Below are 60165 nucleotides of genomic sequence, written 5' to 3'. Positions count from 1 at the left end.
CCCTACCCCCGGGGACCATGATTTGAACAAACTTGAATCAACACTTCCTGAGGATGCTTCCATTTTAATTTGAGCTTTTCTGGCCTAATAGTTTTTGAGAAGAAGATTTTTAAAGATTTTCTCTATATATTCCTATGTAAAACTTGATCCACCAATTGTGGCTCCACTCTACCCCCGGGGACCATGATTTGAACAAACATGAATCTACACTACCTGATGATGCTTCCATTTTAATTTGAGCTTTTCTGGCCAAACAGTTTTTGAGAAGAAGATTTTTAAAGATTTTCCCTATATATTCCTATGTAAAACTTGATCCCCCAATTGTGTGGCCCCACCCTACCCCCGGGGACCATGATTTGAACAAACTTGAATCTTCACTACCTAATGATGCCTCCATTTTAATTTGAGCTTTTCTGGCCAAATAGTTTTTGAGAAGAAGATTTTTAAAGATTTTCTCTATATATTATATTCCTATGTAAAACTTGATCCCCCAAGTGTGGCCCCACCCTACCCCCGGGGACCATGATTTGAACAAACTTGAATCTACACTTCCTGAGGATGCTTCCATTTTAATTTGAGCTTTTCTGGCCAAATAGTTTTTGAGAAGAAGATTTTTAAAGATTTTCTCTATATATTCCTATGTAAAACTTGATCCCCCAATTGTGTGGCCCCACCCTACCCCCGAGGACCATGATTTGAACAAACTTGAATCTACACTTCCTGAGGATGCTTCCATTTTAATTTGAGCTTTTCTTGCAAAATAGTTTTTGAGAAGAAGACTTTTAAAGATTTTCTCTATATATTCTTATGTAAAACTTGATCCCCCAATTGTGGCCCCACCCTACCCTCGGGGACCATGATTTGAACAAACTTGAATCTACACTACCTGATGGTTTCTCCACGCAAAGTTGAGCTTTCCTGGCCTAATAGTTTTTGAGAAGAAAATTTTTAAAGATTTTCTCTATATATTCCTATGTAAAACGTGATCCCCCAATTGTGGCCCCACCCTACCCCCGGGGACCATGATTTGAACAAACTTGAATTTACACTACCTGATGATGCCTCCATTTTAATTTGAGCTTTTCTGGCCTAATAGTTTTTGAGAAGAAGATTTTTAAAGATTTTCCCTATATATTCCTATGTAAAACTTGATCCCCCAATTGTGTGGCCCCACCCTACCCCCGGGGACCATGATTTGAACAAACTTGAATCTACACTACCTAATGATGCCTCCATTTTAATTTGAGCTTTTCTGGCCTAATAGTTTTTGAGAAGAAGATTTTTAAAGATTTTCTCTATATATTATATTCCTATGTAAAACTTGATCCCCCAAGTGTGGCCCCACCCTACCCCCGGGGACCATGATTTGAACAAACTTGAATCTACACTTCCTGAGGATGCTTCCATTTTAATTTGAGCTTTTCTGGCCAAATAGTTTTTGAGAAGAAGATTTTTAAAGATTTTCTCTATATATTCCTATGTAAAACTTGATCCCCCAATTGTGTGGCCCCACCCTACCCCCGAGGACCATGATTTGAACAAACTTGAATCTACACTTCCTGAGGATGCTTCCATTTTAATTTGAGCTTTTCTTGCCAAATAGTTTTTGAGAAGAAGACTTTTAAAGATTTTCTCTATATATTCTTATGTAAAACTTGATCCCCCAATTGTGGCCCCACCCTACCCTCGGGGACCATGATTTGAACAAACTTGAATCTACACTACCTGATGGTTTCTCCACGCAAAGTTGAGCTTTCCTGGCCTAATAGTTTTTGAGAAGAAAATTTTTAAAGATTTTCTCTATATATTCCTATGTAAAACGTGATCCCCCAATTGTGGCCCCACCCTACCCCCGGGGACCATGATTTGAACAAACTTGAATTTACACTACCTGATGATGCCTCCATTTTAATTTGAGCTTTTCTGGCCTAATAGTTTTTGAGGAGAAGATTTTTAAAGATTTTCTCTATATATTCCTATGTAAAACTTGATCCCCCAATTGTGGCCCCACCCTACCCCCGGGGACCATGATTCGAACAAACTTGAATCTACACTTCCTGAGGATGCTTTCATTTTAATTTGAGCTTTTCTGGCCAAATAGTTTTTGAGAAGAAGATTTTTAAAGATTTTCTCTATATATTCCTATGTAAAACTTGATCCCCCAATTGTGGCCCCACCCTACCCCCGGGGACCATGATTTGAACAAACTTGAATCTACACTACCTAATGATGCCTCCACACAGGTTTAAGCTTTACCGGCCTAATAGTTTTTGAGAAGAAGATTTTTGAAAAATACCAACAAAATTTCAATAATTCTCAATTATCTCCCCTTTAAAAAGGGCGTGGCCCTTCATTTGAACAAACTTGAATCCCCTCTACCTAGTGGTGCTTTGTGCCAAATTTGGTTGAAATCTGCCCAGTGGTTCTTGAGAAGAAGATGAAAATGTGAAAAGTTTACAACGACGACGACGACGACAACGCCAACGACGACAGACAACGGACAAATTGTGATCAGAAAAGCTCACTTGAGCCTTTGGCTCAGGTGAGCTAATTAAAAGAAGAAAGTATTCAATCAAAATAAAAAATAAAAATTGAAAATACAGACGGTTTTACGTTATAAATAATATGTGTATTCAATACAAATAAAAAAATAGTTGTTTGAAAAACTGATTTACCGATTATTCGGTGGGAACGATGCTAACCAACAGAAACTTAAACAGGTTATATTCGGACTAAAATATGTTGACTGTGCATATATTTTAAAGCAGTATGCGATGCCCATTTTCAAATCACTTTTTGTCTAACTTGAGATCGTGGTGGTGAGATGTTTCATATTGTTTTGCTAATTTATGGGGTGTCAATTTTATTCGTTTGGCTTAGTCGATTAATTGGAGCCTTTAGTCGAGCGATAGTCGAGTACTCGTTGATTTATTTGAAACTGTGAGTCCTTTTCAAATCAAATAATTCTATACTCGTCGTCTGTCACATACATCGTATATTATATCATAAACATGTAAACACTTGTGATGATACGCACCTAGTCTAGATGTATTTGATTTCAAATTGTCTTAGCTTTCCCCTTTTCTTGTGATGCTTATATACACAAAATTGAGCTGCATATCATCTTAGGCAAATCAAATGTCACCTGTTTCATGGTATGAAGTCATTGTCCCGTGCCCTGGCAAATCAACAATTAAAGTTAATGATTAAACAAACGCCATGAGATGAAATGATTAAATTTTTGATTAATACAAACATCTAATCCTGGACCAATAAATAACTGATTTAATGATCTACAAATTGATTTCTTCAAGTACATGTTTGCATAAGTACTTCTATTTTAAACAATAATTTGATTTACAAATTCAAAAGCGATCAATTTTTATCCGCTTAAAAATATACCGGGGACACCCGTTTAGTGGAACAAAGTGTAACATGATCTAAAATGCAGAGAAAAGAAAACTCTTATTTTCAATCGAAATCCAAAATTGCTGCGTTAAGAAAAAAATTGTTTTTGATTTATCTTCTTTATTTAATAACGATTAATCGACTAAGAATATTTTAGTCGATGATCGGCGTGACCGAGCGATAGTCGAGTACTCGAGTACTCGTTGACATCCCTACTAATTTACCGTGTGGCACTTCTCAAGCTGTCCAATGTTTCAGACGAAACAAAAAAAAAAAGAGTTAAGGAATTAGGCAATAGTACAGCATAGTCAATATGGCTTCACGTTTTTCTTTGATAAAAAAGCGTAGTTTTGAAGAAGAAAACTCGTTCATCATTTTTCACTTTAGACTGTATAGTTCATTAGATATTGTCTACAATGTAAATAACAAAGTAAAAAAGAAATGGATCCGAATAATATACAAACTATGTATGTTGAATTATAGGTTTATTCTATTGTATTAAACTTTCGAAGATTTATGATATCTTTAAACATTTTCTGAGCTTAAAATGTGCACGTTCAACTTGTCAAGTTTTAGCTCCAAAAAAGTTATATTTCAGCAAACAGTAAATAAATGAGCAAAGCTTACTTGATGGAATAACAGTTGGGCTGTAATTGATTGCCATCACAAAAATTGATTTTAAAAATGTGTACAATCGAAATTTAAATGAAAAAGAATTTAAGAATGAAACTAAAATTTTTATTACAAATAAAGGATTATTAAATAAATACAACAATTATAAATGATAAAATACTTAAAAGAAACAGAATTTACACAAAACAATGGTAAATTAAACATTAAATATTAAAAATTTTTAAATGCATAAAAAAATTTATACAATACAAATGAAATGAAATAATATTACAACGCCTAACATGTCAACACAAAATATAGCTCCTTATTCTACATTGTATTTGTTGAACTTTTTTTTAAAGAAAAGTTTTATCCTAATCGATCATTTGTTGTTTTGGTTTTTTTTTGGAGTTTTTAAAAATAATTATGGCCATTAACTTTTTCATTTTTTTTTTCGTTTAAGAAAGTTACAGATTTGATATAACAGCATAGTTTGAGACATATTTCAAACGTGACCATATGAACCCATTTAGATAAACATGTCCTAATTGTAGTATATAGCACTCGACAACCTTCATACTGATCAAGACATTGAACGGACAGAAAGTACAAGGACTCGCAATGAGAACAATCAAAAGACCAAATCAGAACAACCTCTATGGATAACTGACTACTGATATGATGATGCTCCGTTTGGCCCGCCACCTACATAAAACACTAACACAACAGATTTATAGGGAATTCGAATGGTCATTTCTTGAAGATAGGTGACAGAGATAAGTTTTTCATTTACATACACATATAAAAACAACAATAACATGGCCTTTAAATTGATGCAAAAGTTGAAAACAAAAAGTGTACAACATTATTACAAATTGGACAATTATAAGAAATTAAACCTGAGGTAAACCCGTGAAATCAGCGAAGTCTGTGCTTTAAATGTACATGTATATATATGTAACTTTAGTTTCAGGGGATCAAGAAATAATCCACGCAAAGTAAACACCAAAAGTGAAAAAGATATAAGTGAATGATGTTAAAATAATCTTTTATAGCTAATTAAATTAGAATTGATATTCAATTAAGTAAAGCCATGAATTGAAAAGGTTTAAAAAGTTTAAAAAGTTTTAAGAATCTTATTATTTTAACCAGTATACGAAGAAAAGTCAGTTCATTTCAGCCTGGTCGGATCAATTTTGGAATGGATTACAATCGCCTTTCTAGACAAAGACACGATTTGGGCTCAGTTTTAAAATTTTAGCTTCTCATTTTTAATGTTTAGAATGATTTATATAGATACCTATAATGTTTTACCATGATTTGAATGTTAAATATCGAGTTACACACGAGTTTAGAACTCTTTAAATTTGTATTGTTAACGTAATTCGATCGAGTCTTGTTATTGTTCACATGTGTTTGTATCGGTATTAGTTTCTGTAAAATCTTGCTTTCGTTTGTAGATAGTTATAAAATGGATATGATATTATAGTATAAATTGTTTGCAACAAGTCAGTTGCTAAAATATAATGGCAATTTCTTCACAGTACAATATTTATACCCAAAATAAAGACTCGGACTAAAAAGCAGTGAATTCGGACCTCTGTATTTCGCTTTTTACTTAACTTCTAACATTCTGACCAATCATGTAAATACCCCGTATGGGCATTAGTTGTTACTTAATTATTTAAGGTTTTTTATCTTAATTTTTTTTTATCCCCAAACTGCAAATTTTCCGCTTATTTGACATATGTTCAGTTTATTTATCATTATATCGGTAAAATAAAAATAATTTACTATTATTTTGAGTGACTTTTTTTCGTGTGTGTTATTCCACCTTAATCTGAAAGTTTAACAACTTAATGACTTATTTTACTTCACCCGTGTATAGAAATAGTATACTTAATAATACTTAATAGTGAATGCTTTTTCTCTCTCAAATACATCACATCCCATATTTATAGAAAGTACATTTTGTGTATAAAATCAACGTATATTTACGACGAAACGTGAAGCTAAAGGTAGACCTATTTACCTAGTTAAATAAGTTCACGTTTCGTAAATTTCAGATCATGTACTCACCATATTAACCAGCAGAAATAAATACGATATACTCTAAATACAGGTTCTTGGTAGAAGAGAGATAAGGCAGGATACTTACCTAAGCTATAAAAGCAGAGAGATGTTGCCAGAAGTACAGAACCTTCAATTCGACTTATCTATCGAAAAATGTTGTTCTCGGCTGTTTTCCTGATTAGCACGGTGTCTCTGGTAAGTGAAGATATTAATAAAATGTCCTCTATCTTTTTTGGTTCTTTATAAAATACAAAAACCGTAAAGGATTCACAATGTGTCTTATCGCTATCAATAAAATTTTCACCTCACATGGTTATGCATGTACTATACAATTTTGTTTTTGCTATAGGCAGTTGGTATGACCACAACTGCTCAACATGGTCACCACCATTCACATCACACGCACCTGCATGGACACCATACAAAACCTACCCATGAACCAAGCATCAATGAATATTTTGTGTTCCACTATGATGCCATGACGGTATTTATTAATAAGACTTAGTATATATCCATTGAATTTGAATTTAAAGATCTGGGGCTCGTAACATAAAGCATGCTAAGATTTTGACTTAAGTAGGCTCATAAGTAGGACTTAGGCGGAATCTTAGGACCTACATAAGTCCTACTTAAGTATGTCTTATTCCGTAACATAAAACAAACTTAGCAAAGTCTTAGCTAAGTCATGCTTATGCTAAAATTTAGGAATGAATTTTTCATATTATCTTTTGATGAATTTGAATGCATTGATAATAAAATCATTGTCTTAGATTAATATCTTGTTTATTCTTAATATCTTTGATATAAGATTGGGTAGATGTAAATATACAGAAACAAAATTCAAGGTTGCATGGTATGCATACATGTACATACGTACTTAAAATTTTTAAAAAGCTCAAAGCGATGGATCTTAGGCAATGTTTTTCAGTCTGTTGTTCTTACTTCTTTGTTTTGATAGAATAATTTAGTGGATTTATTTTTTTATCTTTTGTCTTACCCCACCAATAAGGCAATTCACATACTCTGAGTATGATTTTTCATTAAGTGGATAAACATTGTTACAGTAATGAAATGAGGCAATCGTCTTTATAATCACTGATGGTTTTTCTGTCTTCGAACGTCCTTTTTTCAATTTCGCAAGTTTTGCGAGTTTACATAATTATATTTCCTTCTTGTGAACTGACCATTACGTGTTTACAACCTATTCAGTAGCCCAGATACATATTATATGGAAATCAATACAGCTCCTTAGGACCACTGTTAAAATTTATATCAATTTAATCAAAACTTTTATATTGGTGAACATTTATATATTGGTTTTGTGTGAATATGTGATTAATAATCTGTTTTCAAAGGCTGAATTGAAATAATTAACAATGAAACTTCTAAATGTTTGAAAACAATACTTAAGCAATACTTAAGACATACTTAAGTCACCTCTACCGGCCGCCTAAGTTTTAGGTAAATTGTCCTAGCTAAGCACTCCTCTAGTTACGGACTTAAGTCTAAGAATGTACATAAGTCCTACTTAAGCACTGTCTTAGACTTAAGTACCCTTTATGTTTCTTAAGTGACTGAACCTTTCAGAAAATCGTAACTGTGTTGAAGATTTCCGTCAGTTCTATCTTCAAAATTTCTTTAAGTTTATGATGCGAATTAAGTTGAAATTAAAACTAAATGAGCACTCGGTTTATATGCACTTTATTAGATGATGCATTTCTTAAATTTTTTAGCACACATTGGCCGTGAGAAACAATCGTCATTGTTACCTATACATGCTCACAGCTGATCAACAAACAAGTGTACATACCTCAACAGGACTCCATGCCATCGAGGTATCATCTTAAATCAATTTCATCCATATGATATTGGTATTTCCGACACGCGTCATTCTTTTCATGGTTAAGATTTAAATCCTATGAATGCATTAAAAACATAAGCATTTCTGCAACGCTATATGCAAATCTTCACGACCGGTTACAAATGAATATTTAATGATTTTTATCATGCTAAGACAGCGTCCTCCCAAAAACAATTATTATTCATTTATTTGTTGATTGCTCTGTTCTTGTAGAAGTCTATCATTGATATGATCGACACTAACAGTCCTACAGTCGCTGTAACAGCTCAGGATCTCACCACCATGAGTGCAGGACTTTCACATTTCTGTAGACATCTCCCTGCTTTGAAATTGAATTAAAATTGTGTATATCAAATACCTTTGCTGATAAAATTCTGTATATCAAATACCTTAGCTGATTGTTGGTTTTGTTAAAGAGTGACCCTTCACCATATTTTCACAGTGGTAGTGGTATACCATTAGTAGATGACGCTGAAATTTTCAGGCCCAAAATTTGATAAATTAATTTTGAAATGCGAATTGTGTTATAGAATGCAGTTCACTTTTGAATTCTAAAAAGCAAATTGCAAACTGCGTTCCAAAAATTGATTGTCGGTCGGTTAGCGTGTTTGAAAGTCAGCGGCAAATTAAACATCAACATCAGTAGTATATATTGTTTGGTGAATTTTGAGGTGAAGAAATGTTCCTACAGATATAGTGAATTACGGAATAGTTCCAAAAATTGCCAAGCGTGCCATTGATCGATTGTAATTCAAAATAAAATAAAATTTCTGTACTATATACAGTTAGTATCAGTTGTTAATCTGTTGTGTATTCTTTAGAATAAACTGCAACAAAATAAGCATTGCCTCAAATAAAATTGATGCGTTACATGTATATCAATGAAGAACTTTGCTGAAAAATAAAATGAGGCACTTGGTATTTTTTCTTTACACTATTAAACAACTGATTATTGGTCAACCATTGCGGTGATTTAGTTTTTGAAGTCCTGATGCAGGGAACAGGTATTAAGCTTGCCACTTTCTGAAAAAATATATCAAAGAAATACTGCGTAAGAGTAGGCGGATACCAAATCAGCCAATTAGAACACTTCTTTTATAAACTGCATCCCCTGATTCAAGCTGTTAAACTGTTACATCAAATATAGTCGTCACTTAGTACATCGTCATATCGGCCTTATTGTATACTTTCAAGCAAAATTTTCGATAACATAAGTCATAATGAAACACAATGTCCACAGTTCCTTATAAGCTTCACCACAAATAATCTATGATGCATTAATTTTGAGTAACACACGTTTTAAGATATTATATTTACGTTCAGTGTATATTTCCCCTTATGTTTGCATTGGAAATTTTCTATGAATACACTTTGATGATTCATGCGCCATGTGCACAAATTAACGCCTTCTCGTGTTTTGACTATATTTATTTTTGTAAGATTAAATGAAACGTTCAGTCTAACATAACCAGTTTGATAGTACTTTTGAAAAATAATCATTAAATCATATCATTATATCTACTCCATAATAAAAAAGAATTTTCTCTACAAAGTTTCTGGCACTATATTTTTAGTCGCGGAAGCAAACTAAATAGCATGAAAGTATAGCTGTTTCATGTATCCGTTTCATATCCCAGACTGATAGCGTATATAATGGCTTTACAGTTACAATTCACATATATTTCATATAAATAGACATAAGTATGAATATAAATATAAGCACTGAATTCTTATTTTTGGATGTCGTCGGTCCTGTAACACCAAGCGGTGCAGAGGACTTGAATAACGCGCGTTAGCATTCAAAAATAAGCAATCAATGCTTAAATAAAAGACTTATTTTTATCTGTTATGACGATCCAAAGTTACAAAAAAGTTCCAAGTTAGGTTTTTTGTTGTTGATCAGAATCAAATATCATTAAAAAATAAGATATATACTATCATTGATGATATGAAAAGTGCTCAACTTTATAAGCAATCGTAATATTTTTGTCTGTAATTCTACCTTTTGCATTGTAACTTTGATCTTATTTATATACAGTACTATATATAACAAATAAAAAAAGAAATATTTGTGGTTTTTTTTTACTTTGTAATGCAGGCGTAATACTTGTTTTTGGATTCAAGAATTGAAATTGTTATTATCACTCAGTGATTGGACTTTCCTAAACATCTCCTAAACATCTCAAGATTCTACTAGTTTTTAATTTCTTATATTTACATTTGCAAATATGTTTCCTTAAATGAACCTATAGAATAGCGAAAACGTTCAATTTTGTATGAACTTTTTCATGACATCACAATGATCATAGCACGCGCTTATCGTTTTCGCTTAGATTATTGTAAATAAAAATTCTCGGTAATTTTAACAGTTCTAGGCAATTTGTCTTTTTCAAACGTAAATATAAGTAATAAACAGCAATGTTAAAAAGTTCACCGGGATATGAAGTTGGTTGGTACGTGATCAAATCTACCAAGAAGCCCTTCGGGTTTCACAGGATTTGATCACGTGACCAACCAACTTCATATCCCGGTGAACTTTTAAAATTGCTGTTTATTTCTTAATAAAGTGATAAGTATATCAGTACACGTTACGTGTACTCTAAAGCGTGAACGCACACTTTTAATGTAGCTACATGTAGTATAAGTATATAACTCATTATATACTTTTTTTTAAAGATGCTAAAATGTTTCAACTTGAAGTTAAAGCCATCGTTTATACAATGTAGTGACCAAAGCAAGATTAATTAATTTTTCCTTTCTTCTCAGCTTGATTTGATAAATTTCTTGCTGCATTAATATTTAAAAAAAACTGGTAAAAATTAGTAATAATTATCAGCACGTAAAAAATACCCGTTATACGGTAATTCCAAATTTTATTCTTTATACAAATATCACGTCTCCTATGTAATTTACCTGAGTGTTTATTTTGACGTTTGCTGTGGAAGCAATGGAAAATCAAAATACGTGCTAACAATATAAACTATCTGTATATGCCGACATATAGACATAGTCTAGACATAGACCATACCATCAGAGACATATGTGTTATTTATGTCTCTGATACCATAGAACATACAATTCATTTTTACATTGCGGTTTTTTTTTTTTTTTTTTGTGTTTTTTTGGTGAGTGAATATTTTATTGGCTCAATAATTATGGTACATATATTTTTAGAACATAATTCAAAACGTTTCACAATAGAATAAATGATAAATAGCATGGAAACAGATCAATATACTAGTACTTTGGACATGGAGCTAAAATATTAACATGGATCTAAAATATACATGCATCTTAGTTTTTAACATGGTAGAAAGCATTGATCATTGATCAGCAATCTTCAAACAATCAAGACAATCCATATAATACTGAAAGACTACAGTTTATAAGTTAACTAATATTGGCTGCCATAATTCGTAAAAAATGAGCATTTGATTCTTCGAACAAAGATAATTTTCTTTCGCATGAAGTTTGTTTCTTAGAAAATTTTTAAAAGCAATGAACTCAATTTGTTTGCCAGGAGATTTTGAATGAATTAGATGTATAAAGCATTTTCCAAGTAAAATACAATAATTTAGTGGAACATTTTTTACTTTGTAGATACCAAATATGACATCTTGCATTGTTAAGTGATTGACATTTTCTATATGTTGTTGCCACCAATATATTAGATCTTTCCAGAAAATTTGTATGCTTTTACATTGAAAATATCTATGATGTATAGTGTCAATTTCATTACAGTTGTCTGTGTTACAGTTCGGACTTGGAATCAATTTCATATTAAAAAGCGACTTGTTATGTACTATGATTCTGTGTAATATTTTGAGCTGAAGAGATTGTGCGTTAGTTTGTGTGCAACACTGAAAAGGTAAATTAAATATCTTTTTATAATCAGAGACTGGAATTTCTACTTCAAATATTTCTGACCATTTTTGGATACAGAGAGTAATTTCCTTACAACTGTTAATTAAAATCCAATATGCATCTTTACATTTTAATTCACTTAATGGTTTAAGTTTTCCTTGAACAGACAAGGAGTGAATTATATTCCCTTCGCTATGGGGAGGATGTGTTTTGTCTTTGACATGTTTTTTCCAGTTATTTGGGATAGAGGAAAGAAGACTGTTGTATTGAAGAAAAGAGGGTTTAAATTTAAATTTTTCGTAAAACTCATCTAAAGTTAAGAAAGAACCATCATTGTTAATAATATCTTTTAAAAACATTATACCAGTTTTATACCATTCAGAAAAAAAGATTGATTTATTGTCGATGCATATAAAATTGTTAAACCACAAGCATTACATTGCGTTTGCTAAAATGCATACATTATCAATATTGAGTGCAATTAAACTTTACTTGAAGATTCGAAACAAAAACTGTAATTAGTTAATTCTCTGGTACATGATTGATGATACAGAGTTGTATCAGTGAATGTTACATAATTTTCGAGGTGGCGAGCACCCTCCGTAATATTTATAAAGTTCATAATCATACAAATCGAACAATGTAAGTACAAATGTCGCAAAAAGTAAAAATTATGAAAGAATGATATACCAAATTCGATAGGTAAATCAAACAATGATATACAAATGATAAACAAATGAATTAATTTAATTCAGATTTTGAAGATTTTATTGCATGTTAACATTTATCTGATTTGCATTGAAGAATAGCGTATTTACATAAAGGTTACATAGATAATAGCAATAGAATATCGGTACTGAGCCTTTAAGCTTTCCATCTATCAGGGACACAGAAAAATTAAAATAATTACATTGATGGCTTTTTTTAAAACTGCAACCTCAAGAAATGCAAGTTACTACATATGTCATGGATTTCAGAATCAATCAAACAGCGTTCCAGTGTCACAATGATTCTGTCCTGAATAATCATTTACCATAAAACATCATCAAAGAGTAATATTAAAATTACTCTGAAATACATACGCACTAGTAAATCGAAAATAAACAAAACCTTGGAATATAAGACACCAGTACTATAATACACTGAAACGTGAATCTGATGTTAGAATATGTGAACCTTGACATTAGATCTAATAGTTCGTTCACGTTTCATGTGCTTCAGTACGCACTACATGGCCCAAAGAAATATATATGGTATACTTTAAATACAGTATCGTGCCAAAATCGAGATAAGAAAGAGTACGTTTCCGTATATAAGAAAAGGGTTGCTCTTATTTCAACAATCGCAATTTGAACCGACACTTCATAGAATAATGTTCTCCGCTGTTTTCTTGATTAGTACTGTGTCTGTGGTAAGAATTTTGTTATTCTCTCTCTCTCTCTCTCTCTCTCTCTCTCTCTCTCTCTCTCTCTCTCTCTCTCTCTCTCTTACCTTTTGACTTTGTGTTCCGTACATTTTGATACAATAAATACAAGTTGATGTGTGAAGAAAAATAATTGCATAAAAAGAAAAATACACCAGATAGATGCCAGTTACTTCAAATCATAATGATATTATAACTATGCCAATGATATCATGACAATATTATGTTGTTTCTGCAATAGGCTGTGGGTATGACCACAACTGCACATCATGGTCATCACCATTCACATAACACACATGTACATGGACATCATACTGGACCTACACATGAACCAAATGTGAACGAAAGTTTTCTGTTCCACTATGATGCTCATTCGGTAATTCTTGTGAAGTTTACTTATCTATTTGCTTTAATTTCTCTTTAAACTTTAAAATAATTATTTCTTTACGGTAAAAAAAGAAATATTTGTTTAATGTCCCTACAATTTTGTTACATTCCATTATAGCACACGTTGGTCGTTAAGACACAGCGTCATTGTTACCTATACTTGCTCACAGCTGATCAACAAACAAGTGTACATACCTCAACAGGACTCCATGCCATCGAGGTATCATCTTCTATCCCTTACAGTTCTTTAACCTCAAACAAATCCATAGAAATGTTGAAGATTTCTTCAATTTTAATCGTTTAATCATTATTTAATGTGAGATTTCTCTGTTCTTGTAGAAAACCATCATTGATTTGATCGACACTAACAGTCCTACAGTCGCTGTCACCGCTCAGGATCTCACCACTATGAGTGCAGGACTCTCACATTTCTGTAGAAAACTCCCTGCTTTGAAATTGAATTAAAATTGTGTATATCAAATATTTGCTGATTTAAAAAAAAAAAAAAATGTAGCCACTTCAATATATTTTTACAGTGGTAGTGGTATAACACTTGTATATGACGCTGAATATTTCAGACCCAAAATTTGAAAAATAAATTTTGAATTGCGAACTGTGTTGTGGAATGCAGTTCACTTTTGAATTGCAAATAGCGAATTGCAAACTGCCTTCCAAAATTGATTGCCGGTCGGTTAGCGTGTTTAAAAGTCAGCAGCAAGTTAAACATCGACATCAGTAGTATATATTGTTTGGTGAATATAGAGGCGAAAAAATTGTTCCTACAGACATAGTGCGTTACGAAACAGTCCCAAATATTGATTGCCAAGTGAGCCTGCCATTGATTAATTGAAGTTCAATAAAATAAAATTCCTGTACTTTTACAGTTAATATCTATTGTGAATCTATTGTGAATTCTTTAGAATAAACTGCAACAAAATAAATACTGCGTCAAATAAAATTGATGCATTTTATCAATGAAGAACTTTGTTGAAAAATGAAATGAGGCAGTTGGTATTTTTCTTTACAATTTTAAAGATCTGCTGTAGTCCTGATGCAGGGAACATGTATTTAGTTTGGCAGTTTCTGAATAAAAAATATCAATATCAAATGAATACAGAGTAAGAGTAGGTAGATACCAAATCAGCCAATTCAAACGCTTCTTTTTATAGACAGCATCCCCTGATTCAAGCTTTTAAACTGTTACATGTACATCAAATATAGTCGTCACTCAATGCATCGTCATATCGGCCTTAGTTTATATTTTCAAGCGAGATTTTCGATAACTTAAGACATTATGGAGCACTACGTCTACAGTATGTTGCACTAATATCTAGTAACGAACGTTTAAAAATCATTATAAAAGACTTATTTTTACCTGTTATGACGATCCAAAGTTATAAAAACAAAAAGCTGAATCTTGTTGTGAAAAAAGTTATTAATTTGGTCAGAATCAAATATCATAAAGGAACATGATATATACTATTTTCCTGATATGTAAAGTCCTCAATTTCAATATTTTCGCCTGTTATTCTACCTTTTGAAACCCAGTTTCATACATGTACAAAGAATTGATTTGTAAAGACCATTTTTTTCGTTCTTAATTGCAACTTTGCTCTTATTTATATGCAGTACTATATATAGCAACTACTTAGTACAAAAACAAAGATGTATTTTTTTTACTTTGTAGTGCAGGTCATAATGCCTATTTTTGGATTCGAGAACTGAAATTGTTAATATCAGTCAATGATTGGTCTTGGGAAAACATTTCCAGGACACCCCGAGATTTTATTAGTTTTTATTTTCTTTAAAATATTAAGTACATCAGTTCACATTACCTGTACTTTAAAGCGTGAACGCACACTTTTGATGTAGCTACATGTAGATTAAGTAACTCAAAGATTGTTTACTTTTGTAAAGGATGCTAAAATGTTTCAACTCGAAGTTAAAGCCATCGTTTATACAATATAGTGATCTAAGCATTATTAATAAAATTTTTATCCGCTTAAAAATATACCGGGGACACCCATTTGGTGGCACAAAGTGTAACATGATCTAAAATGCAGAGAAAAAAAACTCTTATTTTCCATCGAAATCCAAAATTGCTGCGTTAAGAAAAAAATTGTTTTTGATTTATCTTCTTCATTTAATAACGATTAATTGACTAAGAATATTTTAGTCGATGATCGGCGTGACCGAGCGATAGTCGAGTACTCGAGTACTCGTTGACTAATTTACCGTGTGTCACTGCTCAAGCTGTCCAATGTTTCAGATGAAACAAAAAAAAGTTAAGGAATTAGACAATAGTACAACATAGTCAAAATGGCATCACGTTTTTCTTTGATAAAAAAGCGTAGTTTTGAAGAAGAAAACTCGTTCATTATTTTTCACTTTAGACTGTATAGTTCATTAGATATTGTCTACAATGCAAATGACAAAGTAAACAAGCATTCTGAGAGTATTGCATAAGCAATACACGTCCCCTACCGGTTTGTGGAAATTGTGAAAGCAATGCACTGTTATGCAGAATATCGTGACCATATGAACCCATTTAGATAAACATGTCCTAATTGTAGTATAAAGCACTCGACAACCTTCATACTGATCTAGACATTGAACTGACAGAAAGTACAAGGACTCGCAATGACAACAATCAAAAGACCAAATCAGAACAACCTCTATGGATAACTGACTACTGATATGATGGTGCTCCGTTTGGCCCGCCACCTACATAACACACTAACACAACAGATTTGTAGGGAATTCGAATGGTCATTTATTGAAGATAGATGATAGAGATAAGTTTTTCATATACATACACATATAAAAACAACAATAACAAGGCCTATATAAATTGATTCAAATGTTGAAAACAAAAACTGTACAACATTAATGCAATTTTGGACAATTATAAGAAGTTAAAACCTGAGATAAGCCCGTAAAGTCAGAGAAGTCTGTGCTTTAATTCAATTTTGGAATGGATTACAATCGCCTTTCTGATTTGGACTCAGTTTTAAAATTTTAGTTTCTCATTTTTAATGTTTAGAATGATTCATATAGATGCCTATAATGCTTTACCATGATTTGAATGTCAAATATCGAGTTACACACGAGTTTAAACCTCTTTAAATTTGTATTGTTAACATAATTCGAGTCTTGTTATTGTTTACATGTGTTTGTTTTGGTATTAGTTTCAGTCAAATCGTGCCTTAGTTTGTTGATAATTATAATATAGATATGATATTATAGTTTAAATGTTTGCAACAAGTCAGTTTGCTAAAATATAATGACAATTTCTTCACAATACATTATTTATACCAAAAACAAATGCTCGGACTAAATAGCAGTGAATTCGGACCTCTGTATTTCGTTTTTTTACTTAACTTCTAACATTCTGACCAATCATTAAAATGCCCCGTATGGGCATTTGTTGTTACTTAATTATTGCAGTTTTTTTATCTTATTTTTTTTATCCCCAAACTGCAAATTTTTTCGCTTATTTGACATATGTTCAGTTTATTTATCATTATATCTGTAAAATAAAATAATTTACTATAACTTTGAGTGACTTTATTTCATGTGTGTTATTCCATCTTAATCTGAAAAACGTAATGACTTATTTTACTTTACCCGTGAAATAGAAATAGTAAACTAAATAATGTAAGTTTTTATTTTCTCTCAAATACATCACATTTGATATTTACAGAAAATTCATTTTGTGTATAAAAATCAACGTATACTTACGACAAAACGTGAAGCTAAAGGTTGACCCATTTACCTAGTTAAATAAGTTCATGTTTCGTAAATTTCAGATCATGTACTCACCATATTAACCAGCAGAAATAAATACGATATACTCTAAATACAGGTTCTTGGTAGAAGAGAGATAAGGCAGGATAACTTAGCTATAAAAGCAGAGAGATGTTGCCAGGAGTACAGAACCTTAAATTCGACTTATATATCGAAAAATGTTGTTCTCGGCTGTTTTCCTGATTAGCACTGTGTCTCTGGTAAGTGAAGATATTAATAAAATGTTCTCTCTCTTTTTCTGGCTCTTTATAAAATACAAATACCTTAAATCTTGTCTTATCGCTATCAATAAAATTTTCACCTCGCATGGTTTAATATACATGTACTATGCAATTTTGTTTTTGCTATAGGCAGTTGGTATGACCACAACTGCTCAACATGGTCACCACCATTCACATCACACGCACCTGCATGGACACCATTCAAAACCTACTCATGAACCAAGCATCGGTGAATCTTTTGTGTTCCACTATGATGCCATGACGGTATTTGATAATAATACTTACTATATATCCATTGAATTTGAATTTAAAGATCTGTTTCTTAAGAGATTCAACCTTTCAGAAAATCCAAACTGTGTTGAAGATTTCCGTCAGTTCTATTTTCAAAATTTCTTTAAGTTTATGATGCGAATTAAGTTGAAATTAAAACTAAATGAGCACTCGGTTTATATGCACTTTGTTAGATAATACATTTGTTAAATTTTTTAGCACACTTTGGCCGTGAGAACCAATCGCCATTGTTACCTATACATGCTCACAGCTGATCAACAAACAAGTGTACATACCTCAACAGGACTCCATGCCATCGAGGTATCATCTTAAATCAATTTCATCCATATGATATTGGTATTTCCGACACGCGTCATTCTTTTCATGGTTAAGATTTAAATCATATGAATGCATTAAAAACATGAACATTTCTGTAACGCTATATGCAAATCTTCACGACCGGTTACAAATGAATATTTAGTGATTTTCATCATGCTCAGACAGCGTGCTCCCAAAAACAATTATTATTCATTTATTTGTTGATTGCTCTGTTCTTGTAGAAGTCTATCATTGATATGATCGACACTAACAGTCCTACAGTCGCTGTAACAGCTCAGGATCTCACCACCATGAGTGCAAAACTTTCACATTTCTGTAGACAACTCCCTGCTTTGAAATTGAATTAAAATTGTGTATATCAAATACCTTTGCTGATAAAATTGTGTATATCAAATACCTTTGCTGATTTGTTGGTTTTGTTAAAGATGTGGCCACTTCACCATATTTTCACAGTGGTAGTGGTATACCATTAGTAGATGACGCTGAAAATTTCAGGCCCAAAATTTGATAAATTAATTTTGAATTGCGAATTGTGTTATAGAATGCAGTTCACTTTTGAATTCTAAAAAGCAAATTGCAAACTGCGTTCCAAAAATTGATTGTCGGTCGGTTAGCATGTTTGAAAGTCAGCGGCAAATTAAACATCAACATCAGTAGTATATATTGTTTGGTGAATTCAGAGCGAAAAAATGTTCCTACAGATATAGTGAATTACGGAATAGTTCCAAAAATTGCCAAGTGTGCCATTGATCGATTGTAGTTCAAAATAAAATAAAATGTCTGTACTATATACAGTAAGTATCAGTTATTAATCTGTTGTGTATTCTTTAGAATACACTGCAACAAAATAAGCACTGCCTCAAATAAAATTGATGCGTTACATGTATATCAATGAAGAACTTTGCTGAAAAATAAAATGAGGCACTTGGTATTTTTTCTTTACACTATTAAACAACTGATTGTTTATCAACCATTGCAGTCATTTAGTTTTTGAAGTCCTGATGCAGGGAACAGGTATTTAGCTTGCCACTTTCTGAAAAAATAATATATCATATAAATACCGCGTAAGAGTAGGCGGATACCAAATCAGCCAATTAAAACGCTTATTTTATAAACTGCATCCCCTGATTCAAGCTGTTTAACTGTTACATCAAATTAAATATAGTCGTCACTCAGTACATCGTCATATCGGCCTTATTGTATACTTTCAAGCGAAATTTTCGATAACATAAGTCATAATGAAACACAATGTCCACAGTTCCTTATAAGCTTCACCACATATTATCTATGATGCATTAATTTTGAGTAACACACGTTTTAAGATATTTATATTTACGTTCAGTGTATATTTCCCCTTATGTTTGCTTTGGAAATTTTCTATGAATACACTTTGATAATTCATGCGCCATGTGCACAAATTAACGCTTCTCGTGTTTTGACTAAATTTATTTTTGTAAGATTGAATGAAACGATCAATCTAACATAACCAGTTTGATAGTACTTTTGAAAAATAATCATTAAATTGTATCATTATATCTATTCCATAATAAAAAAGAATTTTCTTTACAAAGTTTCTGGCACTATATTTTTAGTCGCGGAAGCAAACTAAATAGCATGATAGTATAGCTGTTCCATGTATCTGTTTTATATCCCTGACTGATAGCGTATATGATGGCTTTACAGTTACAATACACATATATTTCATATAAATAGACATAAGTATGAATATAAATATAAGCACTGAATTCTTATTTTTTGATGTCGTCGGTCCTGTAACACCAAGCGGTGCAGAGGACTTGAATAACGCGCGTTATCATTCAAAAATAAGCATTCAATGCTTAAAAAAAAGACTCATTTTTATCTGTTATGACGATCCAAAGTTACAAAAAAGTTCCAAGTTACGTTTTTTTGTTGATCAGAATCAAATATCATTAAAAAATAAGATATATACTATTTTGATGATATGAAAAGTGCTCAATTTCATTAGCAAGCGTAATATTTTTGTCTGTAATTCTACCTTTTGCATTGTAACTTTGATCTCATTTATATACAGTACTATATATAACAAATAAAAAAAGAAATATTTGTGTTTTTTTTACTTTGTAATGCAGGCATAATACTTGTTTTTGGATTCGAGAATTGAAATTGTTATTATCACTCAGTGATTGGACTTTCCTAAACATCTCCTAAACATCTCAAGATTCTACTAGTTTTTATTTTCTTATATTTACATTTGCAAATGTGCTTCCTTACATGAACCTTTTCATGACGTCACAATGATCATAGCACGCGCTTACCGTTTTCGCTTAGATTATTGTAAACAAAAATTCTCGGTAATTTTGACAGTTCTGGGCGATTTGTCTTTTTCAAACGTAAATATAAGTAATAAACAGCAATGTTAAAAAGTTCACCGGGATATGAAGTTGGTTGGTACGTGATCAAATCTACCGAGAAGCCCTTCGCGCTTCACAGGATTTGATCACGTGACCAACCAACTTCATATCCCGATGAACTTTTTAAATTGCTGTTTATTTCTTAATAAAGTGATAAGTACATCAGTACACGTTATGTGTACTCCAAAGCTTGAACGCACACTTTTAATGTATCTATATGTAGTATAAGTATATAATTCATAGATTATTTACTTTTATTAAAAATGCTAAAATGTTTCAACTTGAAGTTAAAGCCATCATTTATACAATGTAGTGACCAAAGCACGATTAATGAATTTTTCTTTTCTTCTCAGCTTGATTTGATAAATTACTTGCTGCATTAATATTTACAAAAACTCGTAAAAATTAGCAGCACGTAAAAAAATACCCGTTATACGGTAATTCCAAATTTTATTTTTTATACAAATATTACGTCTCCTATGTAATTTACCTGAGTGTTTATTTTGACGTTTGCTGAAATAAAACAATGGAAAATCAAAATACGTGCTAACAATATAAACTATCTGTATATGCCGGCATATAGACATAGACCATACCATCAGAGACATATATGTTATTTATGTCTCTGAAACCATAGAACATACAATTCATTTTTACATTGCGTTTTCTAAAATGCATACATTATCAATATTGAGTGCAATTAAACTTTACTTGAAGATTCGAAACAAAAAGTGTAATAAGTTAATTCTCTGGTACATGATTGATGATACATAGAGAATAATACATACCCTTTTCCATATCACAGCTTGTATCAGCCCGAGACTCCAATATCAGCCCGAGGGCCGAAGGCCTGAGGGATGATATTGGTCGAGGGCTGATACAAGCTGTGATATGGAAAAGGGTATCTATTATTATATTTATTACATACTTAGTAATAAATTTAAAAAAACCCATCAACTTGAACAAATTGATTATTCGTATTATTTGAAAAAAGTCTGCACATGTACATGTACATGTATTTAATAAAAATATGAGTTCTTCTTGTTTTAACAAACATGAAGCTACAGAACGGAATTTCATCAGGTTTTAAAAGTTGACTGCTCTAAAACATTTGCTAGCATTTGAAGTTGAAACTGCACTAAAAAATGTCGACTGTGACTGAAAATAATTTAGTTTTCGTCTGTAAACATGCAAAAATGCCGAAGCGAAAAAAGGCAGAGGAGTTCCGAAAGGGGTGTGATACGGATCCGTATCAGCCCTGGAGGGCTGATAACCTGTATCAGCCCCGGAGGCCGATACTGATTTTGTGATGTCATCTGTATCACATATGCCAAAAACCTGTATTTATTACTAAGTATGTAATAAAGAGTTGTATCAGTGAATGTTGCAAAATGTTCGAGGTGGCGAGCACCCTCTGTAATATTTATAAAGTTCATAATCATACAAATCGAACAATGTAAGTACAAATGTCGCAAAAAGTAAAATTTATGAAAGAATAATATACCATATTCGATAGGTAAAACAAACGATGATATACAAATGATAAACAAATAAATTAATTTAATACAGATTCTGAAGAGTTTATTGCATGTTAACATTTATCTGATTTGCATTGAAGGATAGCGTATTTACATAAAGGTAACAAATAGATAATAGCAATAGAATATCAGTACTGAGCCTTTAAGCTTTCCATTTATCATTGTTTTACATTTTAAAACTGCAAGCTCAAGAAATGCAAGTTACTACATATGTCATGGATTTCAGAATCAAGCAAACAGCGTTCCTATGTCACAAGGATTATGTCCTGAATAATCATTTGCCATAAAACATCATTCAAAGAGTAATATTCAAATTATTCTGAAATACATACTCAGAAGTAATTCGAAAATATACAAAAACTTGGAATATAAGACACCAGTAATACATGTATAATACACTAAAACGTGAATCTGATGTTAGACTATGTGAACCTTGACATTAGATTTAATAGTTCGTTCACGTTTCATGTGCTTCAGTACGCACTACATGGCCCAAAGAAATATATATGGTATACTTTAAATACAGTACCGTGCCAAAATCGAGATAAGAGAGAGTACGTTTGCATATATAAGCAAAGGATTGCTCTTTTTTGAACAATCGCAATTTGAACCGACACTTCATAGAATAATGTTCTCCGCTGTTTTCTTGATTAGTACTGTGTCTGTGGTAAGAAATTTGTTATTCTCTCTCTCTCTCCCTCTCTCTCTCTCTCTTACCTTTTGACTTTGTGTTTCGTACATTTTGATACAATGAATGTAAGTTGATGTGTGAAGAACAATAACGGCATAAAAAGAAAAATACACCAGATAGATGCCAGACACTTCAAATCATAATGATATTATAACCATGCCAATGATATCATGAAAAAAATTATGTTGTTTTTGAAATAGGCTGTGGGTATGACCACAACTGCACATCATGGGCATCATCATCCACATAACACACATGTACATGGACATCATACTGGACCTACACATGAACCAAATGTGAACGAAAGTTTTCTGTTCCACTATGATGCTCATTCGGTAATTCTTGTGAAGTTTACTTATCTATTTGCTTTAATTCCTCTTTAAACTTTAAAATAATTATTTCTTTACAGTAAAAAAAAAAAGAAATATCATTTGTTTTAATGTCCCTACAATGTACGTAGTAATGAATTAATTTTGTCTTTGAATTCCAATAGTTAATGTACTTTTGTTACATTCCATTATAGCACACGTTGGTCGTTAAGACACAGCGTCATTGCTACCTATACATGCTCACAGCTGATCAACAAACAAGTGTACATACCACAACAGGACTCCATGCCATCGAGGTATGATCTTCAATCCTTTACAGTTGTATATCCTCAAACAAATCCATGGAACTGTTGAAGATTTCCTCAATTCTAATTATTTAATCATTATTTAATGTGATATTTCTCTGTTCTTGTAGAAGTCCATCATTGATTTGATCGACACTAACAGTCCTACAGTCGCTGTCACCGCTCAGGATCTCACCACCATCAGTGCAGGACTCTCACATTTCTGTAAAAATATCCCTGCTTTAAAATTGAATTAAAATTGTGTATATCAAATATATTTGCTGATTTGTTTTTTTTTTAAAAGATTTAGCCACTTCAATATATTTCTACAGTGGTAGTGGTATACCACTTGTATACGACGCTGAATATTTCAGACCCAAAATTTGAAAAATAAATTTTGAATTGCGAACTGCTTTGTGGAATGCAGTTCACTTTTAAATTGCAAATAGCGAATTGCGAACTGCCTTCCAAAAATTGATTGCCGGTCGGTTAGCGTGTTTAAAAGTCAGCAGCAAGTTAAACATTGACATCAGTGATATATATTGTTTGGTGAATATAGAGGCGAAAAAATTGTTCCTACAGACAAAGTGCGTTACGAAACAGTCCCAAATATTAATTGCCAAGTGAGCCTGCCATTGATTAATTGAAGTTCAATAAAATAAAGTTTCTGTACTTTTACAGTTAGTATCTGTTGTGAATCTATTGTGAATTCTTTAGAATAAACTGCAACAAAATAGATACTGCGTCAAAAGAAATTGATGCGTTTTATCGATGAAAAACTTTGCTGAAAAATGAAATGAGGCACTTGCTATTTTTCTTTACAATATTAAACAACTGCGGTGATTTAGTTTTTGAAGTCCTGATGCAGGGAACATGTATTTAGCTTGGCAGTTTCTGAATAAAAAATATTAATATCAAATGAATACAGAATAAGAGTAGGCAGATACCAAATCAGCCAATTCAAACGCTTCTTTTTATAGACAGCATCCCCTGATTCAAGTTTTTAAACTGTTACATGTACATCAAATATAGTCGTTATTCAATGCATCGTCATATCGGCCTTAGTTTACATTTTCAAGCGAGATTCTCGATAACTTAAGTCATTATGGAGCACTATGTCTACAGTTTCTTTATAAGCTACACCATAAATAATCTAATATGATGCATTAATATTTAGTAACGAACGTTTTAAAATCATTATTGAAGACGTATTTTTCTCTGTTTTGACGATCCAAAGTTATAAGAACAAAAAACTGAATCTTGTTGTGAAAAAAGTTTTTAATTTGGTCAGAATCAAATATCATAAAGGAATATGATATATACTATTTTCCTGATAAGTATAGTGCTCAATTTCATTAGCAAGCGTAATATGTTTGCTTGTAGTTCTACCTTTTGAAATCCAGTTTCATGCATGTATAAAGACTTGATTTGTAAGGACCATTTTGTTCGCTCAGAATTGCAACTTTGATCATATATATATACAGTACTGTATGAAGCAAAATACAAAAACGTATATGTATGTTTACTTTTTCTACTTTGTAATGTGGGTTATAATGCTTATTTTTGGATTCTAGAATTGAAATTGCTAATATCACCCACTGAGAAAACATTTCCTTAAAACCTCGAGATTTTACCATTTATTATTTTTCTTTAAAATAATTAGTATATCGGTACACGTTACCCGTCCTTCAAAGCGTGAACGCACACTTTGAATGAAGCTAGAATAGGTAACTCATAGACTATTTGTTAAAGATCCTAAAATGTTTCAACTCGAAGTTAAAGCTATCGTTTATACAAATAAGGTGACGAAAGCACGTAACTATCATGAATTTACCTTTCTTCTCAGCTTGATTAGATGAACTGCTATCTGACTGCATAAATATAATTCCAAATCTTATTTATTATCCAAAATATCATGTCCCCTATGTAATTTACCTAGGTGTTTATTCTGACGGTTGTTGATATAAAGTAATTGAGAATAAAAATACGTGCTAACAATAACGTTCTGTATATACCGGGATATAGACATAGACCATACCAAGAAACATATTTATTTTTACATTGCGTTTGCTAAAATGCATAATTTATCAATATTGAGTGCAATTAAACTGTTCTTGAAGGTTCAAAACAAAAACCATAATTAGTTATTTACATGTATCTGGTACATGATTGATGATACAGAGTTCTATGAGTGAATGTTACGAAATTTTCGAGGTGGCAAACGCCCTCTGTGATATTTATAAAGTTCACAATCATACAAAAATTTTAACTTTTTAGCTTTCCATCTACCAGGGGCACACAAAAATTAAAATAATTACATTCATGGATTTTTTTTTAAAACTGCAAGCTCAAGAAATGCAAGTAATTATGTATGTCATGGACTACAGAATCAAGCAAACAGCTTTCCTATGTCACAACGATTCTGTCCTGAATAATCATTTGCCATGAAACATTATTCAAAGAGTAATATTCAAATTATTCTGAAATACATACACAGAAGTTATTCGAAAATATACAAAAACTTGAAATATTAAACACCAGTACTTCATGTATAATACACTGAAACGTGAATCCAATGTTAGACTATGTGAACCTTTACATTGGATGTAATAGTTCGTTCACGTTTCATGTGCTTCAGTACGCACTACGTAGCCCAAAGAAATATATATATGGTATACTTTGAATGAAGCATCGTGCCAAAATTGAGATAAGAAAGAGTACGTTTCCTTATATAGGAAAAGGGTTGCTCTTATTTCAACAATCGCAATTTGAACCAATACTTTAGAGAATGATGTTCTCCGCTCTTTTCTTGATTAGTACTGTGTCTGTGGTAAGAAATTTGTCACACTCTCTCTCTCTCTCTCTCTCTCTCTCTCTCTCTCTCTCTCTCTCTCTGTCTTTTATCTTTTGGCTTTGTGTTTCTCTTTTACTCCGTACAGTTTGATACAATTAATGCACGTTGATGTGTGAAAGAAAATTACGGCATAAAAAGAAAAATACACGGGATAGATGCCAGTTACTTCAAATTATAACGATAATATAATTAGGCCAATGATATCATGAAAAGAAAACTATGTTGTTTTTGAAATAGGCTGTGGGTATGACCACAACTGCATGGTCATCATCATTCACATAACACACATGTACATGGACATCATACTGGACCTACACATGAACCAAATGTGAACGAAAGTTTTCTATTTCACTATGACGCTCCTTCGGTAATTGTTGTGAAGTTCACTTATCTATTTGCTTTAATTCCTCTTTAAACTTTAAAATAATTATTTCTTTACGGTTTAAAAAAAAACCAAATAACATTTGTATTAATGTCCCTACAATGTAGAAATGAATTAATTTTGTCTTTGAATTCCAATTGAGCATTCTTCTTTGTATATATCTTGTTGTATACTTATGTAATTTTGTTACACTCCATTATAGCACACGTTGGCCGTTAAGACACAGCGTCATTGCTACCTATACATGCTCACAGCTGATCAACAAACAAGTGTACATACCTCAACAGGACTCCATGCCATCGAGGTATCATCTTATATCCTTTAGAGATCTAACAAGTCCATGTGAGTGTTGAAAATTTTCTTAATTTTAATTGATTAATCATTATTAAACGTGAGATTGCTCTGTTCTTGTAGAAGTCCATCATTGATTTGATCGACACTAACAGTCCTACAGTTGCTGTCACCGCTCAGGATCTCACCACTATGAGTGCAGGACTCTCACATTTCTGTAGACAACTACCTGCTTTGAAACTGAATTAAAATTGTGTAATTCAAATGTTTTCCCTGATTTTTTTTTAAGATGTAGCCACTTCACCATGTTTTCACTAAGGTAGTGGTATACCACTTGTAGATGTCGCTAAATATTTCCGACCCAAAATTAAAAAAATAATTTTGAATAGCGAAATGCGTTGTAGAATGCAGTTTACTTTTGAATTGCAAAAAGCGAGTTGTAAATTGCGTTCCAAAAATTGATTGCCAGTCGGTTAGCGTGTTTGAAAGTCAGCGGAAAATTAAACATCGACATCAACATCAAAACACTGGATGAAATATCTGGTTTCAGCACTGCGGAAACCCTTTGGAAACTCTGCGGAAACTTAAGGTTACTTTCAGTTTCCGACAGGTTTCAGCACGGAAACTTCAAGTTTCATTAAGTTTCCGCAGTGCTGAAACTTAGGCTGTCCATGAATCCAAATGGTTTCCGCAACGGAAACTTACTGAAACTTGAAGTTTCTGCATAGTTTCAATCTCCATATACGTTTGGGATACATATTGTTTACAAATGGTTTCCGCGACGGAAACTTACTGAAACTTGAAGTTTCTGCATAGTTTGAACCTCCATATACAATTGGGAAACATATTGTTTACAAAGGGTTTCCGCAACTGAAACTTACTGAAACTTTTTATATTTTTGCTTTCACAAAAGCTGAGCAAGGTTTCTACTTTATGTAAAAACAAAACAATTTCAAACAGTTCCAAATTTATTTTGTTCAAAAATCTGAAATTGTTTCCAATAATAAATAAAATACAGCTAATATACAATAATGAAGAAACATCCATATGGCAATTCCCTTATTAGGGACTTTTATTTAAAAAATGATAAAATTGCACAAGAAAAAAAACTCCCATAGAAATCTTTACATTTGTATTTTTTTTTCATCTCGATTAAATGCCTATCAAATCTCCCTTTAAAAATGCAACAAAGATCTTACTTTTTTAAAAATATGAATGCAATTTACAGAATAACTGCACGTACATGAATAAACAAAGAAAACTTCACTGTTACATGAACATGATACACTTGTCTCAATTTGTTTTGAACTACAATGAATATGTACACCATAAAATATTTTTGAAAAGTCTAAAGTATCCATCTTTAAAAAAAAATACACTACAAGATAGTAGTTGACTATAGAGGTATGACCCAGATTTGATTTGAATATGTCAATAAATTCCAAAATGAGGTCAAAGTGACCCACTTACAAGTTGGGATAAACCTTTTCTTTGTTAGTAATATAAGCTAATGTTTTACAATAGAACAGGATTTGATATCATTTTTTTGATAATCCATTAAGTCCAAAGTGAACTTTTCATTTCCACTCATGATGTACCAACTGATCAGATTTTAATATCATAAGCCTGTCAGTTTTTAATAGATGACCCAGAGGGAGATATGAAAAGCTTGTTGGCCAATAAAAAGCTAACAATGGAGCAGTCTGTCAAATCATGTGCAAAAATATGATGTACACATTTAATTAATTATGCTGATTGCAACACACTTCATTCCTGATGAATATTCTTCTTTACACACGGTTTACCTTCCTACATTTCACTACTTTACCTACCTTAATATTTTTAAATCCAAGACATGAAGTAAAATATACATTGTTAATATGACAAGTATTATTACAAGTACATGTACTTGCTTTTTGTAGCATGAATGTATAAAATACAAAGTATCACACAGATCATTCACCTTACACTTCTCATCAATACCAGCATTTTACTTATGATATAAAAGCTAATTCCAATTATATATTAGTTACATAACACAGATTAAAATAAAACCCACATGGAAACAACTTTCCATCCAAGTAATTTTGTTATATAAAAATTGTAATACATGGGGTATATGTTGTCTTTATATTTTTTCATATACGACATAATTGAATATTGTTTGGTGTATTTTATCATTTCTATGACCCATGCATTCATCTTCTATTGCAGTGTTTTTACATTTAAGATTGGTTTCTTAATGTTTCAAATATTACTGCAAATAAAAACTAATTTATCAATAAATGTTTAAACAAAGAAAATGGAAAAAAAAGTAGTTAACACTTATCAACTTCGAGGTGTGAGGATATATATTACATGGAGTCTAATATTTTATGCAATATTTGCAAATATAACAAATTATTTAAGAAAATGAAAGTTAATATCTGCAAGGTCTAATCAATCATTTAATAAGTCAAAACCATGTGATTTTCTAAGATTCTAGCTTACAGACAGACATTGTAATATACTGGTATTTGATCATATAAAAAAAGTACTTTTATAGTTTATAGGTTTTTTGAAATGAGAATACTTTACAGTTAAAAAGTCTTTTTCTGCAGAGGTTTAGTCGGGTTGTAGAGATGTGTCCATTCGAATCAATAAGGAGTGTCCTTGGCTGTTGTTGATGTAACCCAAGTCGTAGTTTATGGAACTAGGCCTTTTTGGGGGACTTTCGAGCATTGTCGAGACCGGTGAAGCACTCATATGATCACATCATGGCTACAGCAGACTTAGTAGTTCTGGACAGTGGTAGCATTAAAATTCTTCTTCTTGCGATGAACTTGTTCCTTTCACTTGGCTGTACTTTGTCTGTTATATTTATCTTAAACATGAATAATAAAGTTTCATTTAGATTTTTAAACAAAAAACATAAGTCATTCAGCCTAACATGTAATAAAAGCATTCTGAATAAAATTCTGAATACAGAAGCTACTATGCAGTTGCCAGTTGCTGTTTAAACTATGTCATATAATGACTACAGTAGTATCTGGTCTAAAATGTTTCATTCTATGTTTGAAGCTATGTTATTTTCATTTTGATTCAATTATTGTTTGTTGAACAATGGAAAAACTTATCAACAGTAAGTGTGTTTCACCCCCCCCCCCCCCCAATCAACCTCCTTTTCTAGAACTTAGACCTGGATTTCCCAAAAATTACTACAGTAAATTATAAACATCCAACACATGTATAAGTTAATGGTGAAAATAATCAATTTCAAAGCAATACCTTGCGTTCAAATCGTCCAGCTGGTCAAAACATTCACCCGAATCACCGAACAGAGTATGCAAGCTTTAGTCAAGCTACCTGCCAATAAGCTACCTGCCAATAACAATCCTTAGCGTATTTTTATCGACTACTTTTAGAAACGTCCGATCCCGATTCCATTGTATAATAAGATATACGGGCGCAAAGCGCCCAAACTAGGAGGTGTGCCATCTAGCTGAGACCGGTTCTTTGGGGGTACGGGTGTCCCCTGACGGAATCCGGTCTCAAAAGAGGCGATATAAGCACCGATTTCCGGCGCCAGGGCGCTGAGTTGACCCTATCATACAGGTTCCATACATTATTGTAGGGTCTCTATACAGGGCGCCTAGCGCCCAAACTAGGAGGTGTGCCATCTAGCTGAGACCGGTTCTTTGGGGGTACGGGTGTCCCCTGACGGAATCCGGTCTCAAAAGAGGCGATATAAGCACCGATTTCCGGCGCCAGGGCGCTGAGTTGACCCTATCATACAGGTTCCATACATTATTGTAGGGTCTCTATACAGGGCGCCTAGCGCCCAAACTAGGAGGTGTGCCATCTAGCTGAGACCGGTTCTTTGGGGGTACGGGTGTCCCCTGACGGAATCCGGTCTCAAAAGAGGCGATATAAGCACCGATTTCCGGCGCCAGGGCGCTGAGTTGACCCTATCATACAGGTTCCATACATTATTGTAGGGTCTCTATACAGGGCGCCTAGCGCCCAAACTAGGAGGTGTGCCATCTAGCTGAGACCGGTTCTTTGGGGGTACGGGTGTCCCCTGACGGAATCCGGTCTCAAAAGAGGCGATATAAGCACCGATTTCCGGCGCCAGGGCGCTGAGTTGACCCTATCATACAGGTTCCATACATTATTGTAGGGTCTCTATACAGGGCGCCTAGCGCCCAAACTAGGAGGTGTGCCATCTAGCTGAGACCGGTTCTTTGGGGGTACGGGTGTCCCCTGACGGAATCCGGTCTCAAAAGAGGCGATATAAGCACCGATTTCCGGCGCCAGGGCGCTGAGTTGACCCTATCATACAGGTTCCATACATTATTGTAGGGTCTCTATACAGGGCGCCTAGCGCCCAAACTAGGAGGTGTGCCATCTAGCTGAGACCGGTTCTTTGGGGGTACGGGTGTCCCCTGACGGAATCCGGTCTCAAAAGAGGCGATATAAGCACCGATTTCCGGCGCCAGGGCGCTGAGTTGACCCTATCATACAGGTTCCATACATTATTGTAGGGTCTCTATACAGGGCGCCTAGCGCCCAAACTAGGAGGTGTGCCATCTAGCTGAGACCGGTTCTTTGGGGGTACGGGTGTCCCCTGACGGAATCCGGTCTCAAAAGAGGCGATATAAGCACCGATTTCCGGCGCCAGGGCGCTGAGTTGACCCTATCATACAGGTTCCATACATTATTGTAGGGTCTCTATACAGGGCGCCTAGCGCCCAAACTAGGAGGTGTGCCATCTAGCTGAGACCGGTTCTTTGGGGGTACGGGTGTCCCCTGACGGAATCCGGTCTCAAAAGAGGCGATATAAGCACCGATTTCCGGCGCCAGGGCGCTGAGTTGACCCTATCATACAGGTTCCATACATTATTGTAGGGTCTCTATACAGGGCGCCTAGCGCCCAAACTAGGAGGTGTGCCATCTAGCTGAGACCGGTTCTTTGGGGGTACGGGTGTCCCCTGACGGAATCCGGTCTCAAAAGAGGCGATATAAGCACCGATTTCCGGCGCCAGGGCGCTGAGTTGACCCTATCATACAGGTTCCATACATTATTGTAGGGTCTCTATACAGGGCGCCTAGCGCCCAAACTAGGAGGTGTGCCATCTAGCTGAGACCGGTTCTTTGGGGGTACGGGTGTCCCCTGACGGAATCCGGTCTCAAAAGAGGCGATATAAGCACCGATTTCCGGCGCCAGGGCGCTGAGTTGACCCTATCATACAGGTTCCATACATTATTGTAGGGTCTCTATACAGGGCGCCTAGCGCCCAAACTAGGAGGTGTGCCATCTAGCTGAGACCGGTTCTTTGGGGGTACGGGTGTCCCCTGACGGAATCCGGTCTCAAAAGAGGCGATATAAGCACCGATTTCCGGCGCCAGGGCGCTGAGTTGACCCTATCATACAGGTTCCATACATTATTGTAGGGTCTCTATACAGGGCGCCTAGCGCCCAAACTAGGAGGTGTGCCATCTAGCTGAGACCGGTTCTTTGGGGGTACGGGTGTCCCCTGACGGAATCCGGTCTCAAAAGAGGCGATATAAGCACCGATTTCCGGCGCCAGGGCGCTGAGTTGACCCTATCATACAGGTTCCATACATTATTGTAGGGTCTCTATACAGGGCGCCTAGCGCCCAAACTAGGAGGTGTGCCATCTAGCTGAGACCGGTTCTTTGGGGGTACGGGTGTCCCCTGACGGAATCCGGTCTCAAAAGGTGCCACATTGACACCGATTTCCGGCGCCCGGGCGCTGAGTTGACCCTATCATACAGGTTCCATACTTTATTGTAGGGTCTCTATACAGGGCGCCTAGCGCCCAAACTAGGAGGTGTGCCATCTAGCTGAGACCGGTTCTTTGGGGGTACGGGTGTCCCCTGACGGAATCCGGTCTCAAAAGAGGCGATATAAGCACCGATTTCCGGCGCCAGGGCGCTGAGTTGACCCTATCATACAGGTTCCATACATTATTGTAGGGTCTCTATACAGGGCGCCTAGCGCCCAAACTAGGAGGTGTGCCATCTAGCTGAGACCGGTTCTTTGGGGGTACGGGTGTCCCCTGACGGAATCCGGTCTCAAAAGAGGCGATATAAGCACCGATTTCCGGCGCCAGGGCGCTGAGTTGACCCTATCATACAGGTTCCATACATTATTGTAGGGTCTCTATACAGGGCGCCTAGCGCCCAAACTAGGAGGTGTGCCATCTAGCTGAGACCGTTGTGTGAAAAATTCTCATTCCGGCAAAGGTTTTGAGCATTTACTATTACTTTATCATACAAAACTATATATTTTCTTAAAGGTATATATCTCAGGATGAAAAAAATCTTTACCGAATAAAAAAATATTCGAGGGTATTAACGATACAGGTGATTATGTTGGAATGACTGCACGATAACGGCATTCTTTTTCAACGAAAAAATTTCATTCCGGCAAAGGTTTTATATATCAAATCAAAACATATGGATTCAATTTTTACATATTTCCAAGATATGGTCGTAATAATTAAAAATATCGTGTCCGAATGAAAAAATGTTAAAAACTTTTTGAGATATTAACTGTTTTATGAAGACGACTACCTCATTCCGGCGCCTATTTTTTACGACCATAGCTCATTCCGGCAAAGGTTTTGCATATTAAACATTTAATTATCTAAATTATTTTTATATATTTCGATAGCCCTATATCCATAGATGAAAAAACTGAAAACCGAATGACGATAGCTTATACACAACACAAGTTATCGACCTTTTTATACATGTCACTACGTATATTACATCGCCATTCCGGCGAATAGACCTGCCCCTAAATCTTGGAAAAGTGCATCTTGGGATAGTTTAAAATGAATAATGTTTAATCAAAATTATCATTTTTTACCGAATAGTATACTTTTTACATGTATATTTATTTTAAATAAGAACTGTCGGGGTCAGTATTTCCTGGTTAAATACGACAAAGTATTGGCGTGTGTTTGTTACAATTGTATTTGTAACACGTGATTAACCCAAAAAAAATGGCCGACCGTTTGTTTACAAATGTCTAATGAAATTAAACAAGTTTTAATGAGACATATGTATCAGATTTTGTCTTTAACTATATTTTATTTACATGTACTGATGATTTTGCCAAACTAAATATGATAGAGCCATATATAGTTTACTGACAAGTTAGTCTTGACTTGTCCAATTTTCACCGCGATTCTAAGCACGGTCATATTCTTATTCAAAACAGAGAGGTGTGAAAATATTATGTTCATCACAGAGCAGGTTCTGCATGAACACACAGAAATCACAAATATAATTAGATGCCGATCAATTAACGGGGTCCAGTTAACAGCGTTCACCCGTACGGTGAATTTACAACTACGATGAATTGATGGCAATCATTTTACAGTTACACATGTGCACTGATTGGTCATGCGATGAACAGTACGTTAAGAATACTTATGAAATTGAAATACAAACGCGTTAAACAAGCCGGGAAGTAAGACGAACACGACGGATTGATATATAAACAAACTATATTTTTTATTATTTGGTATACTTACTACATCAAATGTATACGAATGTATAATCATATTTTATAAAATGGGATTAAAATCACGTGCACCACATGGCTAGTGCTGGATTTTAAACTGATTTTGTAATATAACGTATAACGTCAGTAAAATTATAAATAATGCTTATTTTATCTTATAACAGAAACATGTGCATGTTTCATAAACATGTATCAATATCTGTGTTTACAGTACATAAAGTAAATACAAAGTATAGAAATGCACGAATCACATAGGGGTCGAACCCGGGGGGGGGGGGGGGGGGGGGGCTTAATGCAAAGTTAGACTTAACCAATAGGCATATAGCCCCCCCCCCCCCCCACTTTTTCTCGCCGGAATTGTAATTGTTCCTAAATTTACCTTAAAAGATTGAGAAGTTGGAGTAATAGGCATACTAGCCCCCCCCCCCCCCCCCCCCCCCCCCCCCGACACGGATTAGGAATTTCATGATTTTGGTAAAAAAAATTTGGGTAGGGAAATTTATTTTCGGAAGTATATAGTATAGGTATACCCCCCCCCCCCCCCCCCCACGGATTAGGATTTTCATGATTTTGGGAATTACGTTTTTTTTTAGGGTTTTTCCTTATTATTTCTGAGGATTAGTCTAGCCCCCCCCCCCTCCACTTTCAATTTGCTTCCAACGCCAGTGAATCATGATACAGTCATACATGCAGTAAAGTCTGAAATGCATGTAAATAATTAAACAATTATTATATTAGACTCAAACTCCAAGTGGGTTTTACTTGTTATTATCAACTGTAGAATAAAACATGTGTTGGCGTGGTATTAAAAAAGAAATGAATTAGCTCTAAATTTCAGGTTGTACGAATATTTGGTACGATTTGTAAAAAATTACAACGACTTTACCTTAATTTGTTTGCTTAATTAGTTACTGTACCTCAAGGTTCATTCAAATGATAACTAAATGATTTTAAAAGAAGGAGTCTTACAAAATAGGTATATTAATTTATTTTACTAAATAATTATAATTTACTTATCAGTTTTACTAACTCAGGTACACACAAATTGAAAAAAAAAAATTCCCGGCGGGCTCCAGTTATAAACTCACGCTTCGTACTGTGTATATGTTATGTAACAGTCTTTTGTTCACTCCTGACAGAAAAAACCATGCAATCCACACAGAATATACAGGAAAATCACAGAGGAGGTCACCTGGACAAAGAATGTATACACATGTATACACGTGCCCGAGTACCTAAGATTAATGATTTCATCATATGCATTAAACAAGATCAGACATCAGTTTTTCTTTTCAAATTCAATTAATTACTTAGTAAGGTTCTTAATCGCCTTATTTGCCACATTTGAAGATAGTTACATGTATACATATAGTTTCAGTCACGCTGAAACCTTACTATACATTTTAGTATGTACGGATTCATTATCATTAGGCTAGAATTAAACTTAAACCTGTTGAAAATAAATGATATCACTATTAAACTCAAATCAATTTTAGTAATAGTTTCAGCAATGCGTAAACCATCAGGAATCTTAACTTAAAGTTTCAGCATACTGAAACCTAGCAGAAATGTTCTGAAACTGATTGATATTTCCATAATAATTTACACAACTTTTCACATGATTCAAATTTAGTTTCCGCATTGCGGAAACCATCAGGAATCTTAACTTAAAGTTTCAGCATACTGAAACCTAGCGGAAATGTTCTGAAACTGATTGATATTTCCATAAAAATTTACACAACTATTCACACGATTCAAATTTAGTTTTCGCATTGCGGAAACCATCAGGAATCTTAGACTAAAGTTTCTGCTGACTGAAACCTAACGGATACTTGCTGAATCGATATAATGGTTTCCGCATTGCGGAAACTATACATGAAACTTCAACTTCAAGTTTCAGCAAGGTTTCCATATAGTTTCAGTTTTGCTGAAACTTGATTTTTCATCCAGTGAAAGTATATATTGTTTGATGAATTTTGAGGTAAAAATGTTCCTGAATGAGTTACGAAATAGTTCCAAAAATTGATTGCCAAGTGAGCGTGCCATTGATCGATTGAAGTTCAATAAAATAGATTTTCTGTACTATTTACAGTCAGTATCTGTTGTGAATCTGTTGTGAATTCTCTAGAATAAACTGCGACAAAATACGTACTGCGTCAAAAAAATTGATGCGTTTTATCAATGAAAAACTTTGCTGAAAAATAAAATGAGGCACCTGTTTTTTTTTTCTTTAAACTATTAAACAACAAGATTGTTGGTCAACCATTGCGGTGATTTAGTTTTTTAAGTCCTAATGCAGGGAACGTGTATTTAGCTTGGCAGTTTCTGAATAAAAAATATCAAATGAATACCGCGTAAGAGTAGGTGGATACCAAACCGGCCAAATAGAACGCTTCTTTTCATAAACTGCATCCCCTGATTCAAGTTATTAAACTGTAACATCAACTATAGTCGTCACTCGATGCATCGCCATAACGGCCTTAGTGTATGATTTCAAGCAAGATTTTCAATAACATAAGTCATAATGGAACACAATGTCTACAGTTCCTAACAAGCTACACCACATATAATCTATGATTCATTAATTTTGAGTAACACACGTTTTAAAATCATTATAAAAGACTTATTTTTATGTGTTATGACGATCCAAAGCTATAAAAACAAAAGCTGAAAGTGTCTGTAAAAAGTTCAAAGTTACTTTGATTTTGGTCAGAATGAAATATCATAAAGAAATAAGATATATGCTATTTCTAGGATCTGTAAAGTGCTCAATTTCATTAGCAAGCATAATATTATCGCTTGTATTTTTACCTTTTAAAATCCATTTTCATACATATATAAAGAATTGATTTGTAAGGACCATTTTTTTCGTTCTGAATTGCAATTTTAATCTTATATATATACAGAACTATATATAGCTAATACAAAAACAAATTTGTTTTTTTTTTACTTTGTAATGCAGGTCATAATGCCTATTTTTGGATTCGAGAATTGAAATTGTTAATATCACTCAGTGACTGGTCTTGAAAAAACATTTCCTGGCCACCTCGAGATTTTACTAGTTTTGATTTTTTAAAGATAATAAGTATATCAGTACACGTTACCCGTCCTTCAAAGCGTGAACGCACACTTTTTATCTAGCTATAATTAGTAACTCAAAGATTATATGTTAAAGATGCTAAAATGTTTCAACTCGAAGTTAAAGCTATCGTTTATCCAGTATAGCGACGAAAGCACGTAACTATAATGAATTTTCCTTTCTTCTCAGCTTGATTCGATGAATATCTGACTGCATGAATAAAATTCCCAATTTTATTCTTGATGCAAAATACCACGTCCCCTATGTAATTTACTTGGGTATTTATTCTGACGGTTGCTGATATAGAGCAATGTAGAATCAAAATACGTGCTAACAATAACGTTCTGTATATACCGGGATATAGACATACATTATACCATAAAACAGATTCATTTTTACATTGCGTTTGCTAAAATGCATACATTATCAATATTGAGTGCAATTAATATGGAACGTCAAATTAACATATATTCAAATATTTGTACCTATCTTCAAATAATTGTACCTATCTTCAATTAATTGTACCTATCTTCAAATCATTTGAAGATAGGTACAATTGAATTAAAGATAGGTACAATTGAATTAAAGATACCGTCCTTCAAAGCGTGAACGCACACTTTGAATGTAGCTAAAATAGGTAACTCATAGACTATTTGTTAAAGATGCTAAAATGTTTCAACTCGAAGTTAAAGCTATCGTTTATACAAATAAGGTGACGAAAGCACGTAACTATCATGAATTTACCTTTCTTCTCAGCGTGATTAGATGAACTGCTGTCTGACTGCATAAATATAATTCCAAATCTTATTTATTATTCAAAATATCATGTCCCCTATGTAATTTACCTAAGTGTTTATTCTGACGGTTGCTGATATAAAGTAATTGAGAATCAAAATACGTGCTAACAATAACGTTCTGTATATACCGGGATATAGACATAGACCATACCATGAAACATATTTATTTTTACATTGCGTTTGCTAAAATGCATAATTTATCAATATTGAGTGCAATTAAACTGTTCTTGAAGGTTCAAAACAAAAACCATAATTAGTTATTTACATCTGGTACATGATTGATGATACAGAGTTGTATGAGTGAATGTTACGAAATTTTCGAGGTGGCAAGCGCCCTCTGTGATATTTATAAAGTTCATAATCATATAAAAATTTTAACCTTTTAGCTTTCCATCTACCAGGGGCACATAAAAATTAAAATAATTGCATTCATGGATTTTTTTTTAAACTGCAAGCTCAAGAAATGCAAGTAATTATGTATGTCATGGACTACAGAATCAAGCAAACAGTGTTCCTATGTCACAATGATTCTGTCCTGAATAATCATTTGCCATGAAACATTATTCAAAGAGTAATATTCAAATTATTCTGAAACACATACACAGAAGTAATTTGAAAATATACAAAAACTTGGAATATAAGACACCAGTACTATAATACACTAAAACGTGAATCCAATGTTAGACTATGTGAACCTTTACATTGGATGTAATAGTTCGTTCACGTTTCATGTGCTTCAGTACGCACTACGTAGCCCAAAGAAATATAAATATGGTATACTTTGAATAAAGCATCGTGCCAAAATTGAGATAAGAAAGAGTACGTTTCCTTATATAAGAAAAGGGTTGCTCTTATTTCAACAATCGCAATTTGAACCAATACTTTAGAGAATGATGTTCTCCGCCCTTTTCTTGATTAGTACTGTGTCTGTGGTAAGAAATTTGTCACTCTCTCTCTCTCTCTCTCTCTCTTTCTGTTTTTTATCCTTTGGCTTTGTGTTTCTCTTTTACTCCGTACAGTTTGATACAATTAATGCAAGTTGATGTGTGAAAGAAAATTACGGCATAAAAAGAAAAATACACGGGATAGATGCCAGTTACTTCAAATTATAACGATAATATAATTAGGCCAATGATATCATGAAAAGAAAACTATGTTGTTTTTGAAATAGGCTGTGGGTATGACCACAACTGCATGGTCATCATCATTCACATAACACACATGTACATGGACATCATACTGGACCTACACATGAACCAAATGTGAACGAAAGTTTTCTATTTCACTATGACGCTCCTTCGGTAATTGTTGTGAAGTTCACTTATCTATTTGCTTTAATTCCTCTTTAAACTTTAAAATAATTATTTCTTTACGGTTTAAAAAAAACCAAATAACATTTGTATTAATGTCCCTACAATGTAGAAATGAATTAATTTTGTCTTTGAATTCCAATTGAGCATTCTTCTTTGTATATATCTTGTTGTATACTTATGTAATTTTGTTACACTCCATTATAGCACACGTTGGCCGTTAAGACACAGCGTCATTGCTACCTATACATGCTCACAGCTGATCAACAAACAAGTGTACATACCTCAACAGGATTCCATGCCATCGAGGTATCATCTTATATCCTTTAGAGATCTAACAAGTCCATGTGAGTGTTGAAAATTTTCTTAATTTTAATTGATTAATCATTATTAAACGTGAGATTGCTCTGTTCTTGTAGAAGTCCATCATTGATTTGATCGACACTAACAGTCCTACAGTTGCTGTCACCGCTCAGGATCTCACCACTATGAGTGCAGGACTCTCACATTTCTGTAGACAACTACCTGCTTTGAAACTGAATTAAAATTGGGTAATTCAAATGTTTTCCCTGATTTTTTTTAAGATGTAGCCACTTCACCATGTTTTCACTAAGGTAGTGGTATACCACTTGTAGATGTCGCTAAATATTTCCGACCCAAAATTAAAAAAATAATTTTGAATAGCGAAATGCGTTGTAGAATGCAGTTTACTTTTGAATTGCAAAAAGCGAGTTGTAATTTGTGTTCCAAAAATTGATTGCCAGTCGGTTAGCGTGTTTGAAAGTCAGCGGAAAATTAAACATCGACATCAACATCAAAAGTATATATTGTTTGATGAATTTTGAGGTAAAAATGTTCCTGAATGAGTTACGAAATAGTTCCAAAAATTGATTGCCAAGTGAGCGTGCCATTGATCGATTGAAGTTCAATAAAATAGATTTTCTGTACTATTTACAGTCAGTATCTGTTTTGAATCTGTTGTGAATTCTCTAGAATAAACTGCGACAAAATAAGTACTGCGTCAAAAAAATTGATGCGTTTTATCAATGAAAAACTTTGCTGAAAAATAAAATGAGGCACCTGGTTTTTTTTTCTTTAAACTATTAAACAACAAGATTGTTGGTCAACCATTGCGGTGATTTAGTTTTTTAAGTCCTAATGCAGGGAACGTGTATTTAGCTTGGCAGTTTCTGAATAAAAAATATCAAATGAATACCGCGTAAGAGTAGGTGGATACCAAATCGGCCAAATATAACGCTTCTTTTCATAAACTGCATCCCCTGATTTAAGTTATTAAACTGTAACATCAACTATAGTCGTCACTCGATGCATCGCCATAACGGCCTTAGTGTATGATTTCAAGCAAGATTTTCAATAACATAAGTCATAATGGAACACAATGTCTACAGTTCCTAACAAGCTACACCATATATAATCTATGATTTATTAATTTTGAGTAACACACGTTTTAAAATCATTATAAAAGACTTATTTTTATGTGTTATGACGATCCAAAGCTATAAAAACAAAAGCTGAAAGTGTCTGTAAAAAGTTCAAAGTTACTTTGATTTTGGTCAGAATGAAATATCATAAAGAAATAAGATATATGCTATTTCTAGGATCTGTAAAGTGCTCAATTTCATTAGCAAGCATAATATTATCGCTTGTATTTTTACCTTTTTAAATCCATTTTCATACATATATAAAGAATTGATTTGTAAGGACCATTTTTTTCGTTCTGAATTGCAATTTTAATCTTATATATATACAGAACTATATATAGCTAATACAAAAACAAATTTGTTTTTTTTTTACTTTGTAATGCAGGTCATAATGCCTATTTTTGGATTCGAGAATTGAAATTGTTAATATCACTCAGTGACTGGTCTTGAGAAAACATTTCCTGGCCACCTCGAGATTTTACTAGTTTTGATTTTTTAAAGATAATAAGTATATCAGTACACGTTACCCGTCCTTCAAAGCGTGAACGCACACTTTTTATCTAGCTATAATTAGTAACTCAAAGATTATATGTTAAAGATGCTAAAATGTTTCAACTCGAAGTTAAAGCTATCGTTTATCCAGTATAGCGACGAAAGCACGTAACTATAATGAATTTTCCTTTCTTCTCAGCTTGATTCGATGAATATCTGACTGCATGAATAAAATTCCCAATTTTATTCTTGATGCAAAATACCACGTCCCCTATGAAATTTACTTGGGTGTTTATTCTGACGGTTGCTGATATAGAGCAATGTAGAATCAAAATACGTGCTAACAATAACGTTCTGTATATACCGGGATATAGACATACATTATACCATAAAACAGATTCATTTTTACATTGCGTTTGCTAAAATGCATACATTATCAATATTGAGTGTAATTAATATGGAACGTCAAATTAACATATATTCAAATATTTGTACCTATCTTCAAATAATTGTACCTATCTTCAATTAATTACTTATCTTCCAATCATTTGAAGATAGGTACAATTGAATTAAAGATAGGTACAATTGAATTAAAGATACCGTCCTTCAAAGCGTGAACGCACACTTTGAATGTAGCTAAAATAGGTAACTCATAGACTATTTGTTAAAGATGCTAAAATGTTTCAACTCGAAGTTAAAGCTATCGTTTATACAAATAAGGTGACGAAAGCACGTAACTATCATGAATTTACCTTTCTTCTCAGCGTGATTAGATGAACTGCTGTCTGACTGCATAAATATAATTCCAAATCTTATTTATTATTCAAAATATCATGTCCCCTATGTAATTTACCTTAGTGTTTATTCTGACGGTTGCTGATATAAAGTAATTGAGAATCAAAATACGTGCTAACAATAACGTTCTGTATATACCGGGATATAGACATAGACCATACCATGAAACATATTTATTTTTACATTGCGTTTGCTAAAATGCATAATTTATCAATATTGAGTGCAATTAAACTGTTCTTGAAGGTTCAAAACAAAAACCATAATTAGTTATTTACATCTGGTACATGATTGATGATACAGAGTTGTATGAGTGAATGTTACGAAATTTTCGAGGTGGCAAGCGCCCTCTGTGATATTTATAAAGTTCATAATCATACAAAAATTCTAACCTTTTAGCTTTCCATCTACCAGGGGCACATAAAAATTAAAATAATTGCATTCATGGATTTTTTTTTAAACTGCAAGCTCAAGAAATGCAAGTAATTATGTATGTCATGGACTACAGAATCAAGCAAACAGTGTTCCTATGTCACAATGATTCTGTCCTGAATAATCATTTGCCATGAAACATTATTCAAAGAGTAATATTCAAATTATTCTGAAACACATACACAGAAGTAATTTGAAAATATACAAAAACTTGGAATATAAGACACCAGTACTATAATACACTAAAACGTGAATCCAATGTTAGACTATGTGAACCTTTACATTGGATGTAATAGTTCGTTCACGTTTCATGTGCTTCAGTACGCACTACGTAGCCCAAAGAAATATAAATATGGTATACTTTGAATAAAGCATCGTGCCAAAATTGAGATAAGAAAGAGTACGTTTCCTTATATAAGAAAAGGGTTGCTCTTATTTCAACAATCGCAATTTGAACCAATACTTTAGAGAATGATGTTCTCCGCCCTTTTCTTGATTAGTACTGTGTCTGTGGTAAGAAATTTGTCACTCTCTCTCTCTCTCTCTCTCTCTCTCTCTCTCTCTCTTTCTGTTTTTTATCCTTTGGCTTTGTGTTTCTCTTTTACTCCGTACAGTTTGATACAATTAATGCAAGTTGATGTGTGAAAGAAAATTACGGCATAAAAAGAAAAATACACGGGATAGATGCCAGTTACTTCAAATTATAACGATAATATAATTAGGCCAATGATATCATGAAAAGAAAACTATGTTGTTTTTGAAATAGGCTGTGGGTATGACCACAACTGCATGGTCATCATCATTCACATAACACACATGTACATGGACATCATACTGGACCTACACATGAACCAAATGTGAACGAAAGTTTTCTATTTCACTATGACGCTCCTTCGGTAATTGTTGTGAAGTTCACTTATCTATTTGCTTTAATTCCTCTTTAAACTTTAAAATAATTATTTCTTTACGGTTTAAAAAAAACCAAATAACATTTGTATTAATGTCCCTACAATGTAGAAATGAATTAATTTTGTCTTTGAATTCCAATTGAGCATTCTTCTTTGTATATATCTTGTTGTATACTTATGTAATTTTGTTACACTCCATTATAGCACACGTTGGCCGTTAAGACACAGCGTCATTGCTACCTATACATGCTCACAGCTGATCAACAAACAAGTGTACATACCTCAACAGGATTCCATGCCATCGAGGTATCATCTTATATCCTTTAGAGATCTAACAAGTCCATGTGAGTGTTGAAAATTTTCTTAATTTTAATTGATTAATCATTATTAAACGTGAGATTGCTCTGTTCTTGTAGAAGTCCATCATTGATTTGATCGACACTAACAGTCCTACAGTTGCTGTCACCGCTCAGGATCTCACCACTATGAGTGCAGGACTCTCACATTTCTGTAGACAACTACCTGCTTTGAAACTGAATTAAAATTGGGTAATTCAAATGTTTTCCCTGATTTTTTTTAAGATGTAGCCACTTCACCATGTTTTCACTAAGGTAGTGGTATACCACTTGTAGATGTCGCTAAATATTTCCGACCCAAAATTAAAAAAATAATTTTGAATAGCGAAATGCGTTGTAGAATGCAGTTTACTTTTGAATTGCAAAAAGCGAGTTGTAATTTGTGTTCCAAAAATTGATTGCCAGTCGGTTAGCGTGTTTGAAAGTCAGCGGAAAATTAAACATCGACATCAACATCAAAAGTATATATTGTTTGATGAATTTTGAGGTAAAAATGTTCCTGAATGAGTTACGAAATAGTTCCAAAAATTGATTGCCAAGTGAGCGTGCCATTGATCGATTGAAGTTCAATAAAATAGATTTTCTGTACTATTTACAGTCAGTATCTGTTTTGAATCTGTTGTGAATTCTCTAGAATAAACTGCGACAAAATAAGTACTGCGTCAAAAAAATTGATGCGTTTTATCAATGAAAAACTTTGCTGAAAAATAAAATGAGGCACCTGGTTTTTTTTCCTTTAAACTATTAAACAACAAGATTGTTGGTCAACCATTGCGGTGATTTAGTTTTTTAAGTCCTAATGCAGGGAACGTGTATTTAGCTTGGCAGTTTCTGAATAAAAAATATCAAATGAATACCGCGTAAGAGTAGGTGGATACCAAATCGGCCAAATATAACGCTTCTTTTCATAAACTGCATCCCCTGATTTAAGTTATTAAACTGTAACATCAACTATAGTCGTCACTCGATGCATCGCCATAACGGCCTTAGTGTATGATTTCAAGCAAGATTTTCAATAACATAAGTCATAATGGAACACAATGTCTACAGTTCCTAACAAGCTACACCATATATAATCTATGATTTATTAATTTTGAGTAACACACGTTTTAAAATCATTATAAAAGACTTATTTTTATGTGTTATGACGATCCAAAGCTATAAAAACAAAAGCTGAAAGTGTCTGTAAAAAGTTCAAAGTTACTTTGATTTTGGTCAGAATGAAATATCATAAAGAAATAAGATATATGCTATTTCTAGGATCTGTAAAGTGCTCAATTTCATTAGCAAGCATAATATTATCGCTTGTATTTTTACCTTTTTAAATCCATTTTCATACATATATAAAGAATTGATTTGTAAGGACCATTTTTTTCGTTCTGAATTGCAATTTTAATCTTATATATATATACAGAACTATATATAGCTAATACAAAAACAAATTTGTTTTTTTTTTACTTTGTAATGCAGGTCATAATGCCTATTTTTGGATTCGAGAATTGAAATTGTTAATATCACTCAGTGACTGGTCTTGAGAAAACATTTCCTGGCCACCTCGAGATTTTACTAGTTTTGATTTTTTAAAGATAATAAGTATATCAGTACACGTTACCCGTCCTTCAAAGCGTGAACGCACACTTTTTATCTAGCTATAATTAGTAACTCAAAGATTATATGTTAAAGATGCTAAAATGTTTCAACTCGAAGTTAAAGCTATCGTTTATCCAGTATAGCGACGAAAGCACGTAACTATAATGAATTTTCCTTTCTTCTCAGCTTGATTCGATGAATATCTGACTGCATGAATAAAATTCCCAATTTTATTCTTGATGCAAAATACCACGTCCCCTATGAAATTTACTTGGGTGTTTATTCTGACGGTTGCTGATATAGAGCAATGTAGAATCAAAATACGTGCTAACAATAACGTTCTGTATATACCGGGATATAGACATACATTATACCATAAAACAGATTCATTTTTACATTGCGTTTGCTAAAATGCATACATTATCAATATTGAGTGTAATTAATATGGAACGTCAAATTAACATATATTCAAATATTTGTACCTATCTTCAAATAATTGTACCTATCTTCAATTAATTACTTATCTTCCAATCATTTGAAGATAGGTACAATTGAATTAAAGATAGGTACAATTGAATTAAAGATACCGTCCTTCAAAGCGTGAACGCACACTTTGAATGTAGCTAAAATAGGTAACTCATAGACTATTTGTTAAAGATGCTAAAATGTTTCAACTCGAAGTTAAAGCTATCGTTTATACAAATAAGGTGACGAAAGCACGTAACTATCATGAATTTACCTTTCTTCTCAGCGTGATTAGATGAACTGCTGTCTGACTGCATAAATATAATTCCAAATCTTATTTATTATTCAAAATATCATGTCCCCTATGTAATTTACCTTAGTGTTTATTCTGACGGTTGCTGATATAAAGTAATTGAGAATCAAAATACGTGCTAACAATAACGTTCTGTATATACCGGGATATAGACATAGACCATACCATGAAACATATTTATTTTTACATTGCGTTTGCTAAAATGCATAATTTATCAATATTGAGTGCAATTAAACTGTTCTTGAAGGTTCAAAACAAAAACCATAATTAGTTATTTACATCTGGTACATGATTGATGATACAGAGTTGTATGAGTGAATGTTACGAAATTTTCGAGGTGGCAAGCGCCCTCTGTGATATTTATAAAGTTCATAATCATACAAAAATTTTAACCTTTTAGCTTTCCATCTACCAGGGGCACATAAAAATTAAAATAATTGCATTCATGGATTTTTTTTTAAACTGCAAGCTCAAGAAATGCAAGTAATTATGTATGTCATGGACTACAGAATCAAGCAAACAGTGTTCCTATGTCACAATGATTCTGTCCTGAATAATCATTTGCCATGAAACATTATTCAAAGAGTAATATTCAAATTATTCTGAAACACATACACAGAAGTAATTTGAAAATATACAAAAGCTTGGAATATAAGACACCAGTACTATAATACACTAAAACGTGAATCCAATGTTAGACTATGTGAACCTTTACATTGGATGTAATAGTTCGTTCACGTTTCATGTGCTTCAGTACGCACTACGTAGCCCAAAGAAATATAAATATGGTATACTTTGAATAAAGCATCGTGCCAAAATTGAGATAAGAAAGAGTACGTTTACTTATATAAGAAAAGGGTTGCTCTTATTTCAACAATCGCAATTCGAATCAATACTTTAGAGAATGATGTTCTCCGCCCTTTTCTTGATTAGTACTGTGTCTGTGGTAAGAAATTTGTCACTCTCTCTCTCTCTCTCCCTCTCTCTCTCTCTCTCTCTCTCTCTCTCTCTCTTTTATCCTTTGGCTTTGTGTTTCTAAGAAATTTGTCTCTCTCTCTCTCTCTCTCTCTCTCTCTCTCTCTCTCTCTCTCTCTCTCTCTTACCCTTTGGCTTTGTGTTTCTCTTTTACTCCGTACAGTTTGATACAATAAATGCAAGTTGCTGTGTGAAAGAAAATTACGGCTTAAAAAGAAAAATACACGGGATAGATGCCAGTTACTTCAAATTATAACGATAATATAATTAGGCCAATGATATCATGAAAAAAAACTATGTTGTTTTTGAAATAGGCTGTGGGTATGACCACAACTGCACATCATGGTCATCATCATTCACATAACACACATGTACATGGACATCATACTGGACCTACACATGAACCAAATGTGAACGAAAGTTTTCTATTTCACTATGACGCTCCTTCGGTAATTGTTGTGAAGTTCACTTATCTATTTGCTTTAATTCCTCTTTAAACTTTAAAATAATTATTTCTTTACGGTTTAAAAAAAAACCAAATAACATTTGTATTAATGTCCCTACAATGTAGAAATGAATTAATTTTGTCTTTGAATTCCAATTGAGCATTCTTCTTTGTATATATCTTGTTGTATACTTATGTAATTTTGTTACACTCCATTATAGCACACGTTGGCCGTTAAGACACAGCGTCATTGCTACCTATACATGCTCACAGCTGATCAACAAACAAGTGTACATACCTCAACAGGACTCCATGCCATCGAGGTATCATCTTATGTCCTTTAGAGATCTAACAAGTCCATGTGAGTGTTGAAAATTTTCTTAATTTTAATTGATTAATCATTATTAAACGTGAGATTGCTCTGTTCTTGTAGAAGTCCATCATTGATTTGATCGACACTAACAGTCCTACAGTTGCTGTCACCGCTCAGGATCTCACCACTATGAGTGCAGGACTCTCACATTTCTGTAGACAACTACCTGCTTTGAAATTGAATTAAAATTGTGTAATTCAAATGTTTTCCCTGATTTTTTTTTAAGATGTAGCCACTTCACCGTGTTTTCACTAAGGTAGTGGTGTACCACTTGTAGGTGTCGCTAAATATTTCCGACCCAAAATTAAAAAAATAATTTTGAATAGCGAAATGCGTTGTAGAATGCAGTTTACTTTTGAATTGCAAAAAGCGAGTTGTAAACTGCGTTCCAAAAATTGATTGCCAGTCGGTTAGCGTGTTTGAAAGTCAGCGGAAAATTAAACATCAACATCAAAAGTGTTTATTGTTATATTGTTACAGACATAATGATTAACAAAATAGTTCCAAAAATTGATTGCCAAGTGAGCGTGCCATTAATCGATTGAAATTCAATAGAATAAATTTTCTGTACTATTTACAGTCAGTATCTGTTGTGAATTCTCTAGAATAAACTGCGACAAAATAAGTACTGCGTCAAAGACATTGATGCGTTTTATCAATGAAAAACTTTGCTGAAAAATAAAATGAGGTACCTGGTTTTTTTTCTTTAAACTATTAAACAACAAGATTGTTGGTCAACCATTGCGGTGATTTAGTTTTTTAAGTCCTAATGCAGGGAACGTGTATTTAGCTTGGCAGTTTCTGAATAAAAAATATCCAATGAATACCGCGTAAGAGTAGGTGGATACCAAATCGGCCAAATAGAACGCTTCTTTTCATAAACTGCATCCCCTGATTCAAATTATTAAACAGTAACATCAACTATAGTCGTCACTAGATGCATCGCCTTAACGGCCTTTGTGTATGATTTCAAGCAAGATTTTCAATAACATAAGTCATAATGGAACACAATGTCTACAGTTCCTAACAAGCTACACCACATATAATCTATGACTCATTAATTTTGAGTAACACACGTTTTAAAATCATTATAAAAGACTTATTTTTATGTGTTATGACGATCCAAAGCTATAAAAACAAAAGCTGAAAGTGTCTGTAAAAAATTCAAAGTTACTTTGATTTGGTCAAAATGAAATATCATAAAGAAATAAGATATATACTATTTTTAGGATCTGTAAAGTGCTCAATTTCATTAGCAAGCGTAATATTATCGCTTGTACTTTTACCTTTTAAAATCCATTTTCATACATATATAAAGAATTGATTTGTAAGGACCATTTTTTTCGTTCTGAATTGCAAACTTTAATCTTATTCATATACAGAACTATATATAGCTAATACAAAAACAAATATGTATTTTTTTTTACTTTGTAATGCAGGTCATAATGCCTATTTTTGGATTCGAAAATTGAAATTGTTAATATCACCCAGTGACTGGTCTTGAGAAAACATTTCCTGGCCACCTCGAGATTTTACTAGTTTTTATTTTTTTAAAATAATAAGTATATCAGTACACGTTACCTGTCCTTCAAAGCGTGAACGCACACTTTTAATGTAGCTAGCATAGGTAACTCATAGATTATATGTTAAAGATGCTAAAATGTTTCAACTCGAAGTTAAAGCTATCGTTTATACAGTATAGCGACGAAAGCACGTAACTATAATGAATTTTCCTTTCTTCTCAGCTTGATTCGATGAATATCTGACTGCATGAATAAAATTCCCAATTTTATTCTTGATGCAAAATACCACGTCCCCTATGTAATTTACTTGGGTGTTTATTCTGACGGTTGCTGATATAGAGCAATGTAGAATCAAAATACGTGCTAACAATAACGTTCTGTATATATCGGGATATAGACATAGATAATACCATAAAACATATTCATTTTTACATTGCATTTGCTAATTATAAAATGCATACATTATCAATATTGAGTGTAATTAAACCTTACTGGAAGGTTCATAACAAAAACTGTAATTAGTTAATTCTCTGGTACAAGATTGATGATACACAGTTGTATGAGTGAATGCTACGACATGTGGGTGGTGACGAGCGCCCTCTGTGATATTTATAAAGTTCATAATCATACAAATCGAACAATAAAAGTACAAATGTCCCAAAAGCAAATATCATGAAAGAATAATATACCAAAACTCGATAGGTCAAACAAACGATGATATACAAATGATAAACAAATGAAGTAATACAGTTTACGAAGATTTTATTGCATGTTAACATTTATCTTATTTGCATTAAAGGATAGCTTATTTACAAAAAGGTAATTAATGGATAATAACAACAGAATATTGGTACTGAACCTTTTAGCTTTCCTTCTACCAGGGGCAGATAAAAATTCAAATAATTTCATTTATGGATTTTTTGAAACTGCAAGCTCAACAAATGCAAGTAACTACACATGTCATGAACTACAGAAACAAGCAAACAGCGTTCCTATGTCACAATGATTCTGTCCTGAATAATCCTTTGCCATGAAACAATATTCAAAGAGTAATATTAAAATTATTCTGAAATACATACACAGTAGTAAATCGAAAATAAACAAAACCTTGGAATATAAGACACCAGTACTATAATACACTGAAACGTGAATCTGATGTTAGAATATGTGAACCTTGACATTGGATCTAATAGTTCGTTCACGTTTCATATCCTTCAGTACGCACTACATAGCCCAAAGAAATATATATATGGTATACTTTGAATACAGTATCGTGCCAAAATCGAGATAAGAGAGAGTACGTTTGTTTATATAAGCAAAGGATGTCTCCAAGTTCTAAGAACACATTAAAGAATGATGTTCTCCGCTGTTTTCTTGATTAGTACAGTGTCTGTGGTAAGAAATTTGTTACTCATTCTCTCTCTCTCTCTCTCTCTCTCTCTCTCTTTGACTTTGTGTTTCTCTTTCATTCTGTACATTCATTTTGATTCAATTAATGTAAGTTGATGTGTGAAGGAAAATAACGGCATAAAAAGAAAATTACAACAAATTGATGCCATTTACTTCAAATTATAACGATAATATAACTACGCCAATGACATCATGAAAAGAAAATTATGTTGTTTTTGAAATAGGCTGTGGGTATGACCACAACTGCACATCATGGTCATCATCATCCTCATAACACACATGTACATGGACATCATACTGGACCTACACATGAACCAAATGTGAACGAAAGTTTTCTGTTCCACTATGATGCTGCTTCGGTAATTCTTGTGAAGTTTACTTATCTATTTGTTTTTATTCTTCTACAAACATTCAAATAATTATTTCTCTACGGTTAAAAAAACAAACAAATATCATTTGTAATAATGTCCCTACAATGTAGAAATGAATGATATTTGTCTTTGAATTCCAATTGAATATTCTCCTCTGTATGGGTCTTGTTGTATACTTAATGTACTTTTGTTACATTCCCTTATAGCACACGTTGGCCGTTAAGACACAGCGTCATTGCTACCTATACATGCTCACAGCTGATCAACAAACAAGTGTACATACCTCAACAGGACTCCATGCCATCGAGGTATCAGCTTCTATCCTTTACAGTTCTATATTATTATTCCTTCGATTTCTTACGGAAACGTATAGTTAATTCATAGCTCTATGGAAACAGTCAGACAGAAATCTAAAGGACAGATATTGCCTTTATTTGATTTATCGATTGGTCCAAACCTACAGCGACCTAGGAAAAATCACGGACTGCACAAAATAATCATGACGATGTCAGACTCAAAGTCTCATAGGAGATGATTTAGCTGTTTCTTTTAGCTCACGTACTTACGTACATTAACAGTAATTTAGTAAATTTTACGTACTTTTCATTATCAATTTATCAATTAGCTACAAGAAAAATGTTAATATAGACAACAAAATGCTTTCTTTGATGGTTCAATCGGGTTATGAAAGTAGCGATAATTGCAGAATTTTTTTTTTACAAAACCCGCTAATGCGTGTTATTTTTTTTCCTGCAATGTCGCTACCTTCATATCCCGAATGAATCGATATCACCAAAGAAAGCATTTTATTGTTTAAATAACCTCAAACAAATCCATGAGAATGCTGAAGATTTCCTCAATTTTAATTATTTAATCATTATGAAACTTAAGATTTCTCTGTTCTTGTAGAAAACCATCATTGATTTGATCGACACTAACAGTCCTACAGTCGCTGTCACCGCTCAGGATCTCACCACCATGAGTGCAGGACTCTCACATTTCTGTAGAAAACTTCCTGCTTTGAAATTAAATTAAATTTGTCTATATCAAATATCTTTGCTGATTTGTTCTTTTTGTTTTTGTTTTAAAGATGTAGCAAAATATTTAGAGTCGCATGCATTTCAACTGAATCAGATGACTTAAGCAATCCTACGAAGATAAAATAAAAAAGAAGTACCTGGTGGAAGATCTTCAAGGATTTAATAAAACTTTGATGGAATGTTAAGTTGGTTAATCGTGTGTGCTTTGCTTTTTCCAAATAGATCTCGAAACCGATAAAATTTACTTTTTTTTACAATCCCTAAACTAACGATAGAAACGTCATATCATTTATTTAGTAATTTATACGTTCACCTCATGGTTGAAATAATTCATGACATTTATGTTGTTCTCTTTTTGTCTATTTTTCTGTTTGAAATATTGCGTAACTTTTTGTAGTTTTATTGGTAGTACATCCTACAGACACAATAATAAGATACATTATTTATTTTGTCTCTCAAATTAATAATAATTATATAACATTGCAACAAAACATAAAGTACTGATAACATCTTAAAATACTAGTGCACACGGTAGATAAACGTTGCCAAAAGTCTAGCTCGAATTTTCGGTTAGAAATGATTGATACGAAAAATTCGTTTTGTTGATTGCAAATACACTATAGCTATTACAATTTACACATACACCAGGTGTGCATATACATGTAATATACTCATTTCTAGAATTTTTCATACCGGTATATACCATTTATGTCACAGACCTATCATTAAAATGAAGGTATTGGTCTGATCATGAACTATCGTGGTATGCTGTGGAAGATGGGGACTCAATCTGCATCGGGGAGGGGGTGATGATTGACATAATTAAAGTTTATTGAAAGTAAACGACGCCTACCTTAAAATTTTTCAGTCTATGAAACTTTGATGGATTAACAATATTTTACCAAAATCATCCTGTGCCATTTAAAATGGATATTGTTGTTTTGTTGTTATTATCATCGTTGTTGTTGTTGAGTAAATAAATAGCAGAACGTACATATTACCATCGGATGGTTAAAACATTCGTCGATGAGAAGGCATTTGCTTTAATTTTACCATCTAGAAATCGGTACGACCCCGATACACATGTCGTGAGTTCCCAGAATCTACCACAAAGCCAACCTGCTTTTTTATACGGTTTATCAAATTAGAACAAACAAACTGATAAGAATACCAGGGTATTTAAACATAAACTACGGAGTCCATTATATTGTCAAAATACTCTAGAACTATACTCACATGTAACTACGTTCACAAGCAAGAACCTATATAGAGTTTCAAAAATTAATAAATAAAAGCTTCTCATGGTAATATGAAATAGAATGAAAAAAAAACTAAGCAAAAGAGTAACTGTCATATGTTGAAGGATGATGCGACTAATAATGAGATAGAAATCCCAGGATACCAGAGGAGGAGACGGTTTATAGCATCAACATCCTCATCCTGGACCTCTGTGATTCTCTGTGGAGAAGGAAGGCCTTCAATCACGGCAAAAATGACTCCTATCTGAACTTTGACCTGGGGCATGTGGCCACAGAAGGCTCCCCCTGTACCTACACCAGGCATTCCTGCCAATCGCTTTGTTATCTTAGAAGGAGCCACAACCAAACGAAAATGTTGGTCATCCAAAAGAAATCAAAAATGTTATGGAAAAGTTTACGGAGATCTTGCATATAGAAAACATTGGCGAAATAAAGGATTTTATTTTAAACACAATTACGCGCTACAGGAACTCAACTTCGGACATCAAGAACAAAGTCTAGCTAACCTCAACATTTATCAAAATAATTCTTTTCTTGGAGGTGGAAACATTATTACTGTCTGGGGACAATTCTTTGAAATTGTGAACAAATAACTTAACAACGAATAAGAATTCAGATATTATCATAATATTTCCAGTTAAAAATTATTAATTGGGCTGGGTGATATTAATGCCTTGTTGTTGTCACTCAAGCTAAGAGAATCTTTGTGCTTACCTGATCTTGTAATGGGTTGACAAAAATCAAATGCTTGTTGACAATTGTATAACATCAAGTTTTAACTTTTTTCATATTGTTACACCACCTTGAAAAAAATTATTGATATGAATTTTCAGGTGCTTCGGATCATGTGCCTATTTATTCTTTGAATCTTATTTTAATAAATGTACATGTATCTCACTAGTTGCATATATTTGTTAAAACTATTGTACACCTCCAATTGTATGGGTTAAAAACAATTTCAGTATTGCTTTTAATAGTATCTATGGAATATTAAACTTTCTATGTGATTTTGATTTGCAAAGTTCTGTTTTCCTATTTGTTTTTTTCCCTACACAGGGTTTCTTCTTCCCCATTCCTAATTTGTGATGAAGCACCTGGAGTTGACTTTTTCTTATTTAGTAAGTAAATCAAGCATATTAGAATCTAATAAGACAGCTGAGAAGATTGCCTGAATAAATTATGATTAACATTAAAATGACATATATGAGTTTCACTGATTAGTACAATTTTAATAAACCATAATTTTCCATTTGCAATCACTGTGTACTATAGTATATCACTACTTGTATTTTTCAATTAAATGAATAGAATTAAGAGGGGAAATAGGTCCCTTAAAAAAAAATTATGTACGCCTTTATTACACAAAGTTAACAATTTATATCGGTCTACGTTAATGAAAATCGGAATGACAATGCTTCGATAATCATCTAATATAAGAATTATGTCATTTAAGACATAAAAAACGTGATTCTAAATTGTAAACAAACCGTTCCTCCAACGTGTTTTCAATGCTGGGTTTTCCCGTACTCATGCGCAGAAGCGATATAAATGGCGGATCATATTAACATTCATCAGACGTGTAGCAAAGTTTAGAGACAAATAAATAAACACAGAACATGTTCTATGGGTCTTGAGTTGGTAAAACGTCTAATTCTAAGAAGAGTGATCTGCATTTTTACTCAAACTCATGTCAAAACATTTGCTCAAAATACTCCACATATACCTTTAATATTGTGTACGCAGTCAGTGTTAAAAAATATTACAACTGCTTTAGAACTCCGATAAATTGAAGTACTTAAGGAGGCTGGGGGGTCGAAATATAATGTAATATAAAACCATCAGATTTATTTGAAAATTTTATATGCAATATCTGAAGCTATCAACTACTATTTGATAAAGAATAATTTCATATAATTTAATATAAAATTTCATCTTTTCCTATTATTTTTATATGGAGATCTTCTTTTAAAGGAGATCAATATTGTCTAAAATGGCAGCCACCCCCACCCCCCTTAAGAAAAACCCACCACAACACACACTAGCTTTGATCTCATTCAGTCTTCAATTTACTATATGTACTTACTGAGAGTGTTTGACGTGTGTTAGTTGTTATATTTGTTTTTAATGGGGAGGGGGTGTATCTGTGTTTGTGTGTGTGTGTGTGTGTGGGGGGGGGGGGGGGTATTTTTGGATAGACGGTAAGAGTGTATTTTAGAAGAATAAATGGACGTAAAAGCACATGCCATTTGGGCATGGATACTAGCTGCAATAATGTAGCCATCTCCCGATTTTTTTTATTTTTTGGGGGGAGAGGGCTACAACTCCATAGGATCTCCGTAATGGTGCAAGTGCGGGAGTGATTCACTCCCGCAACGATTTCGTCTCAAATCGTTTATAAATGACAATAACATTTGCATTTCTTACCTGAACTCAAACGTTGTAGATGTCTATGGCATAAATAAATCCAAAAATATCAAGTATAGTCCATATATCGGTTATTTTTCGTATATGTCAACAACGAAAGTTGAATTTGTCCGCCATGTTTACTGACCTTGACCGGTTTTATTTTGGGACAGCCAATGAGAATTCAGGAGCGGATCTTGAACTGAATATAGGAATTCCCCTATTTTAAACACAATTAACGCGGTAAATTTGAATTTTCCATTATATACCATTTCCTTAAATGATGTTTTAGTGATATAACGAGGTAAGATCGATTATTTACACTGACATTCACGTTATCAAGCCCATCGAAACTCCAAGCGTACATCCCATAAAATCACGCGAGAACTGTCATGGCTGCTGAAAGAGACGACTGGTAAACATGCTGATGTGTTTTATCTGGTTTTGATTTATATACGGTTAGTTTGTTCAACCTGAATTAGAAAATCATTTTATCTTAAGGAAGTCAAATATAAAATCAATCTTTTCAGACCGAAGTCAGCCGCATTAAAAATATTTTTGCACCATTACGGAGATCCTGTGGAATTGTAGCCCTCTCCAGTAAACATCAGATATAAAAAATCGGAGAGGGCTACATTATTGCAGCTAATGGATACCCAAGCTCTTTATATTAAAATAAAACGAGGCTAGCTCACTCTTACATGTACATTTCTGATTTCCTGTTTATGATTTTCTATATGTATAACACTTAATAATTGATAATGTAACATTTACTAACTTAAAGTCTTATTTTTAAGATAATATTCTTTTTACTTACAATTAAAAAGTCTCAGTCGAAAATGCGATTTCCAAAAACAGCTCTTAGAGTCAAAAACATTTCGTTTTCTGTTAAAAAAAATGCAAATTAAAATGTTTTTAAAGGAAGAACGTGAATGTCAGAATGCCTCAGATTTTTTTTTTAATTTAAAACTTATTTGAAATGAGGGTGTGGGTCCATGCCTCAAGCGCCTGTGCGTAAAACATTTATATCATTTACCATAGCCTTAGACCTATAAAAAATTGTTTGTTAAGGGTAACACTGGTGAAAAAATTAGGTTAGGTAGGTTTTTATTTTATTTTATTATATTTTTTTCTGGATGAATCTTAAGAATGTATGTTTGGGTCATATTTAAAAACGGGTTTTTAATCTATACTACTATATTAAAATAATAGACTCGAATTTTTGGGCTTTAATACCGAGAACTTGGAAGAGTACTGTCTTTTGTTTTATATATTTTAAACATGACTGGTACTTGAAAATTACCAATTTCTTTTGTATTTTTTTTTTCAATCAAGCTTCGCTAATAAATAATCAACGAAAATTCCTTTAAAAAATCCGGAAATTATCTGGATTTTTTTAAAAATTATTTTACAATCTTGTGCATGCGCATTACATTCATTCTTAATCACGGGAGGCTCTTTAGTTTATGTTTCCACAATATCACATTTGCATGGATAAACTCTAAAAAGATATTACAAATACGTGTAAATTTTCATTGAAAATTTTTCATATATTCTGTTCATCAAAGGAAATACGGGAGATAATTCTAACTCAGTGCATTTAATATGAAATTATCGAGAGTTCCGAATGTCAACGAAGCGAGTAAAGAACGTTGGTAAAAAGTGTTGAATTCTTCATTGATATGAATTAATTTTTAGATGAAAGGTATTTACAGCCTCAAAACTCAAAATGGTTTATGAATAAAATTCGACTGTTATTTCCAATGCAGCTTCATTAATTTTCTCCAAAATCGTTCCGGAGCAATTCTGCAATTTTTTGCTACATTGCCGGTATATGGGAGGCGTTTTAACTGTGGTAAAGGCCTGTCCCGATACACAGTTGGATTATTCTAACTATAAAAGTAGAGTGTAGGGAAATTAATAGCATTATTGTAGGCTTAAAGCTTGGATATGTAAATGTCAACAATACGGTGTGTCGATGTATCTATTTCGTATATGTCCGATGTCATAAGCAATGTCAACTCGTGCACGCACGGGTTAAAGTAAAATAAATATTACAATCGGATAAAAACGGACATCTAAAAATGGTAGGATTGGAGCATTTTTGTAGGTTAGGTCGGGTTACTCTAAACACACAACTTTTAGTTAAATGTAAAAATATGGAGTAGTCCAGGCACGTAGCATCGTTTTTGAAAGTGGGGGGAGGGGGGCAGACTCATCCAAAAAATCTTGACAAGCAAAAAAAAAAAAAAAAAAAAGAAAGGAAAAAGGGGATTTTGAAATGGAATAATTTTTTTTAAAAATTAGCTGCTGCGAGAAAAAGTGACCCCATCCCCCCCCCCCCCACCCCACTGCTTCGTGCCTGTAGTCGTTATATAATGACCTTGATTGCATTTAGTCCTAAAATTGCGCTGCACATATTTGGCTTCAAAATTCGTGAGACCTTCGGTTAAACCGATTCACTCCGGTTTTTATCCATGAATATCGTGATTGAGACATACAGTGTAGGTACGATGATAAGAGAAATATATATAAAGTACAACAACTTTTATTTCACTTCTCCTTTTATTGTCCACGTGTAGTTTTGAAAGATGTACTCTTTTGCTATCCTTGCTTGTCTTATCTCTACGGTAAGCGTCATTAGTAGAGTTTTCTTATGTCTGTTGTATTTCATAAATATACATTTGTAAAGTTGGCATCGAAGCCTTAATATCATTCTTTATCTATTCTAAATATACTGATACACATATTCTAGGTCTATTAAATAGAGCCATGATAAAAAAAAACCCCGATTTTATCCAGTTGGGGTAAAATTCATGTATACAGATTCTGGTTTTCATATGATCCTATTTGGTCTAATGTGAGCATTGAACTTTAAAAAGAATTGTTTCATGGGGAAACAACTTTTCCTGTAAGAAATATAACTTCTCCAGATATACATGTACATACTTACACCAGATTTCTGTTACGTAAATTGTTTGAGGTCTGGTGATCACAAATTACCCGAAAAATTCGTTGATCAACAAAAAATTCTTAATCCCTTTGAAAGTGCAAGGATGTTGTCATGGTCCGATACAGCGCCATCGATACATTAAGTGATTTGAACTCGTTTCCCTTGCATTTGGACCCCGTCAGCAGCATTCTTCGAACCTACCACTGCAATGGGTTAATGGAACAATCAATGAAAATGTTTAAAATTTCTACATTATTTGTATTTTTCACTAGGCTGTTGCTATGTCGACAACACGCGGCCACCATCACCATACGGGCCCAACACACTCGCCTGATAGAAACGAAGCGTTCGTTTTCCATTACAATGCCCAGACCGTAAGAAATTAATTCCCCATATATGGTATAATTTTTTTCGCATATAATTTTAAGTATCATTATAATGATATCTGGTTATTTATTATCTTTGGATCGGAAAATCATTTTAGCATTACACTTCGACGAATGAAATAATTGTTGTTTCCGGTGTATTGTTTATATTCTACATTCTGGATATAATATGCTCGGTTAGATCGAGAACGAAAATTTTAAATCTAATTGCTCAGTAAATTTAAAATGCCAAAGACACGTGATATACATATAGATCTATGTACGAATAATGGCAGAAATACAGTTCTCCTTGTGTCTTAAATCAAGCACATTGTTACAATGGCATGCAAGTGTTCGCATGCAAACATAATTTTTAATGATTGCAGCCATTTCGTGTTTATTGATTTGTAACACATGCACCTGACGTTATATAAATTTCTCACAGTAAGAAATATATACCCTCTACCTAATAATAGACCCCTTCACGATAACTGCGGTACTGCTATCT

General features: G+C 33.3%; 7 protein-coding genes and 1 pseudogene across 7 annotated transcripts in view; all 8 read left to right on the top strand.

Annotated features, from left to right (window-relative positions):
- The first annotated feature begins 6130 nt into the window (after positions 1-6130).
- LOC128156425 (uncharacterized) lies at positions 6131-8340 on the top strand. The gene is made up of 4 exons (XM_052818575.1): positions 6131-6288; positions 6443-6577; positions 7827-7928; positions 8168-8340. The coding sequence occupies exons 1-4, from the start codon at positions 6247-6249 to the stop codon at positions 8291-8293; spliced, it is 405 nt and encodes a 134-aa protein (XP_052674535.1). The 5' UTR covers positions 6131-6246; the 3' UTR covers positions 8294-8340.
- A 4736-nt stretch (positions 8341-13076) lies between these two features.
- Positions 13077-14109, top strand: LOC128156687 (uncharacterized). Its single transcript, XM_052818916.1, has 4 exons — positions 13077-13229; positions 13483-13617; positions 13747-13848; positions 13968-14109. Exons 1-4 carry the CDS (start codon positions 13191-13193, stop codon positions 14091-14093), a joined length of 402 nt encoding a protein of 133 aa, XP_052674876.1. The 5' UTR covers positions 13077-13190; the 3' UTR covers positions 14094-14109.
- Positions 14110-17521: 3412 nt separating this feature from the next.
- On the top strand, positions 17522-18661 carry LOC128156037 (uncharacterized). Its single transcript, XM_052817994.1, has 4 exons — positions 17522-17635; positions 17786-17920; positions 18146-18247; positions 18487-18661. The coding sequence occupies exons 1-4, from the start codon at positions 17594-17596 to the stop codon at positions 18610-18612; spliced, it is 405 nt and encodes a 134-aa protein (XP_052673954.1). The 5' UTR covers positions 17522-17593; the 3' UTR covers positions 18613-18661.
- Positions 18662-22711: 4050 nt separating this feature from the next.
- On the top strand, positions 22712-23777 carry LOC128156807 (uncharacterized). Its single transcript, XM_052819107.1, has 4 exons — positions 22712-22863; positions 23088-23222; positions 23411-23512; positions 23632-23777. The coding sequence occupies exons 1-4, from the start codon at positions 22825-22827 to the stop codon at positions 23755-23757; spliced, it is 402 nt and encodes a 133-aa protein (XP_052675067.1). The 5' UTR covers positions 22712-22824; the 3' UTR covers positions 23758-23777.
- Positions 23778-26288: 2511 nt separating this feature from the next.
- On the top strand, positions 26289-27292 carry LOC128191502 (uncharacterized; annotated as a pseudogene).
- A 20073-nt stretch (positions 27293-47365) lies between these two features.
- On the top strand, positions 47366-48535 carry LOC128191501 (uncharacterized). The gene is made up of 4 exons (XM_052863601.1): positions 47366-47486; positions 47830-47964; positions 48182-48283; positions 48394-48535. Exons 1-4 carry the CDS (start codon positions 47445-47447, stop codon positions 48517-48519), a joined length of 405 nt encoding a protein of 134 aa, XP_052719561.1. The 5' UTR covers positions 47366-47444; the 3' UTR covers positions 48520-48535.
- A 2658-nt stretch (positions 48536-51193) lies between these two features.
- On the top strand, positions 51194-52695 carry LOC128157525 (uncharacterized). The gene is made up of 4 exons (XM_052820110.1): positions 51194-51251; positions 51491-51625; positions 51844-51945; positions 52547-52695. Exons 1-4 carry the CDS (start codon positions 51210-51212, stop codon positions 52670-52672), a joined length of 405 nt encoding a protein of 134 aa, XP_052676070.1. The 5' UTR covers positions 51194-51209; the 3' UTR covers positions 52673-52695.
- A 6145-nt stretch (positions 52696-58840) lies between these two features.
- Positions 58841-60165, top strand: part of LOC128157066 (uncharacterized) — a 3211-nt gene continuing 1886 nt past the window's right edge. Inside the window, exons 1-2 of the mRNA XM_052819421.1 lie at positions 58841-58969; positions 59565-59666. Coding sequence (XP_052675381.1) covers positions 58931-58969; positions 59565-59666 — 141 coding nt within the window. The 5' untranslated portion in view covers positions 58841-58930. The remainder of the gene's footprint in view (positions 58970-59564; positions 59667-60165) is intronic.

This window comes from Crassostrea angulata, chromosome 7 (assembly GCF_025612915.1).
Source record: "Crassostrea angulata isolate pt1a10 chromosome 7, ASM2561291v2, whole genome shotgun sequence".
Lineage (NCBI taxonomy): Eukaryota > Metazoa > Mollusca > Bivalvia > Ostreida > Ostreidae > Magallana > Magallana angulata.
This window is presented reverse-complemented; position numbering and strand designations above follow the sequence as displayed.

What these genes read in the sequence shown, in the direction of transcription:
- LOC128156425 (XM_052818575.1), top strand. Translation starts at nt 6,247, where the DNA reads ATGTTGTTCTCGGCTGTTTTCCTGATTAGCACGGTGTCTCTG. An exon ending in TGATTAGCACGGTGTCTCTG is followed by an intron (nt 6,289 to 6,442) that starts GTAAGTGAAGAT and finishes TTTTTGCTATAG; the next exon opens with GCAGTTGGTATGACCACAAC. An exon ending in CAGGACTCCATGCCATCGAG is followed by an intron (nt 7,929 to 8,167) that starts GTATCATCTTAA and finishes CTGTTCTTGTAG; the next exon opens with AAGTCTATCATTGATATGAT.
- LOC128156687 (XM_052818916.1), top strand. Translation starts at nt 13,191, where the DNA reads ATGTTCTCCGCTGTTTTCTTGATTAGTACTGTGTCTGTG. An exon ending in TGATTAGTACTGTGTCTGTG is followed by an intron (nt 13,230 to 13,482) that starts GTAAGAATTTTG and finishes TTTCTGCAATAG; the next exon opens with GCTGTGGGTATGACCACAAC. An exon ending in TCCACTATGATGCTCATTCG is followed by an intron (nt 13,618 to 13,746) that starts GTAATTCTTGTG and finishes ATTCCATTATAG; the next exon opens with CACACGTTGGTCGTTAAGAC.
- LOC128191501 (XM_052863601.1), top strand. Translation starts at nt 47,445, where the DNA reads ATGATGTTCTCCGCCCTTTTCTTGATTAGTACTGTGTCTGTG. An exon ending in TTCACTATGACGCTCCTTCG is followed by an intron (nt 47,965 to 48,181) that starts GTAATTGTTGTG and finishes ACTCCATTATAG; the next exon opens with CACACGTTGGCCGTTAAGAC. An exon ending in CAGGACTCCATGCCATCGAG is followed by an intron (nt 48,284 to 48,393) that starts GTATCATCTTAT and finishes CTGTTCTTGTAG; the next exon opens with AAGTCCATCATTGATTTGAT.
- LOC128156037 (XM_052817994.1), top strand. Translation starts at nt 17,594, where the DNA reads ATGTTGTTCTCGGCTGTTTTCCTGATTAGCACTGTGTCTCTG. An exon ending in TGATTAGCACTGTGTCTCTG is followed by an intron (nt 17,636 to 17,785) that starts GTAAGTGAAGAT and finishes TTTTTGCTATAG; the next exon opens with GCAGTTGGTATGACCACAAC. An exon ending in CAGGACTCCATGCCATCGAG is followed by an intron (nt 18,248 to 18,486) that starts GTATCATCTTAA and finishes CTGTTCTTGTAG; the next exon opens with AAGTCTATCATTGATATGAT.
- LOC128156807 (XM_052819107.1), top strand. Translation starts at nt 22,825, where the DNA reads ATGTTCTCCGCTGTTTTCTTGATTAGTACTGTGTCTGTG. An exon ending in TGATTAGTACTGTGTCTGTG is followed by an intron (nt 22,864 to 23,087) that starts GTAAGAAATTTG and finishes TTTTTGAAATAG; the next exon opens with GCTGTGGGTATGACCACAAC. An exon ending in TCCACTATGATGCTCATTCG is followed by an intron (nt 23,223 to 23,410) that starts GTAATTCTTGTG and finishes ATTCCATTATAG; the next exon opens with CACACGTTGGTCGTTAAGAC.
- LOC128157525 (XM_052820110.1), top strand. Translation starts at nt 51,210, where the DNA reads ATGATGTTCTCCGCTGTTTTCTTGATTAGTACAGTGTCTGTG. An exon ending in TCCACTATGATGCTGCTTCG is followed by an intron (nt 51,626 to 51,843) that starts GTAATTCTTGTG and finishes ATTCCCTTATAG; the next exon opens with CACACGTTGGCCGTTAAGAC. An exon ending in CAGGACTCCATGCCATCGAG is followed by an intron (nt 51,946 to 52,546) that starts GTATCAGCTTCT and finishes CTGTTCTTGTAG; the next exon opens with AAAACCATCATTGATTTGAT.